Source organism: Ixodes scapularis, unplaced genomic scaffold (genome assembly GCF_016920785.2).
Source record: "Ixodes scapularis isolate PalLabHiFi unplaced genomic scaffold, ASM1692078v2 PGA_scaffold10__122_contigs__length_95168666, whole genome shotgun sequence".
Classification (NCBI taxonomy): Eukaryota; Metazoa; Arthropoda; class Arachnida; order Ixodida; family Ixodidae; genus Ixodes; species Ixodes scapularis.
The window spans coordinates 49,166,842-49,238,930 of NW_024609836.1; the positions used below are offsets into that span (position 1 = coordinate 49,166,842).

General features: G+C 46.4%; 2 protein-coding genes and 1 pseudogene across 2 annotated transcripts; all 3 read left to right on the forward strand.

The window, feature by feature from the left end:
• The first annotated feature begins 11,521 nt into the window (after positions 1 to 11,521).
• LOC115312623 lies at positions 11,522 to 13,106 on the forward strand. Its single transcript, XM_029971481.2, has one exon. It carries the CDS (start codon positions 11,614 to 11,616, stop codon positions 13,027 to 13,029), a length of 1,416 nt encoding a protein of 471 aa, XP_029827341.2. The 5' UTR covers positions 11,522 to 11,613; the 3' UTR covers positions 13,030 to 13,106.
• Positions 13,107 to 13,570: 464 nt separating this feature from the next.
• Positions 13,571 to 37,947, forward strand: LOC121834777. Its single transcript, XM_042288550.1, has 3 exons — positions 13,571 to 13,976; positions 14,670 to 16,123; positions 37,903 to 37,947. The coding sequence occupies exons 1-3, from the start codon at positions 13,571 to 13,573 to the stop codon at positions 37,945 to 37,947; spliced, it is 1,905 nt and encodes a 634-aa protein (XP_042144484.1).
• A 952-nt stretch (positions 37,948 to 38,899) lies between these two features.
• LOC115329474 lies at positions 38,900 to 40,237 on the forward strand (annotated as a pseudogene).
• Positions 40,238 to 72,089: the final 31,852 nt, after the last annotated feature.

A 72,089-nucleotide genomic window follows, 5' to 3' on the forward strand; every position in this document is an offset into this window, starting at 1 on the left:
ACATTCTTGGTTCGCTACCGGAGCACCCTTCCCCTCGCCCTCGTCTCAGCGAGGCAAACTCATTTCCGGCAGCTTGACTTCAACACCCGATCAACTCGAAAGCTTAGCGGGAGACTTCGGAACGAAACTAAAAATAAAATAAAGATATGTAGTTGTGATCAACCAAATGAAAGAAATGTAGATGAGCAGGACGAAGACTCGCTGGGCGCAGCCATCGCAGCATTGAAGGAGGCTTCACCACGTTGAAGAGCAACCATCGTCAAAGCCGCAGTCACAACGTTCATGAGACAGTACATTCAGCGTGTTTCTTCTCTGTGTGACAGTCTGGTCAGATTGCTCTAAAAAAACTGTTAGCAGACGTGTTCCAAGCATGTACGTATGTCTGAAACAGCTAGGCTTCGAAGATGCTTGACGCATGTTGGAAGGTGCTTTTGTAACCGTGTCTACAGCGAAGGCCTATTGTCCCAGTTGCGGTCTGGTCACACAGAGAACACGCACACACGCACGCGCACACACATACGCACGCACGTATGCACACCCACGCACACGCACTTTATATCATTTTATTATTGAGAGCGTAGGAGTACACACAAATATACCGGGGTGATAATAAAGAAATGATCGTGCTTTTTAATGAATTTGGGTAGTCGTGTATATTTCGAATGAACAAATAGAGCCACTCACTGCGACAAAACCATTATCTAAAGGCCCGTTCACACGATGTACTTTTCTCGCGCATCTAGTGTCGCGAAACGTAGTTTCGCGAAATGGTTGCGCCGTATGAACGAGTCCGAAAAGGGCGCGCGTCCTTTTCGGACTCGTTTAGACGGCGCAACCATTTCGCGAAACTATACGTTTCGCGACACTAGATGCGCGAGAAAAATGCATCGTGTGAACGGGCCTTAAATGTAAATATATCAGCTTGAACTCTTAACCGTTATTCAGAGCCTAAATCATGCGATCCAACGAGTTCCAGAACCACTTGAGAATCATTATTGAGCTGAGGAAACCTAGTGGCATGTACTGGAATTACGTCGTCCAATTCACTTCTCTTGCAGTCTGTTGTACGTTTTCTGTGTCTAGTTGGACATGCGCAACTTACTTCCCTGAGTCACCCGAAGCTCAGTCCATAGCGTTCGCGCTTGGATACAAAACGGCGAGCTCTACATAATATCTCTCGCTCGGGTTCAGTCCTTCATCAAGTTTTCGAATCGCAATCACCAGCCACCAACTGCACAAAGAGCACATACGATGGAGGGCAGTTCCCCGCCGCTTTATCTTCTTGCCATTTCGTCTGAGCGCGCAACAGCAGCGAGCAGTCACCGCAAGCCTTCCGTCAATCCAAATGCCTCGTGCCGGGAGTGGCCCCTCTGATCAGAACGGACATTCGGCCACTGCAGCAGCATGACACGCCGGGCGCATGCGCCATCATTCACCGCCGGTTGCGGCTGCCAGACCAACTCCGACTTCAAAACAACACCCCTTTCCCCCAGCTTGGACCGCAGCAAGCGCTATCGTGAGGCAGGCATCCTATCACGGACCCTTCAAATCCGTTCCTCACTCTGGCCATCGACTAGATCCACAAATCACACGCCCGGAAGAACATCACGTGACATGTCAGACGTTTCGGAGCAGGCGACGCCGCCCGCCGCATCAATCAAAACCTGCAAAGCAGGCATGACGATGCACTTTTTTTTTGTAATCGCGTTAGTTTGTGCACGCAGCTTTTCTTCGGTCCAGCTTACGGTGGAATCGAGCACGGGTTTGCGTGCGGACTGACTGCCCAATACCGGACGATCAGGGGCGCGGCTCGGCGGCTACTGTGAGCTGCTTGGGCGTTCACGTTCCATTTTTCACGAGCTCAACGCTTGTTTTACTTTCGCCAATGGCGTAATGTATAACACAGTCGGGTGCACCCGCATAGGCACGCAATCGCCCGTTCGGTCGCCGCGTTAGAGCGCTCGGGCCTGAGTGCGTGCCAACTCCTGCCGCGCGTATTTACGTATACGAGCCTTGGCGGCGACAGCGCCTTTTGCATAAATGCCCTTTGTAACAGCTTTCTTCGTGGTCTCGCCGGTTTAATATCTCCCAGATATCCCGCGCTGGCAGGTTTCTTTGATGAGGAATATGTTCCCGTGTAGTGGTTTTATCTGCTTTCGGTTTGAGTGGTGCCCCTCGTGAAAGGTTTATTAAGATTTGAGAAGCGGTTAGATGTTTCAACGCGCTTTAGAGAGTCATGACCGAAAAAATAGTGAGTCAACTGACGGGTAAATAACCGAACATGATGGTACTTCTGTTATTCGTAAGGTTCGTGGCGCATCTTCGGCGCCTTACATGGCGATTTATAAGATTACGTTGCAAGCTTGCTGGAATGCGTTATTAGACTCTACAAAAAAAAAATCAAATCCAAGAAGTATTTTGAAGATAAAATGCACGTGCTCCAATAGATTACATTTAAATGTTCACGTAATGGAAATAGGTGGGAAAAGCCAGAACTGTTGCAACTGTTGTAGCTCTTCTTCACGTTTCCAGACGTGAGAAAGTTACTGCGAGGCTTAAACGTTAGGCGCTTGGTGGCATTCGTTTACACCCTGCCGAGAGTGGCAAGACGTTAAGACAGGCTTTAGAAGTGGACATCCATTTGTAATCTGGGAAGCTTTCAAAGTGTTGCGTCCTTGTGCAATTTTTAATGTCGATCTCCGTTCAGAAAGTGGAACATGAAAATGTTATCACAAATTGTTCAGCTTACTACGTTTCAGTAGTCATGTGACTATTGTTGGTAGTTAGAAATGGTTCGTAGTTTCGCTCTTTGATTCAAATATAAGCATTGAAAAACTGCCAGCCTGTAAATTTTTCAATCCGTTCAGTGATATCAAATTCGAATGCAATAACTTCAACAGTACCACGACCAGCGGTGCGGAGAAGATTACTGAGGGCGCATGGACTCATGTCCATTTAATGCTTCAAACGTGTACGATGATTGGGACAGAGCCTACCAATTCATAAAAGTCACCAAGGCCTTGCCGGAGTTCCTCATGAGTATGAAACTGTCGTAGGCTCTGTAAGTGTCAGAAACTATGCTCTGTAAAATTTCTGACGTCATCCTCATTATCCTCATGTACCGGCCTTAACAAACACAATGGCTCTGCAATGTATACTGTGAACAGGGTTTTACACACACTATGTAATGCATGTGTGAACCGGCCTTCACACAAACACACAATGACTCTGCAGTTCATGTGCGAACCGACTTTTACACACAAAATGACTCTGCAATGCATGTGTGAACCGGCTTTTACACAAAGAATGGCTCTGCAATGCATGTGTGAACCTGCCTTTACACACACAATGGCTCTTCAATGCATCTGTGAACCGGCCTTTACACACACAACGCAGCGCGAATTCAGTGCTGACGGTAGAGTGGATGCATCCATGACTTTATGTTATTTCAGCGCTACGTTGTATATGTGAGCAGGTCTTAAAGGGGCCGTGCATCAATATTGGGTAGAAAAATGTTTCAAATTTAACACAAGCTTCCTGGCACGAGTTGGACTCAGGTATACCCGCACGCAACGCCAATGACCAAGGAGTTTCTTTGTCGCCGCGAAATCACAATGATAAAAGCAGACGTCTTTTTTCAGTTTCTCTTTCTCATAAATATATGATGAAGTTGTGGGATAGCATTGTTGGCGTAGTCAATAATGCCATTCTCAGGATTTCGTCATCGAGCTTTGCGATCCTCGCTGTGTCGATATTTAAATGCGGTTTATACAGTGGCCATGTGCACTGCGTGAGCATTCGATTTAAGCTCGATGCCTCGACATGCAATCGGGTAATGACTTGTGCCCAATTGCTGCGATCATCGGAATAGCCGAGTCTTACCAATACATGGAACTCGGCGTGTTCCCTGCGCCATGGCGGGATTAGATTCGCGTGCTTCTTTTTCATGCGGCCTTTTCCGTCATAAGAGAAATCGTGCTCATATTTGTGAATGAGGGCGCTGGTACCCTACTATTCCCGCTGTTCCGCCCTGCTAACCCCTCTGCTCAAAGAATTCTGTTTCTCGCGACCCACTGGTGTACTGTTGTGTCCCGAAATGCACGTCAACATCGGGGAAGACGTCTAGCGTTGATATTCATCAGCAGCCCAGCGAAGACTTCCTAAGGACAGCATAGAAAAAGAAGTTACCAAGAAAGAACAAACAGGAGGATTGTGTGCCTGGATGTCGCATAAAAATACTGATTCCTGGAGTCGTGCCACGGCGCTTCATTGGTCTTCGGAGAATCCATTGCCTGCAGCCAAGAAAGGCCACAGAGAACCTGTCTTAAAGCACTCTGTATCTGCGCCGAAAAAAAGAAAGTGAATGTCAGATGTGTGGACTCCCCAAGTAGATTGTGAACAGGCCGATCAAGATGAACCAAACGGTTTGTGTTCGAAGGCCGACGTCTCCACCCAGGCATCAGAAAAAGGTTTCGGACAGGCAAGTCAGCACCTTTCGAACATTGCTAGGTTGTGCTCCAAAATAATCTACTACAAAAAAAAAAAAAAAAGTCTTTGAAGCTGCATATTTCAAAGCTTGCATTTCTCAAAGCCCGAATTCGTTGCGGTGCTCAAAGCTATACTGAGACTTTTCGAAAAGTGTGGGGCATGCTTGCCACGCACTAGCGTGCTCGAAACTCTTCAAGGAATGGTCTAACCAAGATTCGAGGGTCACCCCTGCTACTGTGCCCTGAGGCTGTCGATCAAAGTCACGGCAAGCAGTGAGCATACACCATCTACGATAGTTTTCTGAAAAGTTTTTTCGTGAACTGTACAAAAATGCCCACCGGCAAGCACGACAAGCCAAAATGTTGTGTACATGAGCCTGTGAAACGTTGTGTGACTGACCTTGCGCTGTTACCTTAAGATGTGAATCACCAACTCGCCCAAGTTTCCACTTTATCAAGCAGCAAGGAAGCATTACAGGATGTTAAAGAAGCTATCGCACAGGTGTGAACGAGAATGTGTTTCAAGTTACAAACTTTCTTGATGTTGCGATCATCATAAGTGGATAATTTTATATGCATGATGTAGAAGTACAATTATCATTACTATTTCAAATATTTACATTTTAGTACCACATTCAGGCATATTTTCCTTATAATTTTCACGACCTCTTATTTGCGTTCACATAGAGCCCTCTGAAACCTTAGTGAAGCATTTATCACAAGATTGCCTTAATGGTAATCAAATGAATAAACAAGAAAATGCTCGTACCCTGCGATTTGTGTGCCGTGGAATTACATCGGGGAGATTCAGCGTTCAGCTCTTAAACCAGTGCTGTAATGATGCGTCTTCTACTGGTTCTAAAAATGTATGCTCAGAATTAATGTTCACCGCCAGTCGCCGAGAACCTAGCAGCATGTTGCGCGAATGTCGCTTTTCCAGCACAGCGCGAAGAATAGGGCATAGCAGGTTCTGCGATAGTTTTCTATAGATGTACGCACTCGCTTCTTTCTTGACGGCTTTTCCAGTAGGCTTTGACCAGGGTCTATTAGCGGCGAGATATATTGATGGCGCCCTCCTATGTTTCTCTCTCCTGGTTGTCATTACCTTCCAAACAACATGTTCGATGGTGTTTGTTATAAGCACGTTGGAAGCTTGAAACCATAGCGCTCTGAAACCATCACAGCAAGCACTGTCAAAATCGAAGCTCTTACATTACACTTACTTCCGTCGATGTGAAATCCTTCGTTGACTGCATAATCAGCATTTGGCCAATTGTGGCAGGCGCTTTCGATCGCTCACGTGACCGATGGACGATTTCAAGCAGGGCATCTTGCGGCCGACATGCCCCTCCTCCTGTGAGCAAGCACGTGCAATTCCAAGTCTGCCAAGGCTATCTTCACGTGCATGCTTCGCGTGCTTGTATGCATGAGGCGCCAGGCTGCCAGTCAGAACACCATGCATGCAAACGTTTAAAGACATTAGACTTATTCCAAAACTCGAAGCGCCTCGTCGCAGCGTAATGGCACGTTATGCATTCTGAGAATCAGTGGAAAGCAAAATTCATACGGGCTCCGCTCCTGGCCAACAGGTTCTCAGATTGCAACGCGCGGGGACGAGTTTATGAAAGTAGTCTATAGACGATTGCAAGCAGGTCATCTGGTGTCTCTGCTCATGCGGGCAAGTCCGTGAAATTACAAGCTTTCCAAAGCTACGTTCACGCGCGCGCTGCACATGCTTGAACACAAGGGGCCCCAGTGAGGTACCATGCTTGCAATAGACCATTTGCTATATTACCCAGGCATCAAGGAGAATGCAGGGATTGGTGTTCCACGCGCCACACGCGCACGCCTTCCCTGTACAAAAGATTCGAAGTAAATAACCAAAATAAAGTGTTGACGAACGCACGTGCGAGATGCCTTTTGTTTTAGGTATTTGCTTTAGAAAAGTTACTACTGCTGAGTCCAGCACATGCGGTGCATGGAACACATGTCCCTGCATTCTTCTTGATGCTTGGGTAATATAGCAATAGGTCTATAGTCTATGCGGAGAGCAAGTCGTCTGCTTTTTGCGGAGGAGTTGTGATGGCGTCAGAACGACGCCGAGCTCTGATTGGCTTTCATTGAGAGGATAGTGGGTAGGCCTCAGTGCTAGATGCCTTGAGGTCTAACCTACTATTTTTCCAATCAACCAATAAGAGCTCGGCGTTCCGACGTCATCGCAACCCCAGTTCAGGAAGCAGACGAATTTGCGCTCCGCAATGCAAGCATGCATGGGGACCCGACTGGTGCCGCGTGCGTGCAAGAACGTGCAGCGTGCGCGTCAACGTAGCTTTGGAAAGCTTGTAATAGACCGATCTCACCAGCCAGTTTGACTACGCCACCGCTGCCGCAATGCATCGAGGGAGCTTTAAGGGCCGTTCACACTCTTGCGACCGAGTAAGACCGAGGGAGACCAGACCGGTTTTTAAGCCTCTTGCGATCTCTTAGGACCAGCTCCGCTGCATCGCATCCGGTCCTGAGAAGTCGAAAAAGGCTTAAAAACCAGTCTGGTCTCTCTCGGTCTCACTCGGTCGCAAGAGTGTGAACGGCGCTTTAGTCTTTCTGCACGTTCGACAACCTCGCTGGAGCTCTGCGCGTGTGGAGCATGAGGCGGCACGAGCCGTCTTGTGCACTGCTGCCTGCCTCCTGCGAACTAAAGTTATGGCGGCATCACGCATGCGCCGAACGCTTGGTGAGATCGGTCTGTTGAACGGACTTTTCAGTACGAGCAGAGACATAATGGCGGCGAGATGCCCTTGCTTGCAATCGTCTATTGAGGACGTGAGCGATCGAAAGCGTCGCTGTGGTCGGCCCACCACAATTGGCCGAATGCTGACTATGACGTCGGCAAAGGATATCAAATCGACGCAAATAAGAGGAATGTAAGAACTTCAATTTTGACGGTGTTGGCAGTGTTGCTTTGGAAGCGCTATGATTTCAGGCTTACACCGTGCCCATTACAAACACCATCGAACTTGTTGTTCCCAAGGTAATGACGTCACGAAAGGTAACCGAACGAGGGCGCCACCGAAACATCTCGCCGCTAATAGACAATAGACCTATTGCTATACACGATTGCAAGCTGGGCGACTGGCCGCCGCCATGTCTCTGCTCGAGCAGGCACGCCCGTGCGATTACGAGCTTGCCAAAGCTACGTTCACCCGCGCGTTGCACGCGCTTGCACGCATGGGGCACCACTTGTGGCGCCATGCTTGCAATTGTCTATATTATCCAAGCATCAAGGATAATGCAGGGATTGGTGTTCCACGCGTCGCACGTGCTGGCCTCAGCAGTATTAACTTTTCTAAAGCATATACCTAAAACAAATGGCATCTTGCACGCGCGTTCGTCAACGCTTTATTTTGGTTATTTACTTCGAATCTTTTATACGGGGAAGGCGTGAGCGTGTGGCGCGTGGAACACCAGTCCCTGCGTTCTCCTTGATGCTTGGGAAATATAGCAAATGGTCTATTCGGTCTATTGCAAATGGGGCGACTGGCCGCCGCCACGCGTTCGCTCGTGCGGGAAAGCTCGTGCAGTTACAAGCTTGACAAAGTTATGTTCACGCGTACGCTGCACGTTCCTGCAGGCATGTGGCACCAGTCGGGGTGCCACACTGATCTCTATGACAATTGCTGGATCGCGTTTGCCCGCTCCGCGAATGCGGTCACTGGCGGCCATCTTTAGGTAGAGTTATATCACCTCTAGCCAATGTAAGCTGCTGCAGCCGCTATCATCCATCCATGGCAGATAGCGTTTTGGCAGGTGGGTTGGCAGGCTGCGGTCAAAATAGCGTGGGTGATATTGCGTGCTTGATTAAAATTATTTGACGAAACATGTTTTTAAAACCCGGCGTGAACAATAGTCTGGTTTTTGAGGACCTGGTAAAAGTTTCACGAAATCGCAGCACCGGGAGAAAAGCAGCACAGCACGTATCGAAAGTCGCATCGAAAGAAGCATCGAAAGCAGACGACGGTACGGAGTCTGCTTTTGACGCTTTTGATGCGAGCTGCGCTGCTTTCCCCCGGTGCTGCGCTTTCGTAGAACTTTTGCCGGGTCCTCAAAGATGAGGCTACCGTTCACGCCGGGTTTCAAGAATCTGCTTCGTCGAACAACTTCAATCAAGCACGAAATGTCACCCACGGTACAGTGTACTAGATCTACGGCTATTTTTATGGCAGCCTGCCGCCATTGCGCTGTCCGCCATATTACTATGATGGCTAGAGATGATATAACTCTACCTAAAGATGGCCGCCAGTGACCGCATTCCGGTCCATAGGAGGAGCTGGTCAAACGCGATCCAGCAAATAGACATAGAGATCAGTGGGGTGCCCCATCTTCGGAAAAAGGAGGAGAGCACGCGTCCGCTGCTTTAATCTGTGCTCAAGCACGCGTTTCCGTAGCTTTGACTCGGGTTGCTTTGACTACATGTATGGCTGCAGAAACTTTGTCCCGGAGAAGAGTATGTGGCATACGGTCGCGCAGCAGCGCAGCTCCCGGCCGCCCAGTGGCGCTCGCGGCCTCCTATGCTTGCCTATGCTTTACGTATGGGCTAAAGCCTCTCAATAAAATTCACGCTCATAACTCCCGCCAACCATTGTTGTGGAAACGCGCAAGACACGTGCCACGAGCGTGTGCTCTGACGCCATTCGCTTTCAAGGGCCGCTTATCCCAGTGCTGCGCCGCTCGAGACGCTGACTTCGTGCACTGGCACATTTGACGCTACATGCAAGACAAACGCGAACACATCGAGGGGCTTTTCTTATGTGCCAATGCCGCTTTGCAAACTTAAGTGCAGTTAGGCTTCACTGGAGAGGCAGTAAGCCAGCGAGCGCGTATGAAGTCCGGCCGTACCTTTACTCTCTAAAACCGAGCGCGTGGCTATGGTAAACTTTAGCGCCATATAATCGGCTCAAAATCACGCGGCCACTTTTACTGCCTGCGAGATGAGGAGATGAAGGCTGCTCGTCTTTCTCGATATTTTTCTTTTCTTTGTGTGTGATTGTTATAGACGCCTTGCAGCAGCTGTGCATGGGCACCGCCATAACTGACCTTCAGTTTTTGTTTCCCCTTATTACGTTTACTCCACTTCATTATAACCATAGCAGGCCAGGTTATTGCCATCTTAGATTTTATTCTGTCTTTCTCCCCAGCATTGGCTTTTGTGGAGGCCCGCCCATACCAATTTCAGTGGCTCGGTATCTCGGTAAAACAAGAGAAGGTAAGCAATGGCGGCTGTATTCTGGCGCGTGTGTAAAGCGTCGATTGCGCATGGAGAAACAGAACGAGTGTCTCCTGGGTTTTGAATGTCGAGGAATAATCCTAAACTGCATTTTCTGAAAGTGCAAGAACTGTTGTATCGTCTCTTAAATAGCGTCGAGGTAGCACCTTTCTCGAAGTGCGATCATGCCTTTAAATTAAAAAAAAAGATCATAAAACGCATGCTGGTGAGCAAACCACACGCCTCACGCGTTAACACCCGTCGCAACAAAGCACGCAAAAAAAAAAAAAAAGAAGAAGAAAAGCAAAAGGGGAAACATGGCGAGGTGTGGTGCTGCGCACCTCTTGTTTTTCCTCTTGAGTTCCCCGAACGCAATGACACCGGTCTTCCCGCTCTTTTCGGCGGCGCCGCGGTGGCAGCTGCAGGGGCGCGCACCGCGCAGGCAATCCGGTAGCCGGCCGGTCGGCGGACTCAGAAGCTCGTTTGTAACGAAGAGCCGCGCTGGGCCTGAAGGTGACGAATCGCGTACGCACCCTGTGGTGAAACGCAGGGTGCTCGAGAAATTAACGAGCCGTTCGTGACGATGAAATAGCAACGATGCGTATCTACTGCAGGCGCAGCCTCCGTTCACACCCAAGTTGTAACAGTGCGGTGCGAGTTGCGTCCTGGTCGGACAAGTCGTATACGTCTATATCTCGCCACGTGATCGCGCTCTCGTCCTTATACGCTTGAAGAGAGCAAGACCAGGTGGTGAAAGGGAGGCAACCGACTGGAACGGCGAACACGTAGCTCCCACCGCACTGCCAGCTTTAGGTGTGACCGGGGTACAGATGTGTTGCGAGCTGGTCCTCTCTGAAATTTCGTTATGCTTCTCGTTTTATATCGCTCTTTTTCTTTTTTTGCTTCTGTTTTCGGTTTGTTTTTCAATAGCGTCTCGGAACTTACGCACGGATGGGCGCCATGCTGGCTGTCAGTTGCGACTCGCGCGAGGCCCTAACGAAAACGCCTTGCCGGGTGAGGTTCTTTTTGGGGTGTTATAATGCACCCTTTGTGGTGTGTAGTAGAGCTAGAGGTGTTACTCATTGCTTGATTTTGTTGTTATTTTACTCGTGCGTGTGCGCATGGTTTCTGATTTATTGAGTGTATCGAGGCTATGAACCTTCTATCGACACTCCTGAATGACGCGGTTGTCTGATTCAATGTTCTTTTTTATTCCTCTTATTATTTTTGTAGTTGCGGTTATTCTCGTTTCTCGGTCTTTCAGATATATGTACGCCAGGCAGCTGTCTCCGTGTACAGTAACGCCGGCCACAGTCACTTTACGGGTAAAGTGACTGTGGCCGCTTCAGTTCGGCAGCAGTGCACATTGAAGCAAGACAACTAATCCCTTGTGTCTGTGCAGAACATCGCCCAGTCATCATTCGTCGCGGGCACCATTACGTGCAGAGCAGTGACCTGGCACGCGTGGAATCTTCACGCCAATCATCGCACAGTCATCGTTTCGTCGCTGACACCGCCACGTGGCGAAGCGGGCGAGGACCAGGGCGCCACTGACGGCGAAGATCTTCATATATACAAGCCAATTCATCAGCCAGAACTTCAGTAAAATCGAGTAGGATTCTTTCTTCGGCGTCCGAAGTGGACGGCTGCCGCTGAGCTGCGTCCGCTGTCGTCTCGAAGCACGCTGTGTTGTTCCTGCTGTCACATCTAACGCCGAAAACCTCGCCAGTACGAGCGTTGACTTTCAGCCTTTTTTTCTGGGGCCTTCTGGGAGACGCCGAACATCGCCCGGTGGCCCGGTCTACCGCAAGCAAGCGCCGCGGGGGGCTCGTGCAGAGCCAACCTCAGCCCCTTGCCGACGACGGAATGTCTGCTGGCCAACCTTCATCCCAAGTTGACAGGCCCACCTACCACCTGGAGCCGGAGCACGTGCCGTCGGGGACTCGTCCGTCTCCCCGACAAGCTCATGAGGTAGCCGAATCTTCGGAGGACGACTCTACCTTCAAGGAAGGCATCTCCGATATGGACGACTCTGAAGGGTCCCAAGACTGGACCGAATCGCGAGGCAAAAAGCGCCGACGGAAAAGTGGCGGCTCGGGCACGTCCGGGACTACTAGCCACAGGCTACTTGAAGAGGGGTTCACCGTCTTGTTCGCCCCCACCAACTCCGACTCGGTTGCGTCGCTCAGTCCATCCAAGCTTACAGAATACGTCGAATGTGCTGCGCCAGGTGCCGTCAAAGAAGTCCGCGTCAACAAGGCAAGGAACTTAATCGCGGTTGAAGCACGGACACCCAAGCTCAAGGGAGTACTCCTGGACCTCAAGGTACTCTGCACCACTCCTGTCCGAGCATTCCTCCCCAGTCCCCCGAACACCTGCATCGGGCTTATCAGGGACGTGGAACTCGGCCTTTCTGACGCTGACATCCGGAACCAGATACGGGCTCCAGTCAAGATCTGGGACGTGCGGCGACTTGGGGAGAAGTCTAAACTCGTGAAGATTGTCTTCCTCGGGAAGACGCGGCCCGACTCCCTCCTCTACGGACTAGTTCGAACTCCGGTCCTGCCTTTCAAGGTAAAAGCCCTGCAGTGTCGGCGGTGCCTCCGTTACGGCCATATATCCGCGGTCTGCAATCGTCCCCAGGCATGCGCACGATGCGGCGCCTCACACGACGGCGGGTGCGAATCACTCGAACCAAAGTGCATCAACTGTCGTCAGAGCCATGAGGCCACGTCCTCGTCCTGCCCAACCCGACGTCGAGAGGTCGCCATCTCGCGTTACCGCTCAGAAAACAACGCAACGTTCCGGGATGCTCGCGAAGCACTCCGCAACTCCTCGTCAGCCAAGTCAGACAAGAATTCACGCAGTGAGCAGGGTAGCACCCCCTCAGACAAGAATGTACCCCAAGACGCGCGTCCTTCCCCGACTGACACTCATGCACCGGCGGTATCATCCCCTACCTGCCAAGAAACCGATGCCACTCCCGGCACCAGCCTCTCAGCCTCCAGCACCACGGTAAAACAGACCTGGGCAGAAACTGTCAAAAGCTCGAAACCATCCAAAGGCCGCGACACCCGAGCTTCTCGACAAGGCGCACCTGTGCCGCCATCTTCAGGCCACACCGAAGCCGCCGCCCCCTTCTCGCCGCATCCCTTCAAGTCCATTGTAACCATGATCTTTGGCGCCGTGCGTGACCTAATCCACATCCTGCCAACATCCTCGTTCCGTAAGTTCCTGGAAGCCGTCCTAGCGCTCGAGGGCATCATAGGGGCGCTGCTCTGAAGCTCGACTGACAGCGGTACCCTTAGCCCCGCTGATGCCTCCCTCAGTGCATCAGTCCCCTGCTAGAGGGCGACGACAGACCCCTGTGGCTCTACAGTGGAATTGTGCAGGTCTGCTGACCAGACTGGCAGAGTTGTCCCTCTACCTTCAACAATGGAAGATACCCATTTTAGCTCTTTGCGAAGCTGGTCTCCCAGGAAATCGCAGCATCCCTGGGTATTTTGCTTATATAAAGCCGTCCATACCAAGCTTTCCAAACGGCAGCGCTGCAATTTATATCCAAAAAGCTATCCCTCACCATGTCGTGGATGTCTCTGACCTCTGCACTGTTAACCGGGACCTCGTTGCGGTGCGTGCTGAGATCGCCGGGCGGCGCCTCACTATTATCTCAATTTATGTCCGCCCAGGAGGGGGCGCTGTGGAGGTCGCCGGCTTGGTGGATTCCCTGCGCACCAGGATCACCGATCCGGTTGTGATCTGTGGGGACTGGAACGCTCATCATGCTCTATGGGGTGACACCAGAGAAGATGCAAGGGGCAGGATGCTGGCAGAACAGTTTGGAGAACACAACCTTGTTGTGGCCAACGACGGCTCCCCGACATTTTTCCGGCCACCCTGCACTTTCAGTGCCATCGACGTCACAGCCCATTCACCGGAGATCCCACTGTCTTGGCGGGTTGCAGCCGACACCATGGGCAGTGATCACTTCCCAGTCTTCATCGACATCATAGGCCTACAACGTCCTGGGGTCCACGAGATCTCCGTTATTCACTGGGACCGGTTCCGAGACAACCTAGGGCGATCTACACGACCCCTCCTGGAGGCCATCAGCGACGCGGCGAAAGAAGCCACAATCAAGGCATCCGTACCTACATCCTTCCCTGCACCCGACCTGACCCTTCTAAACCTGTGTGCAGCAAGACGGAGGGCCCAGAGACTTCTGCAACGTAAGGGTGGCGTCACCTTTAAGACCCTCTTTAACAGGATTGACGCTGCCCTACGACGCTATGCCAAAAAATGCTTCAAGCGGCAGTGGGATTTGATCTGCTCTTCGGTGGATGCAACCACACCAGCCCGGCGTATCTGGAGGCTTATGGACAGTCTGTCCGGGAAAAGAATGTACAGCCTCCCATTCGCTTCTCTGGCCCTATGCACGGGAAAGCTACAAGCGGCCCTGGCCGAAGACTTTGCTACTCTCTATGCCGCGGCCGTTTCCCAGCCAAAGCCGCGCTGCCATGCGGATAAAACACCTTTCTGCATGGATGCCCCTTTTACGGAATCCGAACTGAGATCCGCACTGAGAGCCTCCAAGAGACGAGGGGCACCGGGACCAGACGGGGTCACGACGCAAATGTTACAGAACCTGCCAGATTCACGTTTACAGGAACTTCTTTCGTCGTTCAATGATATCTGGGCCTCATCAGAATCTCCAGCGGTTTGGCGACTGGCATGGGTGGTCCCTGTACTCAAGAGTGGCAAACCAGCAGGAGACTTATCGTCCTACCGGCCGGTGTCCCTCACCTCATGCGTTGCCAAGCTCTTCGAGCGGCTGGTACACGCCCGCTTGATCTGGTGGCTGGAGGAACACAACCTACTCCCGTCAAATATAACTGGGTTCAGGTCCCGTCTCTCCGCACAAGACAGTATCCTGGACATTGTCAGTGCAGTGCAGCATGCAGCAGCTAGCCGTAAGTCTACCGTGGCGGCATTCTTCGATATTCAGGCTGCATTCGACAATGTGGAACCGGCATCAGTCCTGGCCCAACTAACCTCTTGGGGTATCACGGGAAGAGTTCAGGGCTTCCTCGAGGGTTTTCTTTCGGACAGATCAATCCAAGTCAAACTGAGCAACACACTCAGCCAGTCAAGACCGGTGCAACGCGGTCTACCCCAGGGCAGCGTCCTGTCGCCTCTACTCTTTAACATCGCCATTGCGGGCCTCCCAGCCGCTCTTCCCAACTCAAGGATCCCGATTGGCATTTCTATGTACGCGGACGACTTATGCATCTGGGTCTCTGGCTTCCGACACCCAACCTTGAGAGCCATAATGCAATCCGCCATAAACAAGATCCAGGCCTTCCTCGAGAACCAAGGTCTTTCAATTTCCGGTCACAAGGCAGCAGCCATGGTCTTCCCAGGAAGGAACCGCCGGTTGCGGGAGGTCAAGCTCCAACTGGACTCGCAGCCCCTGCGCCTTGTATCAAAGCACCGCTTCCTCGGCATTACTCTTCAGAACCGCTGCAAGTGGCACGACCAGATAAAGGCCGTCACGGCTTCCACCATCTCTTCCCGGAACGCTGTGCGCCGGGTCGGAGGGCAGAACTGGGGCAACTCTCCCCGATCCATGCTGACCCTTCATTCTTCTTTGGTGGTGAGCCGACTCATGTATAGCTTACCATACATGGACCTCCTCCCCAGTCAGGCCGACAAACTCGAACGGCTACACCGTGCGGGCCTGCGAACATCGCTAGGCGTTCCCAGAAGCGCCAAAAACGAGAGGGTGTATGAGGAGGCCCGGTCGCTTCCTTTGCACCTCCAAGCCTCCCAACGCCTTTTGCTGCAAGTCATTCGTCTAGGGGAGACTCATCCTGGCCAGTCCCTGATCAAGAGGCTCAGGACCCGAACTCAATCCAAACTCAGCCTCGCCACCAAGACCCTTGCCGCACTTGGATGGGAACCCCCCCAGATAATCAACCCGCACGGCAGGACACCCCCTTGGGAGGCAGGCCTGCAGTTAGCCGAACTCCTACCCGGCGTCCGCAAGAAGGCCAACACGCCCCCTCTGGTTCTCAAAGCAGCTGCACAAGAACAGCTAGCAGCAAGGTACCCTCGGCATCTACACATATACACGGACGGTTCGGTGGACAGGTCTCGGCAAAGCAGCACGGCAGCCTACCACATCCCGGACTTACAAAAAGACTGGAGCGCCCGCACTACTCACATGGTGTCGTCCACGACCGCCGAGCTGCTGGCGATCGCAGAAGCCCTGACTGCGACGAAGTCGCTGCCTCCACAACAAATCGTTGTCCTCACGGACTCACGTGGAGGAATTCAGCGCATACGCAAACCTGGTCCATGCCCCACTGCCAACGAGGTGAGACGGGTAGTCCGCCAGCTTGAAGAACATGGACACTCCATCTCGCTCCAGTGGGTCCCATCCCATGTGGGCCTCCGCGGAAACGAGATTGTGGACCGCATAGCCTTACGTGCCCACGACCTCTCTCCTACACTAAGGGCGCCTCCTAATCCCAAGCGCTACCAGCAAGCCATCCAGGCTTTCTTCTCGGAGATTTCCCCCTGGAGCAGCTCAAAGCGGCCACCTTGCCTGACCCAGGGGTTAAAACGGTCCGACGCGACGCTGCTCTTCCGACTTAGGACAGGGAGCGCATACACAGGGAAGCTCCTCCACCGGTTTGGACGCAGAGACACTCCGCTCTGTCAGCGGTGTGCGGTCACAGAGGACGAGGTTCACATAGTCTGGGGCTGCCCTCTTCACGAGGAAGCTCGAAGGACGTTTCTCTCCGCCCTATCCTCACAACACATCCGACCGATGACAGCATCAGACGTAGTTTTCCCTGAAGGTCCCAGGCATAGAAGACGGATCATACAGTCCCTCCTACTGGGATTCCTACGAGAGACCGGTCTAGCAGAGCAACTATGACGCCCTCCTGCTCTTCCGCTAAGTGCCACTAGCCCAGCCCGGACTCGCTAACTGGCTCACTGAGACATGAATGCTGCTGGTTTATTTTGCCTTCCCTCCCCCCCTCCCCCCCTACTCACCTAAGTCCCATCTTTTCCCCTCCTCCTATCCCAGGGCGGAACAACGCTTGCACTTTTGGCAAAGCTAACCCTGCCTTCCCCACATCACGACACCCCCCCCCCCCCCCCCCAGAACTTCAGTTCGGCAGCAGTGCACATTGAAGCAAGACAACTAATCCCTTGTGTCTGTGCAGGTGAGCATCGTTTATTTTTTGTATAGAACCAGAATATTGTCTGCACTGCTGCCGAACACAGCAAAAAAGTGTTAGCATTCCTCAGAGTGTACAGGTACTGTGACGTCGGGGCTTGTTGCCGGCGTTCCTGTCAACATGAGTAAAGATATTGGGAAAGCTCTTGATGACCTCAAACGCGAGCTAAGGGCAGACCTTAGGACCCTAAAAGACAGCGTAAAGAGCTGCAGCGACACATGTGACGGGGTAAACGAAATAAAAAACGAAATAAAAGAACTTCGAAAAGAGGTTCAGAAACTCTCGAGTAGGAACGAAGAGCTGGCCACCGAAAATCGTAGGCTTAACGAAAAAGTTGAAGAGCTCGAGCAGTACCAGAGGAGTAACAATCTAGAAATAAAAGGTGTGCCCGAAGCAGGTGACGCGTATGATGTCGTTAAAAGGATTGGAAATCTTCTTGACGAACCAATATTAGACTCCGATATTGACGTGTGCCACCGTATTCCTACCTTCCGAGCAACAGAAAAGAACATCATTGTACGTTTCGTACAACGTACGAAACGAGACAAAATCCTTCAAAAAAGCAAAAAGAAAAGGCTGACAAGTACTGACCTTGACTACGGTGGTCACAGCAGTCCCGTGTACGTGAATGAGCATTTAACCAGCTCAAACAAGAGGATACTGGGTGCTGCAATCGCCAAAAAGAAAGACGTCGGGTGGAAGTTTGTGTGGTCCTCAGGTGGGAAGATCCTCGCACGGAAGGACGAGAACGCAGACATTATCAGAATCGCTATCCTGTCCGATGTTGACAAAATAAGAAATTAAACAAAATACTTGCGGCCCTACAGTACACAAGAAGCTATGATGGAAGAAAAACTGCCTGATTGCAACTATCATGATTGCCAGGACTTCAATAAAAACTATAAGAATTGTGGGAAAACATTTTCCGCGATACATTTAAACACGAGAAGCATTAAACATAAGGTAGACGAGCTTGAAATATTTTTACACTCGCTGAGTGTCGAATTTAAAACTATCGTACTTACGGAAACCTGGCTAGCAAAAGGGGACATGCCTCCATGCCTTCAGGGGTACAACTGCAAAAGCCTGAGCAGAGAGAATAAAAGGGGCGGCGGAATTGCAGTTTATATTAAGGATACTTTACAATACCAAGTTATTGATGATCTCACAAGAATGAATGAAAATATAGAAAGTTTGTTTGTTAAAACACCAGCCGCTGTAGTTGCTGCCTTGTATAGACCGCCATCGGGCAACATGCTTGAATTCATTGAATTTCTTGAAAATGCACTATGTTTCCTTGGATCACTATCTGCGTCATTTATAATTCTTGGCGATGTAAACATAAATACAATTTCAGATGACCCTTACGCGAGAGAATTTCGAGATATCATCCACCAGTACGGATGTAGCAATCTAATAACACTGCCAACCAGGGTGACTGCTGACACGGCAACGTCCCTCGACGTCTGCATCACAGATAGTTGTCATGCTACAGCTGGCGTAATTTTATACGATATCAGTGACCATTTGCCTATCTTTTGCGTTGGGTCTTCTTCAATCAAGGAACAAAATCGTGACATAGAAAAATTCTGGCACCGTTCAATAAACGACGAAACACTGAGACGTTTTGGCTCCATAATAGAGCAACAAAGTTGGGACGACGTGTACGATGAGTGCAACCCCACGCTGGCTTATAGAAACTTCCTGATTAAATACAAACGATGTTATGACGCAGCCTTTCCTCTACGGGAGAAAAAAACAAAAAGAAAAAAGTTAAGAAAGCCTTGGGTAACTAGATATCTTTATAAAAAAATAAAAGAAAAGAACAGTAAATACCATGCATTCATTAAAACTCGTGATCCTCGCTTATTGGCCGAGTTCAAAAAATTCAGAAACGAATTGAACAGAGACCTGAAGAAGGCGAAATGTGATTACTTTCAAGCTCAGTTTCAGCGTGTACAGGATGACCACAGAAAAGTTTGGGACACGATAAACAATCTAACCACCAGAAAGCAGCGTTGCACTGTGAAGGAAATCGTAATAGATAATGTAACTGTCGCTGGAAAAGAACTCGCAGATGCAATGAATCAGCATTTTATTAGTATTGGATCGTACGCGGGAAATGATAGCATTGCGGGTGACTGTACATTTGAAAGATATCAGCTAGGATCAATCATGCTTGCTCCAACAACACCATTCGAAATTGATAAAATTATAAGAAGTTTAGAAAATGATGTCGCTGCTGGAGATGATGAAATCAAGGCTTTACCGATTAAGTACACAACGAGCATAGTTAGTCCTGTTTTATCACATATAGTTAATAATATGCTCCAGTCTGGAGACTTCCCTGATGAATTAAAAATAGCCAAAATTACTCCCGTTTACAAGGGAGGCGGAGAGAATTTAATTAATAATTACAGACCAATCTCTGTTCTCCCAGCATTCTCAAAAATTTTCGAGCGGGTTATAAATGATAGGCTAACCTCCTTCCTTCAAAAACATCAAATAATAACGCCGGAACAATATGGATTTCAGAAAAAAAAGTCTGCGGAACTAGCGTTACTTGACATAAAAGATAAAATTGTTGAAAATATTGAAAACAAATTGTTCACGCTTGGTTTATTTTTAGATTTAAGAAAAGCATTCGATACTGTACAACACAGTATTTTATTGAAAAAGCTAGAAAACTATGGGGTTCGAGGAGTTGCGTTAAGGTTGATTAAAACGTATCTTACTGACCGTTACCAATATGTATCTATAAATGATCAGTCATCTAAAAAAATGAGGATACAGTGTGGTGTACCACAGGGCTCTATTTTAGGCCCTCTGCTATTCCTCTTGTATATCAATGATATAACTAAAATTCCAGACTCCCCCGAGCTAATAATGTATGCCGATGATACTAATGTGTTTTTTACGGGAGTGACAAAAAAGTGCTTGGAACTGTCAGCTAATACTTACCTATTAAAACTATCAACATGGTTACAAATCAATCGTTTAAGCCTAAATACTAGTAAAACCAAGTATGTTATTTTTAAACCGGCCAATAGGCGAGACTGTAGCTGTATTAACATATTGTTTGAAGGTACCTTGCTGGAACAAGTGGTGGAACAAAAATTTCTAGGCGTATGGTTCACAGAGGACCTCTCATGGAATACTCATATTAACAAACTGAAAGCAGAATTATCACGCGTTACTGGTAGCATATATAAAATACAAAACCTTCTACCCATCTGGCTGAAACAAACATTATATTATTCCCTATTTTACTCGAAAATCAGCTATGGAATCTTAATTTGGGGAACAACTACAGCTTCGAACTATAATAAGCTAGTAATCTTGCAGAAAAAAATATTACGTATGTGCGAAAATTTTAAAGGGGATAAAAGAAATCTACGTACACAACCACTCTTCATAAAATATAATATGCTGAAAGCAGACCAGGTATACTACTTCAAACTCCTGCAATGGATTTATATGAACAAATTATACATTACACCAACAGACAGCTTGAGTGTGTACACCTTTCGAGACCCAGAGCGAAAGATGCCTGCTATCAGGACTAACTATGGCAGGCAAACAATAACTTTTCAGGTATCAAAAACTTTAAATAGAAACGATATAAACATAGACTTTGACAAACCTTTTTATAAATTCAAAAATGAATGCAGAAGATTCCTGGTGGGTAGTGGTATTGCTTTTTCATCAACTTGAGACCTTTTATACTAACGATACGCACTTCAAAGCTTATTTTGTACTATTTTGTAATTATTTGATCTTATTTCTGACACTGTAAATGCTAAAAAGCTTTTTCTGCCTTTTTATATTTTTCTAGACCAAATTTTCCACAAGTGAGTGCATTTCAATGTCTATGTCTCTTTGTTTACAGTGCATATGTATGCATGTATATATGAGTATGTAAATGCGTGTGTATATACATATTGTTCAGTTTTTGTGGCACTTTCAGTATAGTTTATTTTTTACTCAATTTCCCGATATTAGTTCTTTCGTACTAGTTTCATGATAGTTTCAAGTGAATTTTGTGTTATGACATATGCTGTAGTTATTTCTGTTATTTTCATTTATCCGTTCAATATTATTTGATGCTGTTAGTTCAGATTATTCATGGCCATTGCGCCATACGCTGTTCAAGTTTCTTGATACTTTCTGTTTGTTTTATTCTAGTTTTATTTTTGCTGTATTGCATGCATTTTTTTCATGTATTATGCTGAACTATAGGGGGCAGAGGCTCTGTCAGGCATTACGCCTTTATCTCTGCCCCCTATGCGGAAAAGTTATCCGCAAATCAAATAAATAAAAAAAAAAAAAAAGGCTGCCGGAGAGTGATTTTCGCCAAATGACGCCGAAGAGTGGAGACATTACACACTTAATTTTTTTTTTTTGCTAAGGTCACATAGTTGTTGAAGTTGAAGGAAAGAGAACGTGGTTGTTGCTGAGCCTTTCTTTTTCCCTGCAGTATAGAGCCACTGTGCAGCTCGAAAAGCTCACACTGTGTTGAAAGCAAATGTAACGTTATAGTGGTTGGAATAATATGTCAAAGTCCACAAGCTTTTAAAAGATTTAAAAGAGTTATTTTCCAAGGGCGCTACCGGCACGCACAAAATAAGAGCACGAAAGGAGTAAGCTGCACACACAAAACTAAAAAAGCAAAGAAGGATTTTGATAATTTTTGAATAAAAACAACCTGACTTTCGCTGGCGTTTATAATGAGCCAAATAATGTTTACCTATTTTGTTTGGCGACTAGCAGCGATATCTGGTCAAGGGAGGGAAGTTATGAAGCTCGTTTGAACGAACGCTAAGGTAACGTTCAAGTCAGTTCCTCGTTGAGCAAGTCTATTTCCGCTTTTTGGGGGAAGAGGTCAACCTTCAGGATTTTGTCTCTAGCCTTATTTGGAGATCCCACGTTTGTGCACGTGGGAGAATACAGTATAAGGAGAACAAATACGGCGTCACGCGTGAATGCTTGACACACAAATCTTGACATGGATATCGAGAATCTACTTGTATTGCTGCGTACGCGGACGTTTAATGGAACTTCTGTTTACAGCAGAAGTGAACCAAACCTCTCTTCAATGAGCCAAGCCAACCGAATCTGCAAGGACGTATACCTTCCCTAAATTTTGAGGCGAAATAGAATAAAAACAAGAGTTATAAGAAGAAGCACATTCGCACTCACACTGACCGTGAGCTTGTGTGATACTCTCTTGATATCTTGTGCTTTTCTGGGTCTGAGCTTTAAATCAAAGACTCTCTGTCAACACCAACATTCATACTCTTTTTTTCTTTTTTTTTAGGGACGTGTGATCTAAACCAGAAACAATTTTAATTGCTTAGAAAGGACACATGGTAAGCGCACTAAAGATTAAAGGTTCGCTTAACAGGCAGGCATTACACTGACAGCGGTTTCTGTTACTGTCCGGTTAGGGGAAATACTTAATGCTAAATGTAGTGCTCCTGTACCAGATATTTTGGCGAGAATTAAAAAAAAAACTAATGTGGTTGACGTAAAAAACAAACCCCTTTTTTATGAATAAAAACTGCCAACCACGGCGGACGTCAGTCGCCGCAAAAACATACCAATTAGCTCGTTCCTAAACTAAATTTTACTAATCAGCGTTGCAATTAGTGAAAACGAACATATGGGGGCAATGAGTAACTTGCTGAGCCTAATTTAAATCCAATATAAAAGTAAATTTCCCGAAGAGTTTAAGCGCGTGGGAAGTTCGGTGGTGAGCTAAAGTTACCACACGTGCAGTAGGCTGGAAGGGCGATAACGCATATAACACAAAACGGAAAAGCGCCCGAGCGCGTCTAAGTTCGACCATAGCCTCCTATGGTTCGACGCATTTTCGCAATCCAGCAAAGCGAAGCACGGGGCGCAAATCTTTCTACAATTCACTGATTCACTAACTTTCTATAATGGCTATCAAGTTTCTGATTGTAACTATTCGTTTATTTCCAGTACTTACAGATAAATTATATATTTATATAATTATAATCATATAATTAGTAAGCTACGGTGAACAGAACAGCGCACAAAAAGATAAGGACAGAGGAAGGGAACAGGCACAATACACAAGCGTTGTCCTGTCCTTTTTCGTCTTTTCTCCTTGTCTTTTTGTATGCTGTACTGTCCACCATGTCATCATACCAACTCGCGCAACTTACAACATTTCTGAAATTTAGTAGGCTAATTAGTCTCTTATGTGGAATTCCTGATGTCCGCCATACCTTTTTAAGTAAGTAAGTTTATTTCCCATCAACACTGATGGCGGAGGTCGAGAAAAAAAGCTGTAAAGCACAGCTTGTCAAGGTCCTCGCAAATTATTCCCAAAAATGATTTCTTATTTTTTAACTACCCTTTTTTTTTAATTTCTGAAAGTCTCTACTAACGCACTCTGTATAAGCAACTGTGATTAAACACGAACGCTCGTAGCTTCTAAGCCACTGCGGAAGGAAAGGCGAGATATTTATTTATGTATTCTGTACACGCGTGTCCGCTCGCGCGTGTGGCAAGGTTGCTTGGATAGGTGTTAACAAGCTACACGAAGAAAGATTTATCTGGTCGAAGGATTGTGCGAGATTCGGCCCTTTGGTGCGAGGACTTTTTCGATCCGCTTTGCTGAATTATTTCCCAACAATTTGTTACAGTCGCAATTCGTTTGATCCGTGGCAACTGCTGGAATGGCAGGTAAGCAAGCGTGTGTGGCGGAAAGGTTGGGTCCGGGCAACGAACATAACTGGAAGGACCCTCAACAGCCACCCCTCTTTTTATGCTTTGCTTGCCGATGTATATTTGTTGTTTACTATAGTTGTGAAAGGACGAGAACGGCAGGAAGGTACAGTTGCCCCGCCCCTAGCGGGAGCTTTCTATCCGGAGAGCGAGTCGTCTGCTCCCTGTGCAGAAGTTGCGGTGACGTCAGAACGATGCCGAGCTCTGATTGGCTTAGATTGCTTAGATGCTGATTGGCTTAGATGCTACATGCCTGAAAGTCTACCCACCATTTTCTTTAAAATAAGCAAATAAGCGCGTGGTGCTCTGACATAATCGCAACCCCTTTGCAAGAAGCAGACGAACTTGCGCTTCGCGTATCTTCGATAACGCTTCGGAGTCTCGCGAGCCTCGATGGTGCACAGGCAGCCAAAGCAGGGCGAAAGGCCACGAGTGCGTGCTGGAGGCTGGGCGTTCGAAAGAGATGCACTGCGGCTCTCACCTTGCCACTGACTTTTGGCGACGTGCTCGATCAAAAGCGTCACGCTGTTGTCGGCCATCCACGATTGGCCGAATGCTGACTATGACGTCAGCAAAGGATCTCTAATCGACAGAAATAAGAGTAGTGTAAGTACTTAACTTTTGACGGTGTTGGTTTCAGAGCGTTATGATTTCAAGCTTCCACCATGTTCATTACAAACACCATCGAACTTGTTGTTCGCAAGGTAATGACGTCACGAGAGGAAACCATAATGGGGAGCCGCCAAAACGGCTTCCCACTGATAGCAGCAGTAGCTAAGTAGTTACGAAATGCCTCGCCAAATCTGAGGCGATTAATGTGACCGAAGGGACGATGTTTTGGCTAACTACATTCTTACTTGGGGCACAGACTGGAATATTCTGACAGTATTCTTTCCACTCTGTGCCCCGCACCGCGGCCTCCGGTAAGTGTCGCAATAAACCAGCACTACGCGCAAGAAAGTTGCACACCGTCTATACATCGTAGAAAAGGCAGTCAACACACAGATTGGAACACGAGTCAAAGCAAAATCCGTGCTTCGAATGCCTCATGGCAATGAGTTCAGGGCGGAAACTCTGGCACGCGGCATTCGAACCACGGATATAGTGATGACTCGTCTTTACAGGCTGTCTAATGTATGATGATGCATGAGCAGTGTGACCCCGGGCTAAGCTTCAGGCACACTGCGCATACATCATACAAAAGAAACGGTGTTCGCGGCGGACAAGATGTCAAAATTATCGACGAGCACATTTCAAGCATTTTAGAAGCATGTTTGCTTTATAAATATTATGTTTCGAACATTGTTGCAGACCGTTTTTGTATGACATGCATACGCATACAAGGAACAAACACGCCTTATGACACTGTTTACAGACTGTCGTTTGTATGGTGCATTGGCAATGTGACCGCAGCTTCAAGGGTGTAAGGAGGCTGTACTAGCGACTTACACCCATGGCTACACTCTTTCAGCGCCTCTCTTTCGAGTGATGCCCCCTTTCGAATCATTAAATAGAGTGCCGTCACGTGGAACAGCCTTCAGTATTGAGGGTGTGAAAAGGGTGTAAAAAGGGTGTCAAATCGCTGTCCCCGGCGAGGGAGGGGGGCACCCCCTCTTATAATGGTGTTCGCTGCACCGGCACCCACTTAAAACGACCTTAGAGGAGGTTCTTCTAGCGACTATTTCAAATCGTAATTTCCTGTACCACTTGGAAACTCGTTTCTTCAACAGAGATCTACTACTCACAACTGCAACGCCCTATAGATGGTGGCGTTGCAGTTACAAGATGGCGGAAAGTTCGGGGAAAGATTCTCCGGAATTTCCCGTGCGCCTGCTCGCTAACGCTGGTCGGTGGGCTAAATTTTATTCATTTGGCTACAAATACAAAACGGTCTGTGTAGGCGCATATCAGAGATGACGAAGATGTCGACGAGCGTTGAGAAAACGGGCATGGGGATGTTTAAACGTTGCGAAGCGGAAGATTACGATGCCCATATTAAAGGGGCCATCAAACGAATTTCGGGTTGGGATGAATGATTTTAAATTGGGACTTTACTAATTGCATATCGTTTAATTGGCCAAAAGAAAGAGGCTAGAAAGTCATAAGCCAGCTTTTCGGTACGAACATTTGAAAATATAGCGGACTATTTTGTAGCTTCTTGCCTTCGAAAGCTCTCCGCCTTTTCACTATGATACATCCGCGGTTCCAAAAGCGCGTCACCGGCGCCAAACTGACGTCAGCCGAGCCCAGCTCGCGCATTGGACACGAGAACTGCGTCACTCGGACGTATGCGCTCGTCAACAATCAATCCGTCGACGAATATTTGGATTCGCGTTCGTGGCCAATGAGTGCCCTGACGGAACTTATTGTCATTGGGGAATGACAAGTTCTATGGTGTGCATAAAAAGCACGGTGGATGCTAGGAGTCATCGCACCGGTGCCGAAGGAATGTCACGACCACGTGATTTCACAATTCGCATGTGAGTTGAGGATTAAAGCTAAGGAGGAAGAAGTAGGAAAATCGTTTCATGACCCCTTTTAACACACACGATTTTTCCGTTAGAGGCTGCATGATGCACGATCACGCCAACCAAACCACGCAGTAACGGCAGCACCAAGGCTAATAGTCCCTGTAAGCGTCTCGGCCGCTGTCCCCCACCCCTGGTTCTTCGTTCGCCTGCGAGAGGGCAAATGGCGGGCTGAAGTTACGAATACTTCACGTGAAATGTCGACAAGAAGGAAGTAACATACCTGCAACCTTCCTAATTGCGGAGGTAGTCACCTTAAAATGAGTGTCTTTGAAGCATCGATTATATAGGCTGTCTGAAGTTACCGGGCTTGATCTAAAACGGGTCGCAAAAATCGACGCCTGCACTAAGCATTGTAAACTTTTCGTCAAAGGTGTATTTCACCCGGTCGTTTTCTTTTATGTAAAATTACAAAGCGTATCTCTTTTCCTGTAAAAAATAGGGCCAAAAAACTTGCCAGGGTCAACGGCGGGCGGTGACGCAGACGACCGGGTCGAGTGGCGGGGCGGGTTAGCACTAACACTTACACCTTAACAGCTTAAAGCACTATCTATGTTGCCGTTTCTTTGAACGTGAAACGTTCTTTCGCTAAGTGCTCAGCGTTTCGTGAAGGCTGATAAGTGAAGCCTGATAAGCGTGGCCGCGAAGCTCGATGCTGATTGGTGAATGGGGGAGGTCACATGGCCAGGGGGGTAGGCGAGGAGGAGTGAGGTAGGTGATGATGTTCTGAAACCTGTGCAAACAGATGGAGAGAAGCTCGAGATAATGAAAGGCTCTCGAAGATTGCCAGGTTTTTCAGTCCTGCATATGTGAAACTGAGAATTTCGGTAACGTTTGTGATTTTAGAACATTTTACATATGCAACACAATTTGTAAGAAATTATTTTTTTCAATTATATCAACTGTGATATGCTTCTTGCTGGGGACACTAAGAAATCAATCAAGAATCAAGAAATTCAAGGCTTGTTCCATGCCTTAATTAGCGCCACTCCGGCTTGGTGTAAACGGCCAAGCAAAACTTGTTGCTTCTTGCGCCGAGTGTGCTCCTCGCTTGACGGTGAGCAGACATGCACGTAACGCGTTACTTTTACCTAGTTACTTTTTTGGTAACGAGTAACCTATTTAATTACTTTTTTTAGAAAAGGAACGAAGTCCGTACTCCGTTACTTTTAAGTCCAAGTAACGAGTAACGTTATTTCGTTACTTTTGAGGGGTTACGTGTACATCAACGTTTAAAAAGACTCGTTTTAATTTTAACCTCAGTCTGCATCTTTTTGGCCAAAGGGAGATGTGCATTTAAAAGAACAACTAAACAGTATGACAGTATAGCAACGTGTATCGCTGGACACGTCAGTCGAGCTCTGCAGCTGGGAACAACCATCGAACACAATACGGTTCGCTGGTCGAAATACGGTTCGTTGGTCGAACCTTCTACAATCGCGTACAGACTGAATGCAAACCCGGAGGTTGCCAACATGGGAAGGCACAGTGCCCATTGTAAACTTTAAGCTTAGAAGCGGGAAGAACAAAAGAAAGAGGGGAATCCCAGATTCACCAGCTCTTCCCGAGGCGCAACACTGCCGTTACTTCGTGCGCGTCAGTACAACGAATCTTTAGCATCGCCAGAGATGTAGTCTCAAGGAAGCGAGGAAACATAACTGATGAAAACTTTGAGAGCCAGCTACTGCTAAGTGCAATGACTACTGAAAAGAAAACAATAAAGCACGAAACAAACTCAGTTGTGTATTTGGACGTCAAAGTAACGAGAAAAGTAAATTGTTACCTTTGAGGTAAAGTAACGCCTTCCTTTTGAGAATCGATAGCAAGCAACCCATTTAGTCAGTTTTTGAGCGAGTAACGAGTAACATTATTTAGTTACTTTTTTTAGGGCAACGTGTACATTCTGCCGGTGAAAGACGTCGAGGGCCCATACTCATTAATCCAACTTTATTTTCAACTTCGCCTGAACGTTGTGTCTACCAATGAGGCACAGTGGTGAAAAAAAAAAAAAAAAAAAAACTTTGGGGGGCAGCAGCTCTTTGTATACATCAAGGCCTACCCGGGAATCAAACACCTGTTCTTGGGGCACAAGACAGTCACCTCAATCACCGCGCCAGTTGAACGTTTCGTTAGCAGTGGCAGGAATGTTTCCGCCGTCGATTGAGGGAATCCTTTGGGTAAGACTTTCGAGAAGCAACTGCTGCGTAGTTACGCACGAAGTAAAACTCTTTTTTTTTCTTGCACTTCAAGAGGGGGTCGCTTTTCGAGCTTTTACATGATAGCGTTAAGGAGCAGAAACACAAGGTGGCGTGACGCGAAAACCCTCATTGGTTGATAGGGTCATGACATCACAGTCAAATGACCTCGCGCGGAAAGTTCAAAGAACCTACAACGCTCACGTGAAATCTGATGTCACACTGGATTGCAAGTGATTTACACATGACATGGGGGGGGGGGGGGGGGGGGTAAGGCGAATTAAATGTGTCCAAATATCTTAAATGATTTCACTGTATAAAGTAATTCTTTTTTTTTCAGATTTTTGTTTTTGCTATGAAAACCTAACTTCTACCTAACTACCCTACTTTTATAAAGTAACTGTAATTGTAACGCCTTACTTTTTCGTTGCGGTAGCTGTAACGGTAACTTCGGATACTTTTTTTTTTGCCTAGTGCTAACGAATTACTTTTTTTGAAAATAACTTACCCAAGACTGGCGGAATTTTGTTACTTCTGGGGAGGAACGTGAAAAACAAAATTTGTACAAAGTAGCTTTTCCCCCAGCTCGCACCTCACTGCAAAAAAAAAAAAAAAAATCTCATCAAAAATGCAAACAGATGCCCACGATTACGTTAAAAAGCTAGACATTATTAACGCCACCAAATATTAGAAGGCGTCTACTGCTTCCCAATAAAACCGAAACACTTGCATTAACGAGAAAAAAACTCGTTACCCTTGAGCTGCAGTAACGAGTTAATTTTTAATCACAGTCACGTGTGACCACTCAGTTACTTTTTGAGAAAGTAATGGGTACCAGTGTGGAGTTTATTTTATCAGTACCGAGTACATGCCTGGATGCATCGGAGACATAAAACGGTATTTTGAGCCGGTCTCACACCGAACATCTTTATTTCTGAACCGCTCACGGCTATTTCATTTATATTCTCAATCCCCCCCCCCCCCCCCCCCCCCCTATCTAGCACGATATTGAATACATTGTGACGCATATACTTTATCGTGAACTGCCGAGCAGCCCGTTTAACACCTTCACGCATGATACAACCACTGCCTGGTAATCGCGCTGCGTAAATTAAACGTAGCAGCTGGATCAGAAGTTAGGCATGCTAATTAACCGAGATGCATTCGTAAATAAGGCCTTAACGAATCCGTACACTCGAGCACTTCCAACGTAATAAAAGAATGCGTTGATAACGATTAGTGGCGTTCTTGAGAGGCGCTCAGAATCACTCCTAACTGGTTTGGGTTTGGACATTCATTTTTCTTTTCTTTTCTTTTTTTTTTTTTTTTTTTTGTGTGTGTTAATCGTAGACGTCGACAGTCTATTTTACGCTATGCATGGTGCAACAAGTTTTCTTTTTCCACGGTAATTTCTTGCCTCAATTTCTGATCAGAATGCTGAAGCATCGAAAACGAGGTTATTTTTCCCCAAGTTTAATTAACTGTCACGCCTCGGTAAGAAACCATAAAGCAAGCATGTAAATTAATAGAAAATAAATAATATATGAACAAGAAACAAATGTTCAAAAACAAGCCGCTCTAACTCGTTGAACGAAACTTTTCTTTTCGACATTGTAGGCTTGGTTACCACCCAAAGTTGCGTTAGTTATGCTCTCGTTACCAGTGTTGTTTGTTTCTTGACTTTTTTTATTTCACCGAGGCCTTCGCGGCCTAGGATGTTGAAATATCGGCGTCTTAGCACGATAAGGCGACGGTAAAAAAAAAAGAAAAAAAAGGGGGCGCACTCTCAGTTGGAGAAATTTACGTAAAAGCGTAGTCAGAGTTCAGTGGCCTGAGTTTCTTTTATTTTTATGTTTTATCTTATGAAAGTCGCCTATTTTATTTGCGTCTAAGGTGCGCCGATAAGCATGCCCAACCCAGTCGGAAGGCGAACTCTAATTTGCACCTATAAATTCAGACAACTTCGTAAGTGCAACGGGCCAAAAAAAAAATAATAAAAAAAAACACCCACTATCGACCTTACCGGCAACTTTGTAGACGGCCACGCACTTCGCTGCATGCTGGCACAGAAGAAAGTACGGAGGCTGAATCACGGATTCTCATTTTTGTTCACAAGTATCTTGGTTATATTAGACTTGTTTCCAAATGCATGACACTGACAGATAAAGCTTTTCAGGCGCGAGTTCTTTCTGTTTGTTGTGCGTGTCACTTCATGAGGTCTAGCTTGCACAGCGTTTCCTTTATTTGTTGCAATTTTGGAACTAGACATGAAGGGAAGGGTAGACTAACGTGCTGAAATCAGGAAGTAAGGTTGTGTTTCTAATGCGCATGCGCCAGTTCTTACTCTCAGGTGGTGGTGATTGAGGTAGCAACCCAGCCACATCGTTTATTAAACTTTTTTTCTTTCTAGGAGCAACGTTGGTTTGTGCTGAAATCACTAGGTATTCTCAAAGCTGCTCGAAATAAACAAACCTCAGACAGCCGTTGCTCGCAAACATGCAAAATATATGGTCTGTTAAATTAATACCCAGACAGGTTCAATAAAATTTAAGCATTTGTGCTGAAGGTCTTAGACTCCGACCCCATTCACACGGCCAGCATAAATCGACGAATCAGTCGGCGCGCTTGTGTAGTGAGTACGTGCTTCGCTCAAGGGATCGCGAACTGACTCACCGCCGACCATAAAAGACCCTTAGCTAAGAAAGGGCACCTTTATTATCGCGTGACTGAGGTATTACTTTCAAGATAATCAGTTCCAGGCTTTTTACATGGCCTGAACAGACATTTTTGCCGAATCACCCAAGCGTCAAAGAGAACGCCGGAAGCGTAGGTGCACCGCTGCACGTGCTGGCGTTTGCCGCACCATAGCCTCCTCTATACTTACAAAGCCTTGCAGTTCGACGACGGAGCCATAGAGTACCCGGTCGCAGATTTGGAGCGCGAGGATATGGTAGCACAGGGCATCAAAGAGCCATTTCTCAGGGAGCCTGGACGTCAGCGCACAGTTTCTGCAGCGGCGAGGACCTGAAACACATTTGTTTGCTTAGGAGAAGTGTGTTTCAGCTTCTCGCCGTACCGGGGCGCCAGTCACGTGGCTCTCCTCTCATCCGTCGTCTGCCGCTCCACGTTTCCCATTTCGGCGGCCTCTTCTTCTGGCGATCTGCCAGGCTTTGTCAGTATATAGGAGGGCATGGCCGCACTAACTGTTCGAAAGTAAAAAAATAAATTAATAACTAATAATAATTAAAACAAATAAAACATTGCACGTGCGTTCCTCAATGCCTCATTTGACCATTTACATACCCCATTCACACGACCGTAAAGATACCTTTAGCTGAGGGATCTTTATTCTCTGCGGCCAATCAAGTAACGATCTTCCGCGCGTGGTGTGTTCTCGTGACCGAAGAGCACGGGCTCATTCGCCGATAGCAAAAGGACCTATGTTAAAGGTACCTTTATGCTGACCGTGTGAATGTGGTATCATACAGGGACGGCGAGCGCGTGCAGCGTGTGTACCTATGTTCCCAGCATTGTCGTTGGTGCCTGAGTAATCTAGCGAAAGTTCTAAACGCCGGATGAAAGTCCGACAAGTTCCAGTGCCACTGCCTTGTTACATGTTCCGATAAACATGAAAATGTGATTTTTTTTTTCAAACTCGTCGTTAAATGGGGGAAGTAATAATGGTAGTAATCTTTATTGTCTGAGGAGAGCCGTGACACCACGGAAAGACGACAGCCCGTACCATGGAGGCCCGCGGTGCCACGTCTAGTGATGATGATGATGAGATGATATGTACAATGGAGGACGACGACGTATAGATGACAGAGAGGCGCCGACAATGCTGAAATGCAGCCCGCGGGCGAGGGTGCGGGCCGACGTTGCGGGTAGTGAGGGCCCAGTGCCCTTCAGTGGGCTGCTCGCCGGGCCGGTCCTCTGTCCAGCTGGCAGAAACGTCTTGGCAAGCTCTCCAGGGCAGTGTCCGTAGGCTTCATCGTGTGTTGGGGCTGGGAAAACCCTGGCGGCCCGGGGGTGATGAAGACGGCATGAATGATGAGGACGACCTGCAGAAAAATCACTATATTGGGACGACGAAAGAGTCAGGTGTGCATGTTTAGGGCTGGTTTGCTGCTTCGCAGCCTAAAATTTAGGAGGAGCGTGAGGCGATCACCTGAGGGAGAGGAGACGATAAAAGCGCGCGGGGACGTCGAAACACCGAACTCTGACTGGAACGATGGATGGGTTGTCGCAGAAGCTAACCACCTTTGTGTCCACTCACTGCTCAAATGCGTCCAAGCACCGAACGCCGGCGTCCGGCGTTCGGCGTTCGCTTTCGAGTTTAGCCGGTGATCGTTCCAACCAGATCTCTGTTTCTGCCCGAATGGGGGGATATCGTGGGTCAGCTAGTTTTATGTCTACCCCCTTATTGGGATCCGACCAACTCGTCGAAAGCCAACTCATCGACGGCAAATTTGTCAAATAGGCTAATTCGTATTAGGGCATTTCGTCGAAAAACAACTCGTCGAAATGGACTTCCAGTCGAAAGGCGATTCGTTGAATGCATTGAATGACTGTCCAAAGTAAAAGTTCGTGGTTTGTTGTTATCAAGTGAAGATCGGGCCCAGTTGGTTCATTGCAAGCGAAATAAACAACGCCGAAAAAACACAGGGATAGAGGCGATGGGAAACGGAACAAGGCGCACTCTCAATCGAAGTTTATTGAAAATCGACAAGCTAATATAGCCACAAAAAAAAAAAAAAAACTTGTTAACCTTATCTACTTCGCCCGCGTTTCAGAAATTGAAACTCATCTGTAGATAAAGACAGGGGCGTGCCACTTATACATCTCTTCTCACTGGTCCTAATTTCAAATGTCTCATGTAATTCTCGCGACACTTTATTTTTGTGAAAAAATAAAACGATGTTTTACTGTATATCAGAAGTGACGACATTCAAGATGGCTGCACCCATGTGGAAAAGATGTACAAGTGGCACGTCCCTGTCTTTATCTACAGATGAGTTTGAATTTCTGAAACGCAGGCGGAGTAGTTAAGGTTAACAAGATTTTTTGTGGCTATATTACCTTGTGAATTTTTAATAAACTTCAGTATAGGCTGCGCCTTGTCCTGTTTCCCCTCGTCTGTGTCCCTGCGTTTTCTCTGTGCTTTTTTTTTCTTTTGTTGTTATCTTTTGACCCAAGTTTTTATTCATGTATGGAGTAGGGACAGCGCCCTTGTTAGGTTACAAGACTGAAAGAAAAATCACAACAGGGCAAAGAGAGAACAAAACCTTGAGACAAGTTGAGAAATGTGTCATCTCGGGATCCTCCTTTTGTCCCTTTTCTTGATTACTTTTTGTAATGAAGCCGCCGCCGGTTGTCGACGCGAGCAGCGTGAACTAGGCCTGAACGGATGGGTATACACGCGCGGCATAGTAACCTTCCCCCACTGCACCGCGAAAGCGGCAAGTATTTATCTTCGACAAGGAAGAGCACGCTGAAGGTCAATTATTGCGCGGCAATTTTTCGGATTGGTATAGGACAGCATTTGCTTCAATATTTCTTAACGAAAGTTAAATATTCTAGATAAAAAATTAAAAAAAACGGCGATTAGTTGGCCTTTTCTACGAGTTTTCTGTCGAGGAGTCGCATTATGACAAAAAGGCCCCTTTCAAAAGTCAGGTGCCAATTATTAGAAGGTCGGAGCCACTGCACTATGGAAAAAATTGGCATGGTGGACCGTGCAATTCATCCCATAAGATAGCGAACGTCGGACCGCGGTCAAGGCTAGGAGCTAGCCGACGGACCAATCAAGCAGCGTCGAAAGTGCAACGTCACTGAGCTCATCATCTTTTTTCTGCGGGTGTTTTTGACTGCTAATCCGACCAAACGTATAACGTGTGCCGTGAAGTTACGGTTTAGTCCGCCATTGTGCAGGGATTCCACAGCTCCCAACAGGGGGCAGGGCAGTCTTTCGAAAGGGGTCTCTTGTCCTACTCGACGAGTGGGCCGCCGACGAGTTGGCAGTCGACGAACTGGCTTTCGAACAGTTGGCCCTAGACTCCCACCAATCATGCCAACCAGAGCTCGGTGTTCCGACTCCCTGCGTGCCTCTTTACTGTCTCCTCTTCTCGCTCAGTTTACTTTCTGCCCGTAAAAGAAGGATGGAGGGTGGAGACCCAAAGGCGGATATACTTTTCGTCTACTCACTATCCTTCTCTCACCTCCTTGTCTCTCTCAGTTTTTCGACGTGTACAGCGAGCAAAGACAACACCTACTATGTTACAAGGCCGTAGTGTTTGAATTTTCTGCGTCACCTACCAGAGCAAGGGCGGGGTGCAGATTGGACGTGAATGCTGCGTCACCGTTCGATTGAGAGTCGTGTATGATCAGATGGAGCATTAACCCCATGTCGAACGCTTGCGCAGCTCTTGTCGCGTCAGATCGGCGCCACGCCCTGCCTTTCAGTATGCGACGTTAGCAGGGACCAGATCTGAAGAGTCGAAAACTGCCAACGACCTTCGTCTCCCAAGTTTCATAATATACGTGAAATGCTGTATGTGAAAAGCGATCGTTTAAAATTTGTTTACGATACTTTAAACAGTCGGTTCGGGGCGTGAAGAACCTATTATATCTTTGTGAATTGCCCCCGCTTACGGTAGCAGGTAAACTGACTTGGAACAAGGGTCACGTGACGTCATTTTTCCCGCTAAATTTAGCGGGAAACTACATTGATGCAGTAGGTCACGAGACATAAGGTCACATGACATTAATTTTCAAGCTAAATCCAGCGGAGAAACTAAATTGATGTTTAGGTTTCGTGACGTCAGGTAACTTGACGCGCACTTCCCCGCCAAATATAGCAGGGAAACTGAATTCGTGTGTAGGTGCCGTGACGTCAATTTTACCGCTAAATGTAGTGGAAAAACTGAATTGGTATGTTGGTTTCTGACCAAAATGGCAGCGAAGGCGGACGACTGTGCGCGCTGCCTCGAGCCTATTCGTGGCAGACAGCAATTTCTAACGTGTGTGTCGTGTGAACACCGGTTCCATTGCAAGTGCTTCGGCATTCAATCCCAGGAATACAATTTCCTCATTCGGTCTGGGTCCAGCGGCTACAAGTGCGTCAAGTGCGTAAAGCGACCAGACTCCCCTGCAGCCCAGTTTGCCTGCGCTGAACATCACCGTGGACACACCCAACGAAGAATCTGCGTCTTGCCCAGAGCTTGAGAGTACTGCCGGCGGCTACGTGTAGCGTGACGACGTGTAGGTACGTCGTCACTCATGCAGAAAATGGCAGCATAGACAGACGCTCTAACGTTTCAAGTGCGACAGCTACGGGTCGAAAATTTGAGTCTTTGCGTGGAAATACGCGATTTGCGCGAGTGTGTCGTGGGACAAACGGATTTTCCGCCGTTCCACTTCAAAGGTCAACCGGCACCTCCAGCGCAAAGCTTCGCCCCCGTCGCCGCGACCAGCCCAGGCTTGTTGGGTGAGGACGCACCGTCCCAGCCTTCTACTGCTCGTTCTCTCCGCAAGGTCCACCACCCCTCAGCGAAACCGGTGAGCGGTCCCACGAGGCCTTCAGCTACGCTTGGCACTACTAAGCTGTGGACGCTCCAAGTAGCGCCAAAGCGCCGGCAGCCAAAGCCCTTTTTGTCTTTGGTTTGGCTCCCGGTACCATGGCGTCCGACGTACTGGAGCTAGTGGCTGGGTTCATCGGAGACAGAACGGTGACATGTACGAGACTGAAAACAAGGCACCACTCGTACAGTTCCTTCCACGCTTCACTGAACTAAGGACTGCTTGAAATTGTTAATAAACCCGAGGTGTGGGCTGCTGGCTGCATCCTCCATCCCTTTTATGGCAGCTTGTCGCCTCAGCGGTTCTTCGAAGAGTCTGATGTCACGCTAACAACCACCAATAACCTCACGCAAAACTAGCTTATACTACAAAAATACGAGGAGCCTCAGAATGAAAAGTGATGCGTTTTTTGCTAATGCCTACGTCTTCAAATATGATGCCATTTGTTTGGCTGAATAATGGTTGAACTCCTCCTGCACAAACCACTCATACATCTCAGATCAGTATTCCGTGTTTAGGAGGGATCGGAATTCTACAGACACGGTTAGAAATGGGGGTGGTGTCCTCATACCATGCGAATCTTTATTTCGGGTAATCAGAAGTAGAGACCTTGAGACCTACGAGGAATGCGCCTGGGTTAAATCGCCAGCGTCAGACGGCTCGAATTGCCTCATCGGTTGTTATTACTTTCCTCCCAACTCGGAAGCCAGCGTTTTTTTACAGAACATTTTACAAACCTCGATGACAAGGTTGATTTTGAGAACTACAAGGTACACATTCATGGCGACTTCAATCTTCCTAAGGTTGATTCGTCAGCCGGCTTAATCCACAGGGACTGCACTAGCGTAGTACGTGAGAAAGCACAATGCCTATTTCAATTCATCCATTTCATAAACTGTATCAAGTCAACACGATAAAAACGAATTTGCCGGAAGTGTTCTAGATTTGTTAACTAATGTTTCTGTCTTTAATGTGAGTCATGCATGCGACACGCTTGTGCCACTTGACACGTTTCATCCGCCGTTTCCCTGTCTTTTTTCTTGTCATTCCGAGTGCAAAAAGTGCAACAGCGATCGAAGTTTAAATATGCTTATGGCGATTACGCGGGGCTATATGGCCGTCTGCGTAACCATGATAGGTCTGGTTTCTTCAGCATCACGAACGTTGACTATTCCGTCGATATGCTGACGACGATTGTACAGGGTAGCATGGAAGAATTTATACCTGAAAGTTGTCCAAAGAAGTCAAAATTCCCCAGTTGGTTCTCAACAGATTTTAAATATTATATATGCAAGAAGCGACATTACCATAGACCAGTGGTCGGCAACCAGCGGCCCGCGGGCCGGATCCGGCCCGCGAGGCAGTATCTTGCGGCCCCTAGCCCCCCCCCCCCCCCCCCCCCCCCCCAAACGCGGTCAGCTAAAAAAGAAAAAAGAGTTGTCTGATTCGCTGCCCGTTGCCTGCCTTCACGAATGGCTGACGAGAACCTCCAAAATGTTTTGCGACTCGCAGTTAGTACCTTTAATGTGGATGTCCGTAGTTTGGCGAGCGCAGTTCAACACCACAAGTCTCACTGAGAGGAGTCTCTAGGTTTTCGTCGAAATGTTGTATCTCATGTCGTGTGACGTGAAATGCAGAAACTGTTCATTTTCGATTTATGTACGTCAGTGTGAGTTTGCGCAAGTGTTCTTTTCTTAATTTTAACCCCCCCCCCCCCCCCCTTTCCCGCTGCTTGCCGTCCGGATGTTCCACCTTAGCTTCACGGAGACTCGGCCCGCTGCGCCTAAAGGTTGCCGACCACTGCCATAGACCATATAAGAAGCTGAATTGCTAGTATTGGCACTACAGATTCTCAATCTGCAGAACAATAGTCAAAAGGCTTCTTGCATGTGACGAGAGATTTTAGGAGGATAGTCTGGAACGAGACTTTAAAAAGCAACCGTATTGTTTTGGGCGTCATGTGCGAACACAGCGTAAGGACAATGTCAGCGCAACTGTGTTAAAAAAATTGTAAGCTATGTTGCCCACCGGAAAAGGTTTGTGAGGCGTTCGCTCGTCCTTTCAGTTGTTCTTTTCTCCAGTTAAATAGCAGCGCCCACTGGTTTGAACCTTATGGAATATTTCGACGTTTTAGTTTGTCAATGTGTATCAGAAAACGAGGTGTCCCTTGCTATGCGTGAGCTGAAATCAAAACTTTCTACCGGCTACGACGGCATCCCAAACTTCATTATCAAATGATGCGCTGAAGCCCTGGTTCCAGCTCTAGCTCATGCGTACAATTTGTCATTAGAGCGCGCTGTTTCCCTCTCCGTGGAGCATGTCTTTGGTTGTCCCAATATTCAAGTCTGGAAATCCCTGTGATGTAAACAGTGTTCGCTCAGTGCCACCTTTGTGCGGACTTTAGTCTTCGAAATTGTCATCTATAAAAACGTCTACATTTTTATTTTAAGGAGAAAATATCCCACTGCAACACGGCTTTATGAAAGGCAGATCTATTGAGACAAATATGAATGTTTTCCTCGGGCTTAGCGCGCCTTCAGCACGCAGCTGCGTTTATGTAAACACTATTTATTTTGTCATTTCAAAGTCTTTTGACAATTTTTCAACTAACATGTTTTTGTCCCAATTGAATAAGTATGAGAATTTACTGCTGGGCTAATCGGTAATGCATTATAAAGTACACTAGCGCAAAAGACACGGACAAGTAGAAGAACAGGACAGGTCAGGACAAAGCGCTACTATCAACTGGCAGGAACGCCAGTTGATAGTAGCGCTTTGTCCCGTCTTGTCCTGTTCTTCGACTTGTCCGTGTCTTTTGCGCTCTTGTCCTCTATAATTAATAAGTATGACTTATGCACGACTTACTGTTCATGGTTTGCAAGTTATTTGGGAAAACGCCAGAATCGAGTTAGTTTTTGAGTTAGTACGTCTCAGTCGTTCGTATCATCATCAGGTGTGCCCCAGGGCTCCAACCTTCGGCCGTTGTTGTTTTTAGTGTTCATTAATGACTTGCCGTCCCAGGTGCACTTCATAGTGTTATTGTACGCCGATGACTTGAAATTGTTCAGAAAGGTTGAGAATGTGCAGGACTGCTTTCTATTACAGAATGACGCATGCTCTCTTGAGCAATGGTGCAAAACAAATAGAATGCAACTAAATCTCAAGAAAACCTCACTAATGTCGATGAGCAGGAAAAACGAGTGCGTCGTGTTCAACTATAAACTATATTCTCTCCCGCAGTCAGATACAGCGAGTTTCTCTTGTAGAATGCTATGGTGTTCCAGTAGACTCCAGGCTGGATTTTCCCCATCATGTGTTCAACATAGCCAGTCAGGCAGTAGGATGCCTTTGTGCTGTATCGCGGTTAACAAGAAGATTTCGCAGACCACACTGCATTCGCTGTCTTTATTGTTCACTTGTCCGGCAGCATTTAGAGTTTGCATCCGTAATTTGGAACTCTCGGTCTTTGTCCTATGTGGAGAGCAAGTCGTCTGCTTTTTCGCAGGAGTTGCGGTGACGTCACAATGACGCCGAGCTCTAATTGGCTTTGATTACAAAGATAGTGGGTAGACCTCAATGATAGATGCTTTGAGGTCTACCCACTATTATTTTTCAATCAGCCAATAAGAGCTCAGCGTTCTAACATCATTGCAATCCCTTTGCAAGCAGCAGATAAACTTGCACTCCGCATAGCAATATATAACCGAAAATGTCTAGGGGAAGCTTATTCGTATTGTGTACGATACACACATTGGTCGCTGCAGTTTTTATACAGCTCTGTTTTGGAAGACGGCCTTCAGACGCTTCGTGACAGGAGGCTTGCAAGTGACATGACATTTTTACGCAATGTTGTACGCGTTACACTTGACTGTGATGAGCTATTGTCGTTGCTGTGTCTCAGAGTCTCACCTGGGAAAATACATTAATGTCCGCACACTTTTTATACAGATATGCCCATCAGGTATCCAATGACACGGTTGCAAGAGACATACAATTTTAAATTTTTGGAGCACGACACTCTTAATTGACTTTGTATCGCTCAAACATTACATGTCTGACAGACACTTTTGCCTAATCATACTTGATTTGTTCGATCTTGATTGAGTTTATTTCACTTTATTTTTACTCTGCCTTTGGCAACGACAGTGATTGTGTTTTACAGACGAAGTGTACTGCCCTGTAGGCATCTCGGCTGTTGACAGGCACTGAAATGAACTATTTACCTATCCATTTTTTATCTATCTACATTCATTTTGCCGCCAAACTTAGCGGGGAAACTGAGTTGGTGTATAGATGTCACGTGATATTAATTGTCTCGATAAATTTAGCGGGAAATGCCCGCACAAAAGGAGAAAATTTTTGGATTGGTGGTTCCGTTAAAAAGCGTTTGATGCTTTGAAAAGGCGCTGAAACTGAATTATTCCATTTTTGGTGCGAAATCAATTACCTAGCAGACAGCGCCCGATTTACAGGCGTGTCATTGCGGAGAGTAGGCTCGGCTCGAGCCCATAGAAGACGCCGTACGAGACGCCAAATAAACTCGTCACACAGTCCAGAGAACACGCCCAAATAAGTTAGCTCTTCCATACGCAGAGATGGCAGTTCAAAGCGTTGAGCGATGTGCATTCGGTCCCCTTTGTGGCGGCGCCAAGAGTACAGTTGCCAGTCTTACAACTTAATAACCAGATAGATTGTGCACTTTGTTAGCAAAAGCCTCCCTCGCACCCCCAACCGCAGGCCCACCAGCATTATCAAAAATTCATGTTCTCGGAAAAGTATAATTCCCGACGTCGAAAGACTGCGTTTTGCGCACAGCGCAAAACGCAGTCAAATTTCTTGGCGCGAGAGTGTGGCTTGATGTCAAGGCTCATTTTCTGGGGCTCTCGCACGAACTTATCGCTATAAATACAAAATTCTAGAATATGCAACTCCAACGCCCTATCGAGGATTGGATGATAGCTCCAAGATGGCGGAAGAGACGGGAATAGGTTCTCCAGAATTTCACAAACGCCTGCTCGCTTGCATTGGTCAGTGCCCTAAGATTATTAATAATAGTAATATTTTGCTACAAATACGAAGAGGTCAGGGCAGGAGCACGTCACGGGTGGCGGAGACGTTGACGGGCGTTAAGAAAATGAGCATGTTGGTTTTTTACATGTTTTTATTTATATTTTTTTGAAATACTATTGGTCCTACAGAGGTTGCGAAGCGGAACACAATTCCTGTCTTACCGCCATTCGGTTTTTCCGTTAAAAAGGCGCGATGCACGACCACGCCGACCGGAACCGTCCGGTAACAGGGGCACCTGCGGCAGACTCTGCCACAGTCTCCGGCCCTGGAGCCCCCTATTCGAAAACTGTCTATTGGCTATCGTCGGGGATAAAGTTCCGTGTCATTTTCCGAAAAAACTAAGTTCACCTGCAAAACTCAGATCGTCGCTTAGGGCACGCGAGAGAACGCGCTCTTTTACTTTTGACCGCACGTTCACGGAAAGTTGCCCCCGGCAACAACAATCCCGGCGCCGACAACTTTGACAGCGTCACAGGGACAGAGTGTTCAGCAGCAAATCATGACAAGACCACAGTATACCCAGCAGTTGTTGCGCCCATTGCCGAATGAGGGCGGGAAGTAATATGTCGGTCACGCTTTCCGTCATGTCACGCCGAATCTTTCATTTTTCGTACCTCCATGCACGCATAGTCACCATCGGCTCCTAAAACAGACACCCCTGACCTTGTGCTTGATGCACGGGCCACGAATGCTGCTTCTTTTTCCCCCATATCCGTACAAGCAACGGGTCACGATTTTCGTGAGGTCGTTACGCGGAGTCATATTTCCCCGCCACTCAAAAGGCCGGGCGTTGAAAGCGCGCACCTGTGGGGAAAAAAGAGACATATCGGGTGTGACGTCTTCACTACCGAAGCACGACGGCGTTTGTCCTTTCTCCACCCTCGAGCTGGCAGTGAAGCGGAAGCTACGCTCTTCGCTGAACCAATCAACAATCGGCCCCGATCTAAGTGACCGGTACTCTTTCTCTCTCCGCAAAAACGCCAACTCGGAGAGTGTAATCACGTGTCCTAAGGCCGGGATTCGATTGGTCCAGCCACTCTCATGCTTCCACTTATAGCTTTCAGGTAGGGAGTGTGGGTGTGAAAGCAGCTAGCTGCTCTGGCCGAGAGCGCCGATCAATCCGCATCGCCGAAGAAGGCTCCTGTCTTGGCCGGTCACGACTCTCCTGCCTGGGAACAGGACGGAGCCTAAGCACTTCCTTTGCCACAGAGGAGAGTGATATTCGTCACGCCGTACGTTTGTGGGAAATATCGGAGAGTACCTGCACGAGCGATGCCGTGTTCTAAGGATTTCCGTGGCAATACGTTTCGCTCAACCTCGGGAACGCAGGGCGGGCCGATTCCCAAGCTTTATATTATCACTTCAGAGGCCAATTAAGTATTGGTATTTCCCAATAAAAGTTCCGAAGAATAAATTACGCAGATAGAAGAACGTAATGAGCAACGTCCTGCTTTTTCGAAGAAAGGCTGAAGAGATTCTTGAAGAAAAAGAAAAACGCGCTAGAGTTGAATTTTAGCGTATTCTTGTCCCGTAAATTTGAATGTCACAAGCATTTGACACAAACGTGTCGATAAACGCGAAAAAAAAAAAAACACAAAAATCAACAGCTGGGTGGGGCGTCATGCCCAATGGTTTTGAACTGCCTTGCGCTTGGCGCTTGTAAGGGAACGCGTGCAGAGTTTTTGATTGCTCGGGTAAGCCTTGCGGAAGTATCGGAAATCCTGAGATCTCTGTGCAACACGTCACGATTCCCTCCTACCATCGAACGCACTGGGAAAAAGGAGCTTCAGTGCTGTTTTGATGAATGCGCGGTTATGGCAACTTGTCGCACCAATCTGAAATGTAATTTTGATATTCGCGATCTTGGAGGCATGATGAAGGCGATTTGAGTGTTATTTCCCAGATACGGAACCATGCACTTCAGTTTCTCCTTAGGCTGTCAGTGAAAAAATACCACTTTTATCTTCCAGGTGCACCGTCTTTTTCCGTACCGACATCGCTGTAAGGTAAATCAAGTGGGGTCCTCAGTCATTCTAACCACCCTTATCCATTGTTAACTTAGAAATATTGGTTGGGTTGTGAAAAGACAATAAACGAAAACTATAGCGACTCCTACCCTAAAGAAAACGTTTTGAGCTTGGCTGTGTTCTTCTTGTACAGATAGCGTACGTCATATCATTCCCAGCGCGACTGGAAGTTTAGCTCCGGGGTTCCTTTTCCCCATTTAACTTTTGCTATCTTCCCCCTTTTTTCTCTCGAATGCGGGTTGTCTCTAAGGTCAATCCCGCGGTAAGTATGGGAAACATTTCATCTTTTCTTGGACAAAGAGGGGAATTAGAAGAGAGGATCTCACCTATCCTAACTGTCTGTACTTCTTTGTAGCAACGTTGAAATATGTAAACTTTATGGCTGCTGATCTCTCCACGGCTTTCATTTATCTTCTTTCTTTCTCTGTACACCTTGTCATTCTCAGTGACCAAAAAATTATCCGATACATAGAAGCGCATTGTTACATTCCGGCGGTAAATCAACGACCTGGAGGTGCTGGCGTGGCTCTGGTAGCGTTTATTCTCCGGAAGTCGGACAAAGAACACCCACCCCCCTTTCCCGCCTCCCTTTGCTTGTCGTCGCAGCCGCTTAAAGGGATTGTCCGGTAAACTTTTGTCTTTCAGAAAACAATTAAATTAGATTGTCATTGCTTTTAGCAGTATCATTCCCAGAATTATTCGAATTTTGAATCCTTGACCACACAAGTAATTCAATATTAAACAGAGCCCAACTGCTCAGATTGCAGCCGCAAAACACACAGCGTTTTAGTTGGCAACAAACGAAGCTCTGACGTAACCTCATGCAAAGAGAGCCACGAGAGCTCTTGACTTCTGTCTTAGTAAAATAACTTTGCTCTAAGAAAGACAGGATTTACGGTATTGAGAAAAGCTCAGTTCTTCGACGATGATCTTCGTAAGCACAATCAACGATGTTGATCAAAATTGGAATAAGTCGACGCCCGCGACTCCGACCTTATTATGCCTCATGTAACGACACGGTACGACCAGCCATTCATACTTGCGAATTTCGGCATGAAGTTTCGTATGCATGTTCATAATTCATGTAACGATTATTGGGACATTTTTAATAAAATAGATATCACATCTTATTATATTTAGTCCCTCTCTACGTGACCAGCGCTAAAACTTAGTATCTTCCGGATATCACCGGACAATCACTTTAAAATAAAGGCACTCTATATCAAAACTAATTACGTAAGGCAGAGTTTAAAATATCAAATACTTGCCTTATTGAACAATGGATCTGATATTACCTATGAACAATCTTTACCAATATCTAAAAAAATAAGTATACAGTGCATTGCTGGTGGGCAGCGATATACACTTTCAGTTATCTTAACTTACTTTACATTTAGGATAAGAAAAGAGGGACATTTAAGACAAACAGACGAGACGTTTTGTTGAAAGTCGAAAGCCTGTCTTGTCTGTTTGTCTTAAATGTCCCTCTTTCCTTATCGTAAGTTAATAAGCAACACGCTCAACCATTTACTTTATATTGTATACAATTATCTTTCATGCTTATTTGTTTTTGCAGTCTGTGTTATATTTTATTTTCAGTACTTATTCTTGTGTTTTACATGCGTGTTATGTACTTCCTAATATCGTCTAGTTTCTGCGCATTGTCCTGGGCATCCATCTTTCTTTTCTTTTTTTTTTTCGTGGCGTTTTGCAGAACCTTGTTTTGCATATTGAAATGTAAAGCCGGGGTCAAACCGCTTATACATCATACAAAAGGCAGTCTGCATACAAATTCGAACGCGAGTCATTGCGAGTACCGTGCTTCGAATGCCGCAGGGCAATGAGTTCAATAAGAAAACTCTGCACGCGGCATTCGAACCAGGGATATTGCGGTCACTCGTGTTTGGAGACTGTCTTTTTTGTATGATGTATGAGTCGTGTGACAACGGCTTTAGATACCAGTACTTCGTCAGGCTTGGCAGCCCTTTGCACTGGCACTTCTTTTGGACCCAGTCAAAAAAAGAAACAAACAAAAACAAAGACGAATAAAAACAAAATAGGCTCCGATTGAGTGCCACGCTTACGTAACGACGCCGTTATCCAGTTCACGCGGTCGCGACAAGAGATAACCGTAGTGAACAACATAAAAGCATAACATAAACACATTAACGAAACGTGGCAAGCAATCTATGGTAAATGAAACGTTCACCTCAATCCCAGGAGCTCCGGAGTCGGAACGAAAATAAAAAAAAATTTTCTCCCTCTCTCAATCCCAATCTAAATCAAAATTTTGTTTTTGGTCATTTTAGATCTTATTCAGTTATTTTTAATTGTTTTAAACCTGTTGTACCGTTTGGTGGTGCAGGTAGAGAGTCACATTTTATGTATATTCATTTTAGCGCTCACTTAGAAATTCACGAAATTCTCTCAATCTTAATTACGCAAATGGACTGTGGGATAAAATTTCCTTTCAACGGAATTTCTCGTGCTTGAGCATTTAGATGCTTTTGGGGGATGGAACGGTCCATGGCTTGCTCTATCGTCTCTTTTTCAGAAAGGGCAACTTCTCGGGGTGAGCAACCTGGCGGAGGGCAGTTCATTGAAACGTTGTAAGAGAGTTAAAAAAACGTTTTCTTTTTGTTATTGTATTTAAACCTCTTACCCTCAAGTTTTTTTTTTTTTTTTATATATATATAGATGTTTCCATTGTAACGTGTATATAGCGTCTGTCAGAGCGTAGCGTCCTATCCAAAATACAAAAAACAAATCGGACCAAAATGTTTGGACTCGAGTTTATCAAAACGTGAGTTGTTTCTTGGACCTTGACAGTAAACAACACTGACTGTTGGTCGAGTTAATGCCGAATATTTGAAAATGTGATCGTGCCTGTAGACCGGGACAAGGGGGAGGAACAAACGCCCAGAATGCTCTAACTTCAATTGCTTCATTCTCAGATAATCACGGGAATGTATCCTCTGCGCTATCGCGCCCCCCAACATATATTCCGTACCTCCAAACTGCTGCTTGCAAGAACTGTCGCTTTATCCGTCAGATCAATTGAAGATACGCTGACGCATTCATCACCGTAACGTTTTATTAAGGCTCCATCTATAATAGAGAGCTCGATCTATCGCATCAAGCAATACGTATAAACGCGAAATGTTATTAGCGTCTGTTTTTAATGTAAAATGCTTTCTGTTCTGCGTAAATAAAAAATGTTCTAGCAAAATCATTATCACATAGACGGGATAGAGAGTCTTAGCCTACCATTTTTTTTTGTCATTATTACGTTGCTAGCGTTCGGATACGGGAGCTCTTGCCGTCACTTTGTGGCAGGGATACAGCAAGCAATGCACATCCCGATATTTTCAGCGTACGCCAAACTGAAAGTGAGTAATACTTTGTGTGCAAATTGGCGAAGCAGTAGTATATTTGCCTGTGCTAGAATTTGAAAGCTAAATAGCTCTTACATGTCTAAAAACAAGTTGCGACGAAAAGGTTTATTCAACGAATTGGAACCTGGGCGTCAGCGCAAAGCTTTTGCAGTGCCGAAGACCTTAAACACAAGCACACTTGTTCGCTCGGAAGAAGTGCGTTTCGGCGTCTCGCCACAGCGGGGCGCCAGTCACGTAGCTCTCCTCTCATCCGTTGTGTGCCACTCCACCTTTTCTATTTCGGGGGCCGCTTCTCGTGGCGATCTGTCAGGCTTTGTCAATATATAGGAGGCTATGGCGCTAAACTCGCCGAACGCGTTCGAATGCGAAAGCCCAACGCTGGACACTGGTGTGCCCCGTTCGAACGCATTCGACGAGTGCAGTGGAGACAAAGGCAGCAAGCTTTAGGTCTACCCACTAATCCTTCCAACCAGAGTTCGGCGTCCCGACGCCCCCGCGCGCTGTGTGTTCTCCTCTCTTACAGTTTCTGCCCGCATAGTCACTGACAGAGCAAGAACGGCTGGGGGGTCTCGTGCACCTTGAGTGTTCACGCGCGGCCAAAGCAGGGCAAAAGTCAACGAGCGCGTGCTGGAGGCCGGTCGTTCAAAAAATACGCCCTGCTTTTCTAATCATGGAGTTATTATAAAGTACGCTAGAGGTTCAACTGGCGCTAGTGTGGCAAATTGAAGTGCACAGCAATCAGTCGATAACTGACTTCAGGTAATGCATATCTACGGGAAAAAGTGAGTGCATTTTCTTCTTGCGCTCGATTATAAGAGCAAATATTCCAAACAATTCGTACATACGAGGTAGCTTGGAACACTTCTCAGTCAAGCATACGAAATAATTGGTCAGTTACGGCGTTTTTATTTCAAATTTATTGCATTAAAAATGGTGCTAAAACGGCGTCGTGTGTGTATTCATGTGCACTGTCGGACACTTTTAGCACGACCACGACGTCGGCGCTTTTCAGCTTGAGGGATATACGTGCCAAACGAAAGAAAGGCATCTCGAAAATTAAGAAAGGCTGCAAGAGCTACGCAGCAACACTGAATTTGTAACTCCCTCTGCGTGTACAACCAAAATACACTAAAGGCCACGTAATATAGTCCGATTTTCAATAAGTGATATTGCTTTATTCCTTCCGCTCTGTTCGAATATGCTTGTTTATGTCCAAAACATCACCCGCACGGTCGAAATCTTTGATATCAAGTGCTCGATAAATGTGGCCCGGCAGAGAGAGTAATAAAAATGGACACCTTTCAGGGCCCATGTACTTTATTCTTAAGGTTTTGAATGGTTTTAACTGTTGTAAAGATGCAAAACGGGGTCATTTTCATATAGTGACAAGAATGGCATATTAGCACTATATACGCGTCACCGGAATGCTGGCGAACCTTGAACACATTCTATATTCCTTTCGATCGTTATTTTGCTTAGATTCGTCACTCGTTTTTACACACCTGTTGTGGAACAGAGGTTTGGCCCTGAAATATAGCGAGGTTAAACATCGTTCAGGGATGAAACAAATGCGCTAACTAAAGCAATAACATTTTTACAGTGTTGATCAAGGTACATACTATTCGGTACGACCTAAATAACAAAAGGTATCCGCGTTATTTCCCGGCGAAGAGACAAAATGCCCGCGCGTTTTCTCGTAGGAATGCACAGGAGCACCGCAAAAGTAGACTGGCTGCTGTCTGCTTCAATTTGCCTCTCGGACCTTCGCATAGACACTAGCGCCAGTTGAACCTCTAGCGCACATTATAATAACTCTATGGTTCTAACCTGACCACTGACGATAACCAAGTTTTAAATTACACAACTGATCGCAAGCACCCGTTTAATTGAACAAATTTAAAATAAATATGTAAAGTTTTTCTTCTCTTTTTTTTTGTGTGTATTTGCTGCACAAGTCCTAGTACCTAAAACAATGAGAAGTTGACAGCCCAGCGCGACACCCAAGCTACGTGGAGCGGTATCGGACACCGACCTGCCGCTCTCTGCAGATATATATCTTATTTTTCTTTTTTTTTTTTTCACGAGCACAAGTAAAACATTTTATGAGCCTACGCGCGCTCGCGCTCGTGCCCTCAAGAACGCAGTACACAGATACGCAACTCTTCTGAGCTCGCATCTTCAAGATCTCTGGCTCAATCAGGAAAGAGTAGAGTGCCTTCATACACACGCGCGCTTTTGCTTGAGTGGTGACACCTCAGCCATTTTTCCGCCCAATCGTTTTTTTATGCATTTTGAAGTGCGCGCAATCAGGTGTCACTCAGCTCGAGCGCGTAGCTTTGGCTGATGCATAGACGCCATCTTACCGCCCAAGTCACGCACCGAGTGCGCGAGAGCGTCACGCGCTGGCACATTCCGGACAACAATGGATGTCTTCACCCTGAGACAGACAGACATCTAGGCACCCTAGGAAAGAGGAAGCCGAAGCGACGCTTTCGGGGGAGCACTCGGAGCTAATGCCCTAATGGCACTCGGAAGACGCACGCAAACCGTCACTCAGCATCGTTATGAGCGCGACATTTAATTACTATGAGGGGTCGTTGTACTCGCACTCCTCGCCAGATAAAATTGAAACAAGCTTGCCTTCTCTCTCTCTTTCGTATAAGCGAGACGAGATAGCGCGATTAATGCGAAGAACACGCTTGCTCACACCAGTGTCCACACACTTAAACGACGGCTGTTTTTCTTTTTAATTCGCGCGGCGTTCCGCCGTGTCGGTTTATAAGGTAGACTTTATACTTCGCTTATCCCCTAAGCTGACAGTGCGATTAGCGCTACGCTCTCGCTGGTCCAATCAAACGCCTCCCTTTCATCAACTCATCTGCGCCTGGGTACTGCCTGGAGAGTGTGAGCGCGTGTCGAAAGAAAGGCGACTACTGGTCCAACCAGCTCGCAGCTTCCACCCCACTGCCAGGGTAGGGGTAATCAGAGTATAGCCGCCAGTCGCCTAAGCGTTAGTACCTCCTATCGGGGTACTGAATCTCGGAGGCTGCTTTTAGTGGTCCCCCCTTCCCCCCCCCCCCTCCCCCTTTTTTTTACTTCTTAGAGTCATCTGAAGTGCGTTGGTCCATGGTTGCTTGCACGGTGGTCAACTCGAATCGGCTGTAAAGTGACTGCGCGAACTAGGGTCATCTTCTTTGCAAAGATTTTTTGTACTAATTTTTTCTTGTGCTTGTGGTGGATGACGTGTTATTGCAACATATATGATGACCACACACAAACACAAAAATACACACACACACACCTTGTAGGGCGTTGGGTCCAATCAAAATGGGGCGTGTTTGTTCGAGTATATAGCTGACGCGCGAACCCGCGGTGCTCAATCAATATTACCTAGAATAATCAGAACCGGTGGCCTAGCGTTTCCACCTGACCCGAGTGAGATCGAGCGCAAACACAAATTGAATACGACATACTGTGTCAACGATCGGTTGACGCTCGTGTCCATTTAACGCGTCGAGGGACGCCCAGTGTCGGGCTCGGACCCAGCTTCTGCGTTGGAGCGATCCTATAGGGTGATAACGTTCTATGCAGCCTGTTCAGTGTTCACAGGCATTCATTATTTTATATTCAGTGACAGGTTTAAGAATCAGTAGGTACTCCGCCTCACAGTCGTAATGCGATGCGTTCACTGCAAGGGCATCCGCTTTCGGAAAGTGGTGTGTCGTCCGCTTCGCGACATGGCGCCATCGTCACCGCCGGTCTCAGGCGCGAGCGGAGGGTGCGAAGTTCGCTGCTTTTCGAACGGGACGACATCGTCTTTAGGCGGGAAAGGTGTCTGTGCTATTTCGTACGAGGCGAAGCGCTGTAAGAGTTTTTACGTCGTGTTGTCGAAGGTGACGGCAGCACATCTTCAAGTGTGGCAATGGTAGGACGAGGCCATTGCTGCTTACCTAATCTACCAACCGACTGATCACAACGACGAGATTTGGTGGGGGCGCCAGTTTTACGTATAAATGAATATTACGGTCAGTAGGTATCGTTGATTTATTAAAGGAGCCATGAAACGACTTTTCTGTTTCCGCTAAATGCAACTTAGAATCGCTCCCTAACGCCAATACCCGAATAAACTTGCCTTAGTTTTCCTTTCTAGTCAATGGCAGTCGCCAAAAAATTTAAGAAATATGATCACCCTTCATCCCCTTAACTCGGAGCCAGAACCAGCGGCCACGTGGCCTCGTGCCTATGCTATGCTGCCAACCTTAATCATAGCCACGCTCCAAAGCAGGCCAAGTAGATAACGCGCGCTGAGCACCAGGCTTTGTTAGAGCTCGTCTATTCTCATCAACGCAGTGGTTGTACACAAGCCACTACCCGAGTGTCCGCCGAGGCATGGATTGTTACGAGCCGAAGTTGGGTGTTCACGCAGTTCTCGTGTCCAATTCATGAATCGCGCTCGACTTTTTCAGGCGGGTGGTTTCGATCCCACAATTACGTCATCAAGTTTAGCGAAGGCAAGGCAAGACAATGCAAAGCAAGAAGTAGCCCCCACGTATCCTCGCAATTTGACCGCGACAAAGAAGCTTCTGAATCAGTTTCGCTCCGTGCGAATGTACTTGGGCCAGACTAGGACCAGTACGCCTCTGCAAAGGCATGAACATTTCAACCCGATATTGTTTCATGACCCCTTAAAAGCGACCAAGGAAGCAGACAGAGACAGCGGGGTGGTGGCGTCACGCGAGTATTTCACGCAGCGTATCACATCGATCGGGGTACCCCAGCATTATCACGCCAGCGAAATTACCGCGAAGAAACACTTACACCACCACAATTTTGCGACAAGTCTTTTCCCGGTGGCGAATACGAAACAAGTGAAGAGAAGCCATCGGCGTTTGGAGGAACCTTGCGCCGGTCTCGATGGGCTAAGCACAGAGTACATCAATGCCAACTAGACGATCGTTGAATTCTCACATTGTCATTGAACAACTACTAAATTTTCACATCGACAGACAAAGAACAGGGTTACTTTGTGAAGCCAGCATCCCTCGGCGGAGCCGACGTTAAAAAAACGCGCGCGCCATGTTGGAAACGATAGTTGGTCACGGCAACGTCAGAGACGCTAAGAAATGAGCGATTGACTGGCGGAGAGATATTGATACCTCTGGGGCGGCCTTTCCGCTGAACTTTTAACCTGGACTTTAGGTGGTGTAGGCTTAATTCACGAGCGACGTTTTCAGATAGTGTTCGACCACATGTACACTCGCGAATTTCCCCTGAAGCAAATACTAGGTTGGCTTCCTATTTAACAAAAAAGTGACTTTTGTTAAAGGAGTATAATTTAAATATAGCAATACAGAATGACCTCTACGAAACGTGTGATTTAAGCAGAATACAATTAGCTTCGTTGAAATTTATTTTGTCCGTGTTCTGTGTATCACGTTACATGCTCTCGCCCGCTTTAGAACGCTGGCCGTTGTGAATATCTTTTCATCGGCGTTGAGGAGTGATTATTATACCCCCTAAAAAAATAGCATGTCTTAGGATATGGCTGCCAGTTAATAGGATCATAAAACGTTGTTCTTACCCTCAATAAATACTGCCTCCAATGAGCAGTACTTATTGACAATAAGTTTTGGTTTCTTTCTACGGGTTACTTGTCCTCTCTACGCCCTATAGCCTTCACGAAATAAATGAGTAAATCACGAGCAGCGTTCACCCTCTCAACTCGCAGTCAACAAAAAAGTGGTCACGTGATGTGGTGACTATCCCAACGTTCACAAATCCACAGCCCAGCGTGCGTCTCCCCAGCTCAGCACACGCGCGTGTTCGACACTCCGGAAAGAAAGAAAAGAAAGAGTCATACCAACAAACGCAAACAATGGCTCCGAACAACACCCAAGCCCAGCTAATATCACCCCTAAAGCCACTATGTACAGCAGACAACAAAACAGCCTTTTCTTGGTACTTAAATATAAACACACCAGGTAGAGCTTCCTTTGCACATGTGGATTTTCACCTTCACGCGGTTTGTAACTTTTCGTTGTGGAGAATCGTAGATGCATGTTTGTGCTTAGCGGCGACATGAAAATATTTGCCCTTCTTTATTAAATCTGAATTTAATCGGAGATTAGCTAATTGTGGGATTTGGAAGTTTTGGTTAGGGGGCGCAAGCCACCGCTCGATTAAAAGGGTTCAGCCGTATCTTTTCGTTCATCCATCCATCTACACACCTAAATGGTTCCGAAACGTTTCCTTCTGGGTTCTGAGATCGCCAGAGAACACTCGAGCCAGATAAGGGCAATACATTATTGATATTATTACACGTAAACGCTTGTTCTTCGACGATGGATATTTCATCGGATGTTCGTATGGTTTATTGCGCCCGCTTTGCATCAGCACACAGAATGGCGGCACCCATAGGGCAGTCGAGGAATAGTGTCGCTACTCTATAGGTGTGCCTTCATTAGGGGCTCTAGTTTCGTGCAAACGTTTGAGGCCTTCACTAAGCGATCAGTTGACCTAAAAGACATCTGCTCGTCAGGATAGGAAGCAAACGATATATGCGCAATATTGGCGATTTTCACCCCTTGTTTTCGAACCTACTTGCAGGGTTTAGTCTTTATACCGCCAGGCGCCGTGATTATCCGATTCGCTCGTGAGAAGGCGGGCGAGCAACAGCTTTCTGTTCTAGCCGCTAGGTGCTGTCGATGTTGCTGGAGTCGCCAATGCAGGGTTATTTTTATATAAGATGCCAAATTTTCAAAGCAAAACAAAACTACATTGAGAATAAACAAATTATTTAGCAGAATAATTGTGTCGACTGCGGCGAACTTCCAAGCACGATCATGCAAGAATATCAAGTAAATAAATAAACAAAAATTCGCTTAATTTTAAGCTATTCTTTTTATATGGCACATTTTGGTGGACTATTTGTAGCCTGTCATTAATGTAGGCCAAATGAGTTGCTACATTTAAAAAAAAAAAAAAAAAGCTTCTTCGAGCAATATACTTATTAAGAATCACCACGCAATACTCAAGGATTTCTTTTTTCATTAAGAACTCATCGGCCTATTTTGATGACGGGAAACAAATCTCCAATTGAAATATTCCAGATTAAAATAGGTAAAAAGTTAGTAAGCGAAGGATAGTTAATTAATCCACTAATTGTTTCTGTATACTCACGCCCTGACGTCTACCACGGTCGATAAGGTTGTTCTGCGGGAATATTTTTTTTTTAATTTTTGGCGCTATATTTTGCTCGAATATTTGCCGCCTTTGAAAATAAACCCTGCACATTTATAATCATCGGCAAATGAAAAAAAATACGAATCGCTCACGTCGATAACTTTAATTAAAACAAGCCCGAAGCCAAAGTCGCTTGGCTTCCTGGTCCTGGCTCGAGCAGAGCACGGACACGTCCCGAGGCCATCTTGAATACTGACAAATCGGCGTATCCATGAACCTCCATGGATATATATAAATGGCTCCAGTTAGCCAGTTCATTAAGCACGGCGCTCGGCGGCGCGCTTCGTCGTCGTCCTCGACCCATTAGGCACGTGACCTGACCTCCGGGGTGTTGAAAGACAACCTGGGCGAAATTCGTTCCTTTAATTGCAATCGGCGTGTGGAGATTGTCGTGCGTTCATTTGTCTCCGCCGAGTTAATTATCGTTTGGGAGACGCCCTGAGCGCTTTCTCGCATCGTCGTTAGCGGCTCTCTAACAAATGACACCAGCGCGCGCAGCGAGTGTTACCCCACACCAGTTGTAAGTAGGTTTTTGTAGAAAGTGGACGCTGAAATAGGGGGAGACATTCTCATTAGAAGGGAGCTTCGCGGTGTTAATAAGCTTGTTGGACCTCTCTCTGTATTCTCGTACTTGTGGCGAAATTTTGGAGGGGTTACCCGCCGAGCTTGTGGGTTGCACTGTGGACGTCTGATATTTCTTGGTGGCTTCGAGAAAGTTGTTCGTCTCTTTGGCACATCCCGAAGGCACTCCAAATTCACACCTCTGTGACGGTATGGTTTCACCCGACATCACGATGCCGTGTGAGGTTATGTTACGTGACGTCGGTGTCGTTATGGTGGCTCGGGACGTAACATCACGTTACCAGATGACACCATACGTCGCAGTGTCAACTGACATCGTGGTTCCCTCACTGGACGTCCCACTTGAATTTGACGCCGTGGAGTCGCGTGACGTCATGGTGTCGTGTGACAATCGCCACGTTGATGACGTAACTTTAATGCCGTGATGTCATTCAGAGTGACGTCAGCCTCGTGGCTACACGCCAAGGTTACGAAAGCGCTATGAGCTGGCCTTAAAAAGAAAATGCAAGCGAAAGTATGATTTGGAAGATAAATCAAGAAATCGCACGACACCTTTATTTATATTGTCATACCCTGTTTCACACGCGAATGATTATGCCTTCAAACATATTGTAGTGTAGACTCTCAATAAGATAATGACAATAATGGTAGAAAACGGAGGATTGATTGAGTAAAGAATGGATGAAAATAAGATATTAAAGACGTTTGTCTTAAACGGTTGCCTTTGTTTAAGTTCAGGAAACATTGGTTTATTAACAAATCCACGAGGAAAGGGGCTAGGGCAGAAGTAAGATGAGTTAAGCTGAGCTGTTTAGATCAATATCGGGTTATTTTTCTTCTAATACATGATAGCAAAAACTAACTGCGTTGTAAAGAGATCAGCAAGACCTTCTGCAATTACTTTTTTTTACACTAGGCCTACGCGGTTCTGTGCGCGTCGCTGACATATCTACAGTCTCTTGAAGCTTTGCATAGCACGCTTTGGTGCTTTTAACATCTGGCTGATCGCGTCCACAGTCATTTCTCGGTTTCGTAAGTATGCGCGTACGCGGCTGCGTTGGCTGTCTACACCTTCGGGTGGATTGCTGAATGAATCGAGGGTTACGTAGATACATAAGTATAGTTTCGTTTTTAATAATTGTACATGCGTTTGCTGGCAAATGTGAGAGCCAGCACTGTTAACTCCTTATTGTTATGCCCTTAAAAATGTTTTTTTTTTCTATCTATTAAAAAAAAAAAGATGAGCAGATTTTCTTTATTATCCGGGAATTAGCAGACAGCGTGCAAAATAAGTAGATCTACTGAGAAATCAGTGGACCTGGCAACACTGCTGTCAACAAAGCCACATAACTGGGGCTGCGTCGCCCACTGCGCATGCTCGGCCAGGCTCGGCTACGGTGCAGGCCCGCAGGCTCTCTACTCACCTCCTCTCGAAGTGCAAGATGGCGCGCGCGCGGCATGAGATGGAATCTCATCTTCTCGAAAAACGAGGCTACAACTTAATAATTTGATTCCGCAAATGCAGAAATGTTTCACATCAATTTTTTTTTTTTTTTACAGTGTGTGAATTTTAGCGAAACAGGCGACGAAGAGTGGTGGGTGAAATGTGCTCACATGTTGTCGTGTAATTTGTGTACGACGTAGGATTACCCAGAATGGTGGGTCAATATCGATAAATGTGCGCGTAAGAAGCAACTACATGCACGTGACGTGTCAAACCTATTCACCTTCATTATTTACAATAAATACAATACAATACAATAAACTTTATTTTCCAGAAGTACTGGAGGGGTCCCCAGACAAAAAGCTGCTAAAAGCAGCTTGACTGGGTCTGGGTCCCCCTTATACATGGCAGCAGCTGGGACAACAAACATATAAAACACTTTACCATGGTGATAAGAAAAATAAAAGAAGGTCACATAACATTGGAGTAGCAGAAGAACAAAATTAGCTATGAATAGTTAAAACAGTAGGTACGTACGTCTTTTTTGCCGATTGTGTAGATGTTTATGTTGTTCGTGGAACATTTATTTAACACGTACGGTACTTTGTAATGCAATGATTGGAGGTTGTAATTTGTGCGGCACCGAGGAAGGAGCCAAGTGTCGACACGGCGTGTGTTTAGATTACTTTCACGTTTCTCAAGTTCAGAAATAAAATACAAAAAATCTATGAGTGTTGGCGTGAGAAACGAAGGGTACAGAGTAAACGATAATTATATACGCGTTCTACGGAAAGTATTTTATATCTAGAAAATAATGGTTCTGTATGGTCTGTATATAAGACACCCGCGATAAAACGTAAAATTTTTTTTTGCAATAATAGTATATTTTGAAGGTTTGTCTTAGTTGTCGTAGCCCATACAAGATTACAGTAATTTAAATTGGACTCAAATAGTGCGTAGTAAAGTTTTAACTTAATACTGATTGGTAGAACATGACGACAGCGGGCAATAATGCCAACAACTCTGGGAAGTTTAGCAATTAGATAGTTAACATGGCAGTCCCACATCACATACTCGGAAAAAAGTACTCCTAAAATTTTAGGTTGGCTAACTAATTCAATTTTTTAATCCCCAAGTTTGATTTCATTTTTAACCAGAACTGGTTTATTAAGGCCACGGTCCCACTGAATGTGGCAGTTTAGGTACTTTTTGGCAGGTCATTATTCATCTCCTTTTAAATACTGTTTTGTGGGATTGATGTCATTCGAAAGGCAATGCAATCCTCTTTCATTTGATATTATGTTTGTGTTGGTTTTTACTGTTCATGCGCATTTGTAGCGTTGCGAATATGATGGCGCGGACCCTCACTTGTTCCGCTAGTTCATGTTTTATGAACGATCCATTAAAGATAACACGGTTCCAATATAGCAGTTTTGTTAAGATGATGTCGGAGCAGAATGTAACGATACACTTTTTTGTTATTTGCCCTACTTTGTTTTTTTCATCCCTCCAAATATTGCCCTAAAATTGACATTTTTCAGCACAAATATGTTTTTAATGACACGCGCTAGGGCAATGAAATTAGCTACAGATGTAGTGCTTATAATTGGTAATATGCAGAAAAAAATATAATGTTGTGTAAAATTTTTTTGTTCAGAAATTTTATATCAAACGTAGCACTTTTTTGTGCTTCGAGTCACGGTACTTCAAATGCCGCTGAGGAAATAATTAAACTATGATAAAATCTTTTATAAAATTCAGAGCTACAGTGGTTGCCCAAGAGGTGGACGATGGCTTTTTTCATTTTCAAAGTCATAACGCTCCAGGAGCGTTTCAAACTTACCTGTTTTGACGCAGATCTTTTTTGGACATCAAACAGATTTATTGGCATATAATAATATTTATTGTTTGGAATAGATATACATTGCGATGTATTAAATTTTCACAATGATTTTGCTTTGGTTTCTTAACAGGTGCAGAGCTTAGCTATTTTTTTAAAAAATTAAGAACTGTTTGGGTGTTTTGTTGCGCTACCTGGCGGATGGCAGGCAAACTGCTGATTTCTAATGTTCGAAAAATTTCCGAGGGCGGCGTTGGCGTCTGTATCATCATCAATCTCCGTGTCTTTTTACCCTCACATTTAAAAAATATATTGGAAGATTTACTATCGATAACTGAATGGTTTAAGAACTGGGTCAGGCTAATAAATCTAAGACAAATAATTACACAAGCGTAGCGTGATATAATGTGTTCATTATTCGATATGATTGAAATCAATAAACAATGAAGACGAAAAGGAAAAGAATACACCCGATTGCACTCTATGCCTAGAGTCACTAAAGAGCTTTAAAGTATCGGCACTCCCTTCCCCAAAATTGTTTTGGGCGCCGCCATTTTGGGTCGTGCTCAGAGCAAACGCAACTGCCAATCATCAAGATCCAAAAGTACGACTTCCTCAGCATTAGATGCGGTGCTAGGAAGCTGATGCAATATTGCAATGCTCTGTCGCGGGTTGTTTAAACATTTGTGAGGGACGGAAAAGCGTTTCCTGTGATTTTAGATAAAGCTTCATATAACTGGCAACCATGATTATAAGCCACAATATGGCCAAGTGTCGTTACTCTGAACCGTAGCTAATTTACTGGCACAAGCGGGAACAATGCAGAAGAGGCAAGTGTCAAAAGGTAGTGGCTTGTGGAACCCATGGGGCTTAGGACATGGCCCCTCCAGGTATTACAAGCCTCTTGAACAAGAGCATGAATAGTGTCATTGAATAAGCTACGCTTCAGAGTAGCGACACTTGGCCCTATCGTGGCTTAAAATCATGGTTGCCAGTTATTTGAAGCTTTATCTGAAATCACAAGAAACGCTTTTCCGTCCTCCACTTTAAATAGTGTGCGACAAAGCAAAGCAACATTACATGAGCTTCCTAACACCGAATCTAATGCTGAGGATGTCGCACTTTCGAATCATAACGATCGGCAGTTACGCCTGCTCTGCACAAGCGCCAAAATGGCGGCGTTCACAACACTGTCTTGGAAGAGAGTGCCGATACTCTAAGCGTAGCTCATTTATTGGCTCTAGTTCCTGCGAAACTCCTTTTCCCTGACTGAAACTGAAAGTAAATATGAATAATACACCATTATTATAACTTATTTAGTTATAACCAAATACACATAATGAGAGGAGGAAGCGGGCGGGTAGGAGAAGCGCGGGTTTTATACGCGACCGTTCTAACCTAGAGCCACTCTATATGGCAGCGTTGCTGCCATATAGAGTGGCAATGTCTATCGCACATTACCTTCGAGGCAGCTCACATCATAAAAAGAAGTGACGCCTGTGTTAGCAGTCCATAAATAACGCTAACGGAAAAAGAATTGTTTTTTCTTGATTCTCCAAGGTAATGTGAGATAGACATTGCTAATTGTTTTGTACAGAAGAGAACGAAGTGAGATGACAATTTTAAAACGGGTAAAAGAAAAACGAAAGAAGACGAAAATACAATTTGAATTGAAAGTCAGCGCGACGTGAATGACCGTTTTTCTGGTGTGAGTGTGAGTGTGAGTTTGAGGGTGAGTGAATCTACTTAGCGCTTCTCCCACAATAAGAAAAAGGAGCCTGGTGCGAAAGGTCCAAATCACCACCATAGCTTCTACTATCAAATACAAGGGCAGTATCGGCACTCCCTTCCCCAAGTACTGGCAACCATGATTATAAGCCACAATATGGCACAATACACAAAGAGAGTTTTGTGATTTAGTTATATTTACACTTAAGGGCATTGATATCCAACGTATTCAGAGAGATGACACCTCCTGGTCAACATACATAGAGCCTTTTCTACCCATGTTTTACATGGAAGGCCCGACTTCCGCTGAAATTCCTCACGTAGACGAGTTGTCCGACCGAATAAACTGCCATTACTCCTGATCTGGGAATCTCTCGATCTTTTTTCGTAGGCTATAGTATCATGAGATCGATGGGTGTGGCTCTTCGTCCGCCGAATATTGCTTCGGCGGGTTTTTTCCCGTTTAAGATGAGACCTTCGCGTGCTGCCGGAACTAGAATTTGGCGATTCTTCACTGAACTGCTTCTTCCTTAAGCTTCAAAAGTGCTTTTTTTTCGTTTCGCACACCATCTGTTCTGCTTGCCCGTTAGTTGCAGGCTGGTATGGTGCACTAATGTGATGTCTGATGCCGGTTTTTTTTTTCTTCAAAAACTTGTTTATTTTATTTGAAGCAAGATTTGGCGCGTTATCAGAGAAAAGTTTTTTCGGTAGGGCAAAAGTAGGTAAAAGAGACCGTAGAACGTCAATGACGTGTTTGGACGTCGTGGCAGGCATCGTGTAAACTTCCAGCTACTTAGAGTACGCATCGCCCATGACTCCGCAGATGTGGATAAGTTTCGCCACCCACCGACTGAATAGTGGATCGTTTTCAGTTACTGTTCACGATGGCGTTGGACTCAAGGAAGACTTCGAGTTTTTCCACAAAGTTAGCCCAGGTGCCAGGACTTTTGTCGAAAGCGGTAAGTGTTCGAAACGTCGACAACGTCGGTAGCCACGTGTTGTGCTTGACACTGGACACTTACCATTCGCTGAGAAGAAACTTGCTTGTTCGCCTGCCATGAGTCGTCCGATATGAGGTCATCACCGCAACACCATCTTCCGACCAAACTGGTCTTCATTGTACGCATGTTCATAGTTGGCAATCACGTCAACTTATAAATTCTCGAACGCTCATAACTCGCCGTCGCTAAACGCCGTTCATTCATAGCGTCATCATTGCAAATAAACGTCTTCCTATTTCTTCTGATGGTTTTCATCATATTTCTCCTAAGCTGTACTTACAACATTATTTGTGTCAGTACTTCCGAAAATATTGCAACGGCGTTTGTTTTCTGGGAACCCCTTTAATGTAACAACCTTTACAACATCTTCCGGACCCCGTGAAACATAATATTTCGTGACCTTTTTTTAGTCGTCATTAAAATGATGAGGTAAGTACCGCAAATCGCGAAGCAGTCTACTTGACGTCCGCTTCCACTGGTGTCTTTGAAGATTGAGTCTACTGAGCGTGCATTCCTGCAGAGGAAAATTTCATTGATAGAATATTGACACGTCAATCAATATTTGATTCCTTCTTGGTAAGCTTTATTGCGAAAGCTAGAGCCACTAAATAAGCTGCGCTTAGAGTATCGGCACTCCGTTCCCCGACATTGTTGTGGGCGCCGCCATTTTGGCTCGTATGCAGAACAGACGCTACGGCCGATCCTCATGATTCAAAAGTGCGACTTCCTCAGCATTAGATTCGGTGATAGGAAGGTCATGTATTATTGCTTTGCTCTGTCGCGGAAGGTTTAAACATTTGTGGAGGGCGGAAAAGCATTTCCTGTGATTTCAGATAAAGCTTCAGATAACTGGCAACCATGATTTTACGACACAATATGGCCAAGTGTCGTTACTCTGAAGCGTAGCTTATTTAGTGGCACTAGCGAAAGCCAGTTACAGCTGCCGAACCGCATGTCCTTATATCAGAGAACAATTTATACCCAGCCTGACATTCTCGCATACATCCGTTTGATGTAGTGCCACTAAATAAGCTACGCTTCAGAGTAACGTCACTTGGCCATATTGTGTCTTAAAATCATGGTTGCCAGTTATCTGAAGTTTTATCTGAAATCATAGGAAGCGCTTTTCCGCCCTCCACAAATGTTAAAACAGTTCGCGGCAGAGAAAAGCAATGTTACATAACCTTTCTAACACCGAACCGAATGCCGAGGAAGTCGCACTTTTGAATCATGACGATCGGCAGTTGCGTCTGCTCTGCATACGAGCCAAAATGGCGGCGCCCACAACAATGTCGGGGAACGGAGTGCCGATACTCTAAGCGTAGCTCATTTAGTGGCTCTAGTTTGATGGGCCACGCTACTTGAGCTATAGTCGGTTGCAAGCTAAGAAAAAACCGGAAATGCCTCTCAGAGGAAAATGTAATCCTACGCCGAGAAACGCCAGCCAATCGTTTTCATGACGTCACGATTCCGTGGACCAATCGCGATCCTTTTGAAAAAAAAAAAAAAAAGAAAAGCCCAACATGGCTGCTGGCCTTAGCAACGCGACGCTAGTTTCTCGTGACAATAGACAGTTTTAGTGGACCGTACGCTATAGCTTTGCGTACGCAAGGAAATTACGGGTCCTGAGTGCGCATGCTCAGAACGCAGTAGAAGGACTAGAGTATTGCGTAGGCACGCAACGCTGGGGATGTTGCGTTGCGGGCTAGCGGGCCTTGCGGGAAGCTCTCGAGAGATCTCGGGCCCAACGAGAGCGCCAGTTTCAAGATGGCGGTTACCTTGACTGGCGCAGCAAGGGTGCAAGGGCGTCGTGGTGTTCTCTACGTTCTCTACGCGAACGGTGAAATAACGTGGTGTTCAGCGCGGCACTTCTTTCCGGGACGTACCGCGGTCGAATCAGATCGCCGTGCAGCTGAAAGAGTGCACGGTGAAAGTGCTCACCGCTCGAATTGTGCGTCAACGATGCGATCGGCTTGACGCTAGGCCTATAGGGAGTATTCACTGGCGGCCATAGCCTTCTGCGCAAATGCTGAGCGCGTGCGGATGACAAGCTTCCACAGTTTTTTTGTAACGTGCATTCCACACCGTCAAGATTGCCGGTCTTAGCAGCCTACAACGTTATTAGATTAGCTAAGTTACGGAACAGCTCATAGACGCTGCATGCACGAAAAGTACCCCCCTCACTCACCACGACTCGCCAAGCGTCGCTCGACGCGCCGCCGGACGGCTACTTTGGTAACTGCAGCGTATTCTATATTATATGGGAATCGGGCACGGTGAAATCGGTTCGGGATCGCTACGTACGTTTCGAAGAACGGCGTCTAGATGGCGCTTCATCTCTGCTCTTTGGAACGCACAGTTATGAAACGAAAATCTAGATGGCGCTTCGAACGACACTTGGCGGATTCAGGTGAGTGAGGGGGGGTACCCCCTTCCACTTGAGTTCCACAACTGAGGTAATCTAGTAACGTTGGCAGCCTATTAATATGAGCTCGTTCTGAGCATGCGCTCTCAACAGCACCCTCAAATATGGCGTCCAGTGTATGCCCCCTATTCGCTCAGTTCATCGTCGACGAACGAACGACTCTTCAAGAAATCATCGAAGTTCTCGCTATGCACTGGACTTCAGTAGGTCATGGATTTCATTCCGCGATAGCATTGATGAAAGGTGGCATTTCCACGGGACTAGTGACGGAGGCTCCGTGATCGAATTTGGCTACGCACCCGTACTCGTAGCCTCTGTACCCCGCAGAAAAGCGCGCTGGGCGAGGCAGCTCCGGCTTGGTTTGACTTTGAATAAAATGATTGGACACGTTTTCATTTGCGATATTCATTTTCAGGAGCATGGTGGCGCTGTAAGCACGCGGAATTCTGCGACTCTGGCAAATTTAACGAAGATCATGCGAGGTGTGCACTCGGAAACGTAACGCACAACTAAAATCGGTCCGAGCGGGTCGTTTTTAGCGTACGCTATACTATTGCGTATTGCGCACGTAAGAGCCAGCAACGCTATACTAAAACTGTCTAATTATTCAGCTTTTTTGCACCGTGTTTTACGTGCCCGAGGTTACGCCACGAAATCTTAATGGTATCGGCTTGCGTTTGCAGCAGTTTTTGCGTGACAACGTGAGAATCCAGCGACGCTATCGCCAACGAAAATTTCGAAGCGGGCGCGAGCTAGGCTTAGCACTGCTGAGAGGTATGTTAGACGGTATGTTAGACAGTATCTTGGACAGAAAATGAATTGGGAAGACGGTACATTGGACATGACTTTCTTTCTTTACTAAACAGCTATTTCGTTGACAAAAACGTATTTTAACTTATTTAAGTGTCCTGAATGAATGAAATAAATATTGTAGTAGTTTAAGACACGTTTCCTGGAGGAAGAAAAAGCAACGTTGCTAGCGAACTACTTTCTCGACGGCGGACGCACTTCAGATGGGCGCAATGCGCGTGTGGGTGGAGCTAAAAGATTGTTCTTAGGTTGCATCCGACTATAGCTGAGCACAGCTGGCAGCGGCGCGAGCAAGGCCACGAGGGGAACGTGATGGTGCTCGAGCCATCCCACTGTGAACCAATGTTTCGGCCACCCCGCGGGTGCGTGTCGCCATATATTGGTTGAACTAGTGCCACTAAATAAGCTACGCTTCAGAGTAACGACACTTGGCCATATTGTGTCTTAAAATCATGGTTGCCAGTTATCTGAAGCTTCATCTGAAATCACAGGAAATGTTTTTCCGCCCTCCACAAATGTTTAAACCGTTCGTGACAGAGCAAAGCAATATTACATGACCTTCCTAACACCGAATCTAATGCTGAGGATGTCGCACTTTTGAATCATGACCATCGGCAGTTGCGTCTGTTCTGCATACGAGCCAAAATGGCGGCGCCCACAACAATGTCGGGGAGCGGAGTGCCGATACTCTAAGCGCAGCTTATTTAGTGGCTCTAGGTTGAACTAACGCCTTGTTCAAGATGGCTGCCGTGGGACCGCAGCCTTAATAGATCTAAATAAAATGGCTTTAGATTTTTGGGTGTAGATCGGTGTTATCGTGCGAACCGACACTGCCACCTATCGCGTTCTATTTGGGTTCCAACACCGGTGACCTAGTATTGCATATCGTGTTCGATGTTGTATCCCACCATCGGTAACTTCAGATTGGTATCGTATTTCATGTTGTGTCCCAACACCGATAGTTTCTTATTGTGTTGTGATGCTGTGTCGCTACATCGAAGTGCATCACGGTACGTTGGGTTTATCGTTTGCCGATCAACTTTTGTCGCATTACAACTGCAGTAAGCATTTGTTAGAAAACGATCACTCCAATAAGCACGTCGTCAGTAAGCACTTTTTCTAAAGGGGTCCTACGACACCTTCCAAGAAATGGTAATAGCAGTATCTGTAAATAAATAAAAAAGAAAGAAAGAAATCATATTTGAAACATGCTTGCTTTCTACATATGTATGCTTGGAACAGGTCTTCGGGCAGTTTTTGTATGACCAATGTGAGAGCAGTATCATACAATGCGGAGCGCAATTTCGTCTGCTTCTTGCGCAGGGGTATAATGACGTCAGAACGCCGAGCTCTGATTGGCTGTGACTGAAGGATAGTGGGTCGACCTCAAAGCAAGCTGCCTTGTGGTCTACCCACTATCCTTCGATCAGAGCCAATCAGAACTCGACGTGGTTCTGACGTCATTCCAACCCCTGCACAAGAAGCAGACGAAATTGCGCTCCACATGAGGAAACACGCCTCAGACGATGTAAGCAGACAGCCTTTAGTATGATGTATTAGTAGTGCGACCACCGCTTTACTTGCACTCAATTCATAAAATAAAAAAATAAAATGCGAGTCTTTGAAAATATTAAGTGTTATGCGAGTCATTACGCTCGCGAGGGCGTGGAAATGTTGCATTGTATAGATCCCTATCCCCCCTCATCGCCGGCGGCGGTGCAACGCGCACTGGGAGGTGTAATCGCCGTGACTGTAGACGTCCAGCCAGCTTCTACCGGCCTTAATTATTAACTATGTCCGAAAGGGCTACCGAAGGAAAGGGCCAAATCTTAATTACGGGGTAATTAGTTATCTTGAAAAATATTGTTCGGCGGCGCCTCCGGGGAGCACGTGCTTGGCGGCTCGACGATGTAGGAAAGGAACGTGCGATTTTAATCCTTTCGCATGCCCAGCTGAGTGCGACGGTGCAGTAACATGTGCGCTAACATGTGCACATGCGTGAATGCACCTGCTTTGATGTAAAAACGTGTTAAAGAAATGATTGGAACATAAGCGAAATAGTTGAGAAGAGGGGAAGTCTACAAGTATGATACTTCAACCTCTGATATATGCGTATAGGAATGTATACATGTCTTTGTTTGCGATGGCGACTAAAGAATACTCTGCGCTCTGGTTGTAGAATTTGTTTCAATTAAAATTTCCAAAAGCCAAGCTTGTCATGGGGGATTGCAAAGACAGAGCCTCGATTAATCTGCAACTTATCTGTCACATAATTCACATTGACTCGTCAATTCGACAGAATCAGTTCCCTGCACGTTCAATGTCGTCATCGGTCGTGGATGCAGACTGGCGTCCGGGTCCTTCTTTATGGCTGACACTTAGCGTCCTTCCTTGAACTTCGGTATTAATTTAAACGCACTCCTTAGCGACAAAACACTTTCTTCGTGATGTGCGCAGGGCCTTCGATAAATATCGGCCCCAAACATACCCTCAAACCGAAAACAATAGGTCCTTTATTTGTGCATATTACATGGGCAGCCGTTGTTTCTCGCATCGCAGTCACGTCTGAGCTGACGTAACTCGTTCAAACTTGCACATTGGTGGCTGGAGAAACAGCGACCTTGTACGAAAAGCGCAGATACGACAATGCGGCCAACAGAAATTTTAAGATAACCGGAGTGCGAATAATTTCTTAATCACCCTTTCATATCGTGGGTCCTCCTACGGCCGCTAAATAAGCTATAGGCTCAGAGTATTCACACTCCGTTCACAGATTCTCTTTTGGCCGCGGCCATTTTGGTGCATGGTGCAGAGGGGGCGTATAGTTGGCGGCGATTCGAAAATGCGACTGCCAGAGCATTAGATAGTGCAGGAACGTCGGGAGATATCCTTTTAATCTGTCGCAAACTGTTTTTCGTTTTTTTTTGTTTTTTTGTTTTATTTCCGGAGGACGGAAAACCATTTTTTGTGATTTCAGACAAAATTTCTCGTAACCGCCAAAAATTAAGTTATGCACCAAAATGGCTGCTAGTGCCGTTACTGTGAAAGATAGCCAAATCAGTCGTTCTAAAGCAACTCTCTCTGCGCCCATGCGGTCAGGATATATATAGGTTCATATTTAAACGGAGAAATAAGACGTTCAACGGGACAAAAAGAAGAAAACCTTGCTTTGATACCACCTTATGCGTAGGTAGATTTCAACGTTATAGGGCTCAACGTGGCAATTGCGACGTTGTGCAATGTAAGCGAGTAGCATTGGTAGCAAGCCTCTTCGATGGTGAACCCAATATCCAACATACTTGAAACGTGGCAAAGCAATAACGCTTTGTAAACTTCAACGACCAATTTGGCCAGCTTCGGTTCTCCCTCCACCTCGTCCGCGTTGCCACACTCTTCCACCACGTACAGACCTCCTGGACAGACAGCGAGCCGCCCGTGAGCTCGCTCGCTGTCACTCGAGTCGGCTTGTCATTCTGCGCATGCGCGACGGCCGTAAATAACCGACCGAGTGTAATTCCCGGGGGACCCTCGCGCGGGACGACACGGGATGACCGCCGAAGACGTCGCCGCCCCCCTGTCGCGAGGCGCTGGGAGTGCCGTCGCCTTTGAGCACGACCGCGCCGCCCAGAAGAAGAGACGTGGAGGGGCACCGTCGGTCCGACCATTCTGCAGGGTGGACAAGAGGCACGCGCGTCGAGTCGCTGGCTTGTGTTTGTTTTACTGCACTGTCGGGGTGATTTTTGTTTTTTAAGGAACTTGAAAGAGTCGGAGCCGACTTCTTCGAACCAGTAATCAAGGTACGAGAACGGCCACCGGCTGTCTTCGATCTGAAAGATCTCTCGGCGCACGCTGTTTCGATGCATCGCGGTCGCAAAAAGACGGGTGAAAGTAATTTTGCTGTGTGTGTGTTTAGACAGAGTGAAGTTAGCCCCAATGGCGTCTTCTGTTTCCGCTGTAGATTAGAATTTTCGCTACTACAGTGTCACCGCTAGACTGGGGTATTTAACGTGCATCGCGCGGTAGTAATACACTATAGTGTATTACTGCCGTGCGAAAATGGAACCGACGCCCAGTATACTGGACGTCGGTTCGATGTTTGTTCGAATCGAAAAGGGCAAGGGTGAGAACTGAGCCTAGGATCCTTGGGCTATCTAGCTTCAGGTTTCGCTCCGCTTTGAGCTGCTGACAAGCATGGGGCCTGTCTTCAACTCGCAACAAAACCTGCAAGCTTTTTTTTTTTTGAGCACAGGTGACTTTATTAGTTGACGAGGCCAATCAAGAAATGTATGGAGCGTAATTTCGCGGTGCGTGTTCTTTACCTCCAATAGTGGTGTCACCGGCTTAAAAAAGTCATGAAACTATATCGGGTTGGGATGCTCATGATTTTGCAGAGGCGTACTGGTCCCAGCCTGGCCCAAGTATATATATTCGCACGGACCACCACTGCTCCAGAAGGTGCTTTGTCGCGGTGAAATTGCGAGAATACAAGGCGGGCTATTTCTCTCACCCTTGCCTTCGGTAAACTTCATGACGTAATTGCGGGATCGAAACCACCCACCCGACGACAGTAGAGCGCTGCTCATGGATTGGACACGAAAACTGTGTGAGCACTCGTAACAATCAATGTGTCAGCGAACACTCGGGTAGCTGTCTCGTGTTTAAACACTCCGGTGAGGATAATTTATTTATTTATTTATTTATTTGTACATACTGCTGGCCCGTGGGGCCATGGCAGGGAGCAACAAACACACACACACACACACACACAAAAGAATATGACTCATACCTCCAACAGAGCTACGAACAATAAAGTGGTTCCAAGATTAAATACAAAACGCGCCGAGAGCGCAAAATAGAAAACAAGAGCACTAAATGCACGTAAAAAGTGATAATAAATTTAACAATGACAATATACTGACAAAATAGCCGAGCTCTAACAATGCCTGGAACTCAGCGCGTGTTTTCTATTTTACTAACCCCAGCGCGTGGCTATGATTAACGTTGGCGTCATAATATAGGCACCAGGCCATGAGGCCGCTTGTTCGAGCTCCAAGTTGGGGGTACGAAAGATGGTCATATTTCTCATATTTCATATTTCTCATGTTTCTCTACGGGGACCCGTAAACAGTTTTCTCTGAAAACTTTGGGAGACACGCCTCAATATATTTTGTCTTTGTACTAAAACCATTTGTACCAAACTAAACTTCGACTTTGGCTTTGACTAGCTTTTGACTTCGCTCATTCCTATGGTGAAGTGCAGCAAGTACGTGTCTTATTTTCCCCCGTCTTCTGCGTGTTGATATTTAAACTATAAACCCAGGTCAAGTAGTTAAACTTTTAATATATTTTGCTTTAAACCGGCGACACACTGTTTCTGTATCTTACAAAAGAAAGTCTTCATACAGATTCGAGCGCGGGTCACCACGAGATCCGTGGTTCAAATGCCGCATGGCAAGGAGTTCAAAGAGAAACTTGGCACGCGGCATTCGAACCACGGATATTGCGGTGAATCTTGCTTGCAGTGTCTTTTGTATGATGAATGAACAGTGTGACTCCGGCTTTATGCAAATTCTCGCTCTACGAGCTTCATAGATAAACAATAAAATTCTTTCATTTTTGCTTGTGCTCAACGTCACATTGCGGACTTCATTTTGTGTTTTTGGCGTCATCTTTGTCGAACTCCTTGCGTAGATTTCGGAGATTGCCTCTCGGAGGAGTGTTCTGCGAGAACACACGGCTCTTGCACGACATAGGTGTATTCGTGTCCTGAAAATGTACCAAGGAAGGTGGTTCAAAGAACCTACTCATCTGCAGCATTTCATTTTTACGAGGGAAACATATTTTAGAAGCGGCATTTTGGAGGTGGAGAAGGAACACGGCCATAGCTATCATTAAATTGCTTTTCGTTTTATTATGGGTGCTTAGTTACGTCGCCTAGACGCTTCACTTTATTACTTTATGTCTTCAGATTATCACTACACACCGGGATGTTCTTGTCACCACTCTGCACCCCGTGTGAAGTTGAGTTCATTAACATGCTCCGATAATTCTAAACAAACGCTAATTGTGCTCTTGCACACCCCGCTCTCAAAAGGAAATACCACAATCGAAAACAGATTTCGGAAGGCTGCAGATTCGTAAAGCAATGCCGAGAGTGGTTTGGTGCAGAGGTTGTACAAGGCTGGACAAAGGTAAGCACTCGTGTTCAAATATAGGTGACGAGACTCAGAAACCACATAGACAAGAGGAGTTCGGTACCACTACGACCGCTAGCTTCAGGATCGCGGAGCGTGGCAAGCTCTGAGCATTTTTTTATTTCTCCAAGCCCAATGAAATTGTGACATCATCAGCCCATGAAAACGTCGAAGGACCAAGAACAAAGCAAGAAGCGTAAACATCTCAAGACACGCCTCGCGTTTCATAAATTGTCCGTGATTATGGTAGTCCCCGTGACCAGCAGAGCTACCACCCGCGGGATATACTGCGTTGGCCGTTACGCTCGACGTTTTAATACCAGCCTGCCAGTACCATAGTTACTCTTAAAAGAGGGCGACGCTACAATTGTCTTGTGCTTTCAGTAAATGCCGCTCAGAACGTGCCGTCATCGCAGCGATTGGGAACGAGCCACTACCCGAATGCACGTCGAAGCACTGATCATCACGGGCACAAATCGAATGCGCGCGCGGTACTCGCGTGTCCATGCTATCTATGTATGTGCCTCGTTTAAATATCGTTACCGTGCGGGGATCTTAGATATTGATGGCGAAATCATGGGCACCGCATTGCTGACTACGCCACCAATGCGGTGCCCAGAACTTGGTCGTCAGGTTTTGAGGAAGTGACACAGAGAGAAGATGTCCACTTTTATCCTCGAAATTGCGCGCCGATATAGAAGCGTATTGCTCAGCGGCGTGTCGTGGAAACATGCATGGGCCCAACTATAGTGCCAGTGAGCTTGTGTAAAGTGATTGAAATTCCTACCCAATGCCTCAATTTCCTTGGCTGCGGATTGAGATGCTTAGAGGGCTAACCCTGCTCTGCGATCTTTGAGCTGACGGTAACCATTGTAGTTGAGTCCTTTTACATCCTTTTAGCAGCCGCTTTTGCAAATAGCAGTGAAAATGTGACGCACTGGAAACTATTCATTGTGACTCTGCAGAAGCGGGGTTCGTACTTCAAAGAGGGGCCACCCGTTCAGCTACTAAGGATGCACGTATACCAAAGGCCGCGAGCGAAGACCTCTGCGAGGTGAAGGTGTGAGAAATAGATAAAGAGAACTTGACTAAAGAAGTCTGGGGTAGGATACTAAGAAAAAGACCAATCGGAGCCAAGCTTACAAAAGAGCAACACAACGAGCGCTAACTATACTTTGTTCGGCACAGTTTGGTAGCCGAGCGTGTTAGCGCACGCCAGCTTGGAGCACGTGTAGCCAAAGCTCGCGGTGCAGAACCCAGGGATCCTGGGCTCAATCCCCACCCCTGCCCGTTTCGATCTGGATGAGCATCGCACCGGCGTGCGGTCGTGCATATATCACTACTGCGTGATGCACGTTAAAGGCCCCAGGCTAGCGCTGGTACTGCACTGGAAATGTCTATCGTTACAGACGAGACACGAGACGCCCACCGGGGGCTGACCAACTCTCCGATGTCTAAACATACACACAACGCAATTAACAAACTTGTTTTTGTAACAAACCTTCGCTGCTCGCGCATTGGCGTCTGCTCCAGCCATAGTTTCTTCGATACGAGGCAGCAATTAGCTTTTCCGCGAGCCATTACTTTTACGATAGCCTAAATCTCTTTTGTCCCAATGGCCCTTTCCACTGAGCGACCTCCCTTCCAAGGACGCTGGCTTAACCTCGTCGACCGTGATCCCGCGGTTCGATATCGAAGGAGGAGAGGGACGAAATGTACGAATGTTTGCGGAACGAAGCGCAGGTTTTGCAGACATTGAATGGACGGAGGAGAGAGGAACTGCGTAGGAGGTAGGAATGCCACGTGCCCAACCGCAGTCCTTGAGCATCAGTTATGAGTCCAACGCTTGCTCCCTCTTTGGGCGCAATACCAAAACCATGTGCTTTGTTGATCCGAATGACTGATATTGTTTGTATTCACTTCGTTTTCTATTAGGGGTATGCAAATACTGATTCGAACGGAATAGTGTAGTTTCAACACTGCAAATAAAGCCGGCATGTCGTTGCTTTCCCTCGCGTTCTGTAGGCCATGTATGACGCAGTGCTAAGAGACTCGAACCACTGCTAAATTTAGCTCAGTGTATTTATCTGAGTCATCGAGTGATCCTGGTATAAACAATAAACCCTTGAAGACGTACGTGCTCCCTAGACAACGTCAACATTGCAGAACACAACAAACGATTTTATTACAGACAAAAGGTGCTCACTGACTCTGCCTTGTGTACCAAACGTCCGGAATATTTGCGTGTTTGAAAAAAAAAAAAAAGAAGCATGTTTT

Bases quoted from the DNA above. Each gene is read 5' to 3' on its own strand.
- LOC121834777 (XM_042288550.1), top strand. From the start codon at position 13,571: ATGCTGGCAGAACAGTTTGGAGAACACAACCTTGTTGTGGCCAACGAC. The intron at 13,977-14,669 runs GTAAGGGTGGCG...TCTCCGCACAAG, and splicing joins GGCCCAGAGACTTCTGCAAC to ACAGTATCCTGGACATTGTC. The intron at 16,124-37,902 runs GTGAGACGGGTA...TTGGCACTACAG, and splicing joins CATGCCCCACTGCCAACGAG to ATTCTCAATCTGCAGAACAA.
- LOC115312623 (XM_029971481.2), top strand. From the start codon at position 11,614: ATGTCTGCTGGCCAACCTTCATCCCAAGTTGACAGGCCCACCTACCAC.